Consider the following 72,089-nt stretch of genomic DNA (forward strand, 5'->3'; position numbering starts at 1 on the left):
ATTGTTTGTTAGCTTTACAAAAACCTGTAATCATATTTTTACCACGGCTGTCTTACAGATGGCCTGGGTGAGCCCTGACTATTCCACTGATTAAATACTTATTAATCCTAGCCTATGTAATTAATATTTTTATTTGGGTTGATAATAAGTAGGCTATATCAAAAACATTTTCGTACAAACATATTCTTAAGGTAACAAATTATAGATAAATTAAAAGGCTGTTTTATCAAGTTTGCTTTGAAAAAATAACAGTAGGTACAGTTTGAGTTCGATTAGCGTGTCACACTGATATTTTATTAATACCTATATCGTAATATCGGTTACTGTTTTGTTTGTCCCTGTTAATAGATACCGTACATATTGAGCCAGACAATAATCATATCATTTTTTTAATAAAGAGGCCAAAATTGAAATTTAGAGATCATATTGTGATTGGAACATGAGCTACATATTATGTCAAATACTAGCAGCCAGGAATCATAGTAAGTTTTGTTTTGTTTACTTTATGTTGTTACAACACAATAGGATATTGATCTTGTTGTGAACCTTTTTCCTTGTTTACATTTCTTTATCTTATCGTTCAACTTTTACCAGATTTGTTAAGTCAACAAAGTAGTTAAATATCCAAATTACTAAGTTTGAACTACAGTGGAATCTCAATAACAAGTGTCGTTCTGAAAACAAATTTATTTGATCTTTAATCACATGTTACTGCAAACCTCGATAAGTAGTCAACATTGATGACAAGTCTTGTTTAATAAACCCCATGAGAGTCTTGTTATCGAGGTTCTGTTGTAATTGGAAATTCAGAATACTGGATTTCAGATTAAGGTTCTAGTGAATTATAACTACTTTTTAAATGTTAGTTGCAATCACAACACATTAAACACTGGCTGTAACAAGACCCTTTTCAGATTCCTGCCCTATATTCATGATGGAGTTTTGGCTCAAATATCTACTGAGTACACTTTTAATACTTTACCTCCTCATTGTTGAGAAAATTCTAATCTTTAAAACTTATTTTTATGAAAATAGTGGGACTTTTAATCAAGATTTCTATTATCAATATTGCTGATAGTGATAACGGCAATAAGAAAGGAACTGTTTACATTTTACAAATTTCTAACAAAAATATCCTCAACAAATTGGCTGTTTCAATAGTTTTATCAAGGTACTTGAACTATGGCATAGTTATAAGATTTATATAAAACACTTAACTAAATTCTAAGTAATATTGATAGCTTGAAACTATTATTCTCTAATCCCTGCCCAACCAAAATTCCTACAACTTAAACCACACTTGCATATAATTAATTATAAACCAGTTCTTTAGAAATCCTACTTTAACTTCTTTCATACCAGTCTATGATAGTTTCTATTACTAGCTAATAGTATCTACGAAGACTATTTCCAATTATTGGATATCCAATTACAACTATGACAGCATTCAAGCGTTTGCTATGGTTATAGATATTTTTAAAGATTACACTTTTAGTTCTATACTTAAAATAAACTATACACCAAAGACTGTCTGTTGTACTATGAACAAATCAAATTAAATTTGGTTATATTGCACAATTAAGGTACAAATTGACAGATGCCTCTTATACTAACACACAACTGCTACCTATACTACATTTGAGCTTCAAAATGTTGTAAAAGTCTGAGTTCAAAAGAATACATAACGAATTGCACAGTTATTTTATTTTAAATTGAGTATTGTTTTAAAGGTACACAATTTCATTACTTACGTTTCAGCAAAGTAAGTTTTTAAAATAAGCATGTATTTATTTAACCTACTTGAAGAAGTTTCAACACAAATAATGTTTTCAACGATCAATGTAAACCAGTATAGATCCAATAAAAATAATTTATAACTGTTCTTTTTCTGTTGTATGTTTATAATCCATAATTTTAATTTTTTGTGCCAGTTATAAACAAGTTTAGGTTTCAAATCAGTCTATATATTTGGTGTCCATTTTGCAATAACCTTGGCAGTTATAAGTGTGAATTATAAAATCTGCAACCATGTTTTCAGTGAATTTCCCCCAGTAAAAAAGTGAAGATAAGGTACAAAAATCAGCTTTTCTACAATACTTTACACTAAATAAGAAAGACACAATAAATTCCAAATAGCACCAAGCGATTGGTTTATAACTACACTGTGCGTTTTTCGTTGATAACGGGAAGTTCAAAGCTTAATATAATGTAACAAGCGATAAAAAATGATATTACAAATAAATAACAAACAGTAAATAACGATAAATAACACTTCGTTGCATAAGGATAACCTGTACACGTATTTTACAAGTGCTAAGCTTTTATGTCAAGTATAATTTTTTTTACCTAAATGGAAAATACTAATGAGTGATCAATAACTATATAATTACTCACTAAAATTGTTGTTCAGCAAAATAAAAATTAAATTACCATGAAAGTCAAGCAACTATTGTTCAAACTGTAGCGATTAAAGTCTTGGAATGTTAAGCAAAAATAAAATATAACATTTACTCGATTATGCAAATTATATTGAGTGGAATCAAGTTTATTTGTACAAATGACGAGACTGAAGATGAAGAACGATATTATTTATAAAACACAATTATTATTGTTTCATTAGGTGCTAGATTGCATTGTTAAGAAAAATAAATTCCTAAATATACAGATAATGTCTGCCGTGACTTGGTAGTTAACAAGAACCAAGAACATTATATACAACTTAAAATCAATGAATTTTTTGTTACAAACCATTTGTAAAACAAACAACCTTCAAATTTATTCATACCAACAAACCTAACCAAATTAAATATTTAGCAACTAACCTTGAGAATTTAACATTTTGCATATTATAAATGACCTTTTTTATATAAAATGTTAGGTAATCAAGAGATTTTATAAATTAAATTATTTTCAAGTCCATGATTGATAATTGATCAATAAATCATTTTTATTTTAAGTATTTCATTTTCTAAAACTAGCAATTTAATTTTGAACTTTGGAAGCTTTTTAAGTCGATTAAACCTTGGTAAATACACGCTCTTTGAATGAAACTGATGAAAATGTTCTAGAAAATATTGATTTCAAAGAATTATTGGCAAGATAGGTTAAGACAATTTAACACACATAGTAATTTATGAATCACCCGCTAAATAATATAAACCGGTTGTAGTAAAATGTTAAGCCATATCTGGTAACCATCTGTTGTGATGTCACATAGTACTGTAATTATTGGCTATACAGCACACTAGTTAAAACTTACAAAAAATTTAAACTATTTTAAGAAAGTGATTTTGTAAATGTTCCTTTCAATACGTTATCCCCAAGTCACACTTTCCTAATCTTTTTATCAGATAAAGTAACAGCAAATCTACCTCAACATCATATTTAAACTGTCTTGTCCCTTTATGATATGATATTATCAGAGCTGACGTTAGGCATGAGTGAAAAGTGTGACTGCGCAGGACAAAAACCTACATCTTGTTTTCAAATAATTTTATTTTCATTTTATGTGTCGATGTCGAGTAAAAATTCATAATCACAAAGCTTGATCAAGATGTTGCCCTACTCACGGGAGCCGTTGCGATTTAAAAATCATCACGGTTGTTGACTCGATTGCCATAAATGATTACGGATGTTGCCACAAATTGCTGAAATTTATCATCCTATGAGCATGAGCAACAATATGGGAATGGGGGGGGGGGAGAAATATTTTAGCAGTAAGAGTCCCTGTTTTGAATGTTTGGACAGGGCCCAGCACATTGGAAGGCCAACTCTGGATATTATGTAAGACACATTGAATTCAGCCAAGCCTGGGCCATACTTACATAGTCATACAATTAGTATGAAAAACATATTTTATAACTAAAAAAATATGTCTATTTTCACAAAGTCCTAAGAGTCTTTGAACTACCAACCCAGCCAACGATAATTTGACCTTTCTTCAAATGATACTTATGACTAGATTTCATAGCAACAACCTCAATCAAGACATCTGTGATATCAAGAGAATAATTGCACAATTCCGACGTTCATCTGTATATTAATAGATTATGTATTCAATGTTGTCTCACAAGAAATCAATTTTCTTTCAAGCTGAGCATATTATACAAAATAGATAAAGATTTACACAAAGTATTAACTAGAATAAAATTTGTGGTACCGTACATAAAACTATAGTAGATTGCACATACATTTCTTCAACTCGTTTTTGAGAAAATAAATTATGAAAGTAGCAAAACAATTGACACTTTCAGATAAACTACTGGTTTACACTTATAGTGTGCAATGATAATTTTAAACTGTTCCGAGAGCAGATCACGAGTGACTGCTGCCGACAGTGTACGCAACGACGGTGGCGTGGTCTAGTTTACCAGGGACCATGGCGAGTTTTGCACAAACGTCCTTGCGTCTCGCCCTCTGCTCCCCCTTGGACAGAGGTCCTCCTCCCGCCTCCTGGTACAGCTCGATATCCTCCAATATCCTGCGTTTGGCTGCTGTCAACCGAGTGACAAAGTCCATCAGTAGAGTGACCACGTCCTTGGCCGTTGTACACGGAGGTCCGTCGCCAGACACTCCGTTCCTTAACAAGTCTTCTGTTCGCAGCAATGTCAGTTTGTGGCGTTGGTGCGCCTCCACTGTAGGCAACCCTGTGAATTTCCCAACAACCGGATCTAAATTGTCAGAAACCCCGTCGGAAGTCAAGAAGATGATGTCACCCGGTTCCACCTCGGTCATGGAGCACGTGAGGTTACCAAGCTCTGGGTTCTGACCGTCTACCGGTCCCAATGCGCCGAGTGCGTCACGCATATCTCGCATTCTGTGCAAGTCGTGTGAACCCTGAGTGATCTCTCGAACACCATACTTGGGACTGTAAACGTAAGCCAGACTGTCACCCACGTTACAAGCGCAGACAACAAATCTGTTGGCAGACATTAAAGGAAGAACTACAGCTGTAGTTAATGTTGTTAACATACCCTCCTCTTGGAGGATCAAGTTGTGTGCCGCATGAAAGGAGCGTAGAAGAGCGACAAAAACCTCCGTTGTGGATCCAATAGGCCACGAAAACAGGGCTTGGTTGAGATATTGCACACTGCCATGGACACCGGCTCTAGCAGCCAGGCTAGCTTTGACACCCCAGTTAACCCCATCGGCCAGACACAGGATAGCCGAGTCCTTGCGTGACACAATGGCGAAGCAGTCTGCGATGGGCTCCCCTGCAGGCACTGTAGTGACGGGGTGTCGCTCGTACAGAGATGTTGAGCAACCGTAGGCAAATGTCGTCCCTCCCTCCCAGTCACTCACCCCAGCTATGTCTCCAACACTTGTGCTACTTTCTGTATAAAAAGAGACAATTATTGCACAAATTTGTAATATTTGTAGGTATCAGATGACATTAGTTTTGTTAACTTCACAAAAACCTATTTCAACCTGGTTTTGAATTATCGATCAAAAGCACTTTACGCACAGAAAGTGAGAATAAATAAATTTAAACAAACAAACAACATTGTATATCTATAAATGAGGAAGTATGTATTTATGTATGTATGTATATACCCTATGGACTCCAAAACCGCTCGAAAGATTATAATGAAACATTCAGGCATTATTAAGCATTATTCAAGGATTGTTCTCGTGAAAAATATTTGAGACCAGTGATCATGTGTCGTCTAAATAAATATGTAATAATCATTATTGGCTTATATGCATTTAATATGCATGTGCGCTCAATATGCATTTAAACGTTTTAACGAGTTTTTGGGGACGTCGGTTTAACCAGAAAAACCATTATCCGGACAACCTAGGCCAACCAAGTTCTCGGTCCCGAGGAGTCTGGATAAGAGGGAGTCTACTGTGTATAATTTAAAAGCAGATTTTTACTTTCACCATCTGTTTTGTAGGTTTGAATAGTCACAACATTCTGTATTAGTCATTATTTGAAATAGTGCCACACTGTTTCCACAGAACGCAGCACAGAAAAATATTTTACTTTTAACACGTTCACTGCGCTACGAGATCCTGAGGTCTCGTATCGTACCTAGCCCGTAGTGCGGGACCCATAATTTGGCTTCTTTCCAAAAATTACGACATCGATATTTCGGCGTACAGTTATCGTAAAGAAATGAAACTTGTACATATATAATGCATTTTTCTTGATGTATCAACTAGTAAATATGAAATGAACGAGATAAATATATCTCGTAACGCACTGAAGTAATAAACTTTTGCTTTATTACGATACGAGACCCAGGGGGCTACATGAGGCTAATGGGGTGATTAGTAACCATGGTAACCTTTGTTGAATGCTTGGATGAAAGAAGGAAACCAAAGAAATAATTCAAGAACAAAGAGAAAGAATAATGGCATTTTTTTACTGTTATTAGCACTAACGGATGCGTAATAAAGGTAAATGACCTAAAATATCACGATTGTGCAATGTTGTATTTTGATGTAAACAAGCAAATCATTTACATTAATTCGAATATTTCTCCTGGTACCTACTAATTCATACAAAAATCAATGCTAAATAATCGTCAAACCGGACAAGAAATTTCCGATAAACAACTTTGTATCATTAGTTTTTGTTTTGCGATTGGGATCCCTTTCCCAGCCCTTTAGGGAAGTGGTGCAAGTCTAAATGTAGCTTCAAGGTTGCACCCATCCCTTCCCCCCGCCCACTCGACTCACTGTTGGCACGCACTCATTTCGAGGTCATAGCCCAACCCCAAAATTATAACGAAATAAATACAGTAATTTGTAAACATATTTCATTTGTACTTTATTTAGCCTGAAATCAGCCGTAAGGAAACGCATTAATATAAAAAAAGTGATAAAAGAAAGATAAAATATATTTTTTATAACGGTTAAGATTATAAGGAATTCGTAAATAAACAGGTAACATATATTTTTCTTAATTTGTTATTGTAGGAAAAGAATAAATACAAATAAATAATGAACTATTACAGCTGTGCGGTACGAGATCTCGGGGTCTCGTACAATGACGTCATATTTACTTCCTGGGCTGGCTGAAGATTGTCAACATTGTACTGGTTCAGATAAACAAACACTCAGCGCTCTCTTGCCTTTCTTTACGAGGTTATGATGCGCAAAAGATTACTGCGCAACGTAATCTCGGGGTCTCGTATCGCACCTGGGTAATCATAGCGGACGAGACCTATAGATCTCGTAACGCACCATTGGAATAATGGTGGAAAATATGCAACGCAGTGAACGTGTTAAATAAGTCCAAATATATTAAACTCAAATCACAGCACACCTGTGCACTCAACAACGTTGAAATTCTCCACTATTAAATATGTAAACATAAAAAGTAAAAACCTTTATCAAAGTATTATAAACAATAAAAAAGGGATGGCAATGTCTTATTTTTATCTTTTGTTTTATACCCACACAATCTTACATAAATTAATAAGTGAATAATAATCAGTGTGTGCTATCTCAGGTATTCCAATGCCTCCCAATTTGTCATTAACCCACCACATTACTGTCATTAAAAGAAGGAACTCCAATTAATAATACTAATGCAAAACTTAAATCCACCCAAGCTGTGCAACAAAACCAGACTGTCGATTAAAAAAATTACACCAAACTTGGTCAAAGAAACAATCATCAGTGGTAAGTTCAAACGAGAAATAGTCTTAATCCAAAGAATACTGATGATTTCATCCGAATTACCCTTTGAATTCAAGACTACAATTTCCTTTGCGTCTTGCGTTCCCTATAACCATTATAAGGCACAAGGGCAATCCCTGACTATCGCTGGTTTAAATTTAGAAAATGCATGCTTTTCACACGGACAGCTGTATGTTGCGTGCTCACGTGGTGGTAGGTACGCCTAACCTGCCTACCTGGCTTGTTGAGAATTCTCTCACAGGCATTAGGAACACTCTCAGACTTCTGGAGTGGGGAGAACATGGCAGCCCCAGCATATTCTGGAGGGGGAGGAATGACGTTGGCATTTACCACTGGCACATTGGAGTTGGCGTCTCGAGATCCGACTGGAAAATATTACCCATTATGTAACTAGCCTACTAAGACTTTTGTAGTGAGAAAAATAAATGGTATCAGCAAACTGACACGTACCTCCCAATAGCTTGATAACAACTCTTTTAATGGGTAAGTGGTCTTAGTAAACTGTGATATTTTATGGGACAGTTAAAAAATTGCAATAGCTTTTGAATCGTAATTTTTTTATGTAATTGGGGGTTGTACCATTTAGTTTAGAGTTATAAGGACCATAATAGGCAGACACTATGATGAATAGGTACTAGAAATATACCAGTATGGATCATAAACATAAACAAACTGACGTTTTTGGCCCGAAAGTAAACAAAACCCCTGTGTACTAATAGCATTAATTACTATATGGTATTGTTTACTTTCGGGGGGGGGGGGGGGGGAAATATTGGCCTACTTGAATTTTACCAAGTTTTTTTTTTTTTCTACAGTAATATTTCAATAGCCAGTAGGCCTAACTTATATTGGTGAGTGAAAAATAGTATTTCAAATAAACCAATCGAAAGATACATTTGAGTGATATTATTTCATTTGCGACCGTGTTGAAAACTATGTTTTTAGAAGATGATGAAGTATATAAATGGTACTTTCACAGCGCCGTCCTTAGGGTGGAGCAACCGCTCCGCGAAGCCTGCCCGGCGAGGCCTGCCCGGCGAGGCCTGTCCGGCGATGCCTTACTATCGCTAGAAATAAGTTAATGTTTTGGAATGAAAATAAAAAAATAAAGGACAGACAGATACATGTGCCCAATATGTCTTATTTATTATGAATTAACCTATATCAATTGTTGTATCGATTAAAAACCTACGAACGACATTTAAAACACAAAAGAATATCAAACAACGTTTGACAGCTCGGCGGCGATGACGGAACCCGAGCCTCGCGGCAGCCACCCCGGTGAATGTGAGTGAGTCATACGCTTACTCTTACTGGTACTGGTGCCATTAAACTTCTATTGTATGATTAATTAAGTTCAATTTATTTACAGATGTAAATGTTTACTGGATTGAATGGATAATCAGAGTGGATAAGACTGACTGTAAACTACTCGCATTTCGCAATAAACATAAACCTATGACAATATTTGTCATTAAAGTAAAAAGTAATACTGTAAATCAATTACACTGTAATGATACTACCTCTTTTAATTTATTATTAAACACTCATTGACAATTATAGGTAATATTTTTTTACCTTTAAAACCCCCATTAAAGACCAACTGCCGAAAACACAATGAACCTATCTTGATAAAAAGTACATAAACAAGTTAGCCTATGAGTATTTACTATTTACAAAGTGACGGGACGACAATCCACAGTGAAGAGAAGTGTTCATTTTTTCATTAATTATTGTAAAGAACTTCGTGGACAATATTTATGATATCCACTTTGGAATTGGAACAATAATATGTGCAATTAGCTATAATATTAACGGCCATTTACAGAGTGTAAAAGATTCATTTGTTTCATCAAAATGCTTAAAATGACGAATTTGCAAGTATCTCATTGACAATTATTTATGTAATATTTTTTACCTTTAAAACACCCTTCACAGACCAACTGCCGAAAACACAATAAACCTAACTTGACAAAAAATAAATAAACAAGATAGCCTATAAAACTTAAGCATTTACTATTAATTGTCGTCCCGCCACTTTGTTTAATTTACAAAGTGTTAATTGAATTCACAATCCACAGTAAAGGAGAAGTGTTAATTTTTTTTATTAATGATTGTAAAGAATTTCCTGTGCAATATTTATGATATCCACTTTGGAATTGGAACAATAATATGTGTAATTAGCAATAATATTCACGCCCATTTTCAGAGTGTAAAATATTCATTTTTTTCGTCAAAGTGCTTAAAATGACGACTTTACAAGTATAATTTTACTCCGTACCCCCCAGACCCCCCGGTGAGCTTGATTAAACAAGGCCTCGCAATTATGTATTGCCCCAAGCCTCGCATTTTATAAAGACGGCTCTGTACTTTCATGTTAAAATTAGAATCTAGAAAATTACAATACTAGCCTTCTTGACAATTTGGAAAGATAAGGCAAAGATTCATATTTAATGTCATCTGGTAGACTTAATTTCCTATGTAGGCCTACCTGACTGCGAATCATCGTCTGCGATGTCAATGAAGTGCACATCTGGATCAGAAATGGACAAATGCCTCTGTCGCTGGTTGACAGTTGTAAGCCCTCCATTGGGCCCTGTCATCGCCGTGACAACCGGCTTAGAGATGACTCCCAGTGACCGAGGAGGAAGGTCATATGCTGTTCGTCCATGAACAATCTTTGGTTCATCTCGATTCACTTCCCGTCTGGAAGTTTTTCCCATTAAATAGTAATTTGGTCTACCCTAGTTTGTTAGCCATTTAGACAACCTGAATCTAAGCCTATAGGCCAATAATAATAAAATAATAATTATATCACTTTTTTATTGTCTTAAAACATTTCACATTTCTAGCAAAGCTGGTGAAACACATGACATTATCAGTTCTTAGCTAACAAAAATAAAAATTAAAACTAAAAATTAAAATTAAAACTTAAAATTAAAATTAAAACAGTCAGTTTTTTTAAAACATTCATTTAAACTCTTTTAATGTATGGGTAGTAACTTATTTCTTGTTTATAAGGAATGTTTTGAATTCTTTCTTAAAAGCTTTACAATATTATTGATACCATCAAAATGAGCGGGTAGACCGTTGTAAAGAAATAAGCCCATATAGTACGGCGATCTTTCGTAAAGGCATCGATATCTTGGATACTGCAAATTATTTTTTGAACGAGTTGGGTATTGATGAATAAATTGATTGTTTATATAAGATAAATAATTGCAGATTACTCTTGAAGTATACCAGGATTTTATAAATGTAGGCCTAAAGTGAAGGCATTGTTAAAATTTCATATAGGCTAATATGTTTCATAAAGCGGCTTATGATTTTTTTTTTTTGTAAATGATAAAATTCTTAAAAACTTTTTTTGTAGGCTACCGGTACCTATCTTAATAATAGTTGAGGCATATGATGTTGAGCCCTATAACTTAACTCAAGTTTTACCATATTGCATAGTGGAAAAAATATGGCATGATAAACTAGTTATCATTCCATATTCTAAAACGAGCTTCATTTTAGAATCAATTATGTTTCTTAAAACTGCATCTGAAAACAAGCTGTATGTAGGGGAGAGTGGGGCACATTTGAACATAAGGCACATTTGAACGGTTTAAATTTGCCGTCATTTTTATACTCGCAGGCCATTGGATCAGATGTAAAATGTAGCCCTATTGGAGGGCTACATCTTACATCTGATCCAATCCTATTGGACAACAGGTTGCATTCATCTCCCTTCATTTCTGATCAGTTCTTAGTTTGTTGTTGGGAAAAGAAGTTTTAGAGCGCCACAAGAAAATTTTTTTAGCAGTAGGGTTTTGTACATTTTCCATAGAAAAACTACATTAGAGATAAGTTTGATCCATCTACCTTATGGCTTGTATATATTTAGATACAATTATGCACTTCACATTGATAAATTACAATCCAAGAAAACATAATTTAACTTTTTGCAAAATGGCGTCTTGTGGGGTAGATTTGAACAAGAGTCTGCGGGGTACATTTGAACACCATGTTTTCCCCTGGAAATTTTGAAAAATAATAGTTGTAAACTAGCGTTTTTATGCAATCTAGACATAATAATTGGTAATACATAAATTGGTTTTTAATTGAGTTTTTATTATATTTAACCTATTTGTAAGTTCATTGAACGGAACATATCTTTACTTATAAATCTCCTCAAAAGTGGATAGCTTCACCAAGTGCACGTAAACAGCGGTCCCGAACTGAGCGAAGGATGTGAATTTACAAATGGCGGGTCACATCACTTTTGTTCGTCTCAAACTAAAGTTTAAGTTAAATAAACGGATATTTCGCTTGTAACTCACTATTAAATGTGCATTTCCGTTTGGTCATTATCTAATGCACAATTGAACATTACAATAATCAAATCTCAAACAAACTTTCTTCGCACCGAATGGTACCCAAAAGCAATAGTATGTTTTCTGTGCTAAAAGAGAGATTAAGGTACTGTAAACAACTTGACATTTTAGTTTACTGACAACAGTGACAACCTGCGTCTTTTGAGGCCGTAGTAGCCTACAGCACTTAAACACTCGCGCGGAAATAAATTGTACTAGTGCCGATCTTTGACGAGTATAGTATAGAGTATAGATAAGTTGAGTTCACGTGATCGAGGATCGATGAACGATGCTAATTGTACAGTTAACCAAATAGGTGAATAGGTTGGTTTCCTTTAGTTTTCCTTAAAATTACTAACAAGTATTCTTACACGAACTAAACATTAGTGTGGAAAGGCGAAATTTCATATTCCATATATAATATTTCAAACGCTTGACCTCCAAAGCGGGACATTTAGGCGTCCCCCGGCCAATTGTGGGGACAGCGGGACAACTTGTTGTAAAGCGGGACTGTCCCACCGAAAGCGGGACGTATGGCTTATAAAGTATGGTTATTTATAAAACAAAAATAATTTTCTTCCCCTGCAAAGCGTGGCAAAATTGTTGAACTGAAAAAATCCATTTCCGTAGCCTCCTACCTTATTTCCTACGGCAATAGTAAGTAAAACCGTACTTAGCTAAGTAACTTTGGAAGGAAACCTTCAAAGCTAACTTTGGAAGGACTATTGAGATAACTTGGGCTGGGGTATCTCCATGAATGAACCTTGAGTAGGCTCTGTAGGCCTATCTTAAACCTGTAGGCTATTATATCAGACTCACCCACTAAGGTATCGTTGAATGAAACAATCTGACGTTGATCTAGGCTGATGATCTTCCAAAGGCCGATTTTCTGAGGGATTAGATAGTTGTCGAATAAATCCAGCTACTTTCTGACGAAAGGATGGCATTTTAAATAGGTCCAAAACAATGAAATTTTAGGACAGCATTCTAGAGAGAGTACCTATAGGTAGTCTAATATGGTGTAGATTTATATATTAATTGATTCAACATCACCTAATGGAAAATCACTGAGGGATGTAGTTTCATTTATAAATTTAACAAATTATATAAGTAATAATAGGATTCATGAAGGACGAATAACCATTGCAACTGCACTTCAACTTGAAAACCTGAAACCTGATACTTGTCACTTGACACTTACTACTTACTACAGTACTTGACACTTGACAACTCAATTACATCCTATGTTCCTATTCCTATCCTATCCATTCCATTCCAGATTCCAATATTTCCCTAGTTTGCTTTAGTAAAGCTGGCTTGATTTAACTAACCATGTAACCACACTATTTCATCAGTCCAATTTTCTCGGGCTTTTTCAAAATGTATAAGGATGCTATTTAGGAAATTTTCAATTATTGAATGTCTTGTTCAATTATTTAAAGTTCAAGTTACATAAAATCTCAAAGTTGGATTCCTGATTATTTTAAAAATTTCAGTAATGGTAGTCATAGCTTGCAATTATTTTCCATTAGGAGCGTTTGGACAGTTAGTGGTGAGTTCCGTTTAGCTTTCTTGATTTTTGCATAAAAGACATTGACTCATCCTATTGTAGGCTGCTGGGCACTCTGTAATGATGTGCTCTATTGTTTCAAGTTCGCCTAGTTCACACTTGGTGCAATACTGGAGATTCCCTCTTCTTAATTTGAAATAACCTTGTTTGTAGCATATAGGATGACCTAAGCTTAGTTTGCACATTAGAGAAGTGTCAGCATGGCTTAGTTGGTAGTTACAAAACCACGGTTTTGCAGTGCTTTTGGTAGTATAGTTTTTACCATTGTTATTTTTATTATTATCAAATTCTCTTGATGCTTGTATTTTGTATTTATGTTTAATATTAACCTTTTGATGATAGGGGTGTAGGAAATCATTGTCTATCTCTTGATTAGAATCAGCTGCAGTCTTTGCTAGTTTGTCCGTCTTCTTATTGCCATGTATTCCTACGTGACTTGGTAATCTTGGTATCCACTGCACCACAATGGTCTTCGGGTTGAGTGATAAGCTGATCTACAATCTCCAATTCTTACTGCTCGTTGCACTGCCCATCTATAGTGGTTTCTTGATTTTTTTGTATGGCTAAACGTGTGAGTCAGTGACGATAACCCATTTGTCTTTCTTGCTGTCTTAATTTCTTCGTTTTTAGCCACATATTTAGCCCCAGCCATAAGCACAACATATAGTCGTCTGGTCCCAAATCTTCATTAATCTTTCATTCGTACTTCACATTAGCAGCAACATCGCTAAAAAGAGCACTTGGTTTGACAGTTCCCTCAGGGGATGGGATGAGAAGCCTCTTTCCACTACGACTTGTGTTGGTTAGTCCATGGTTGGCCTATAAACTCACTAAAAATAAAATATTCGCCCAGACGTTGGCCACATTTTCAAGGGAACCTCCACCATCCACCACTCCACTACTACCATAAACAAAAAGAATTAAATATAGACTGTCAGCCGTGCATGCATGACCGGTATGCGCCAGAACCTATGGTAACCACAGCACAGCTGACGATATTTAATTCTTTTTGTCTACCGGTATGCTACTACCCACTTTTCTCAAGGGCTTGGAATATCTAAGAACTAAATGAAATCATGGTGGAAGGAAAAATCCATAGGTGTGCTACTCCCGTCATATGCTCTAACGTCACCCACATTGCAAAAATCGTTTCACCATTTAAAAAAATATAAAAAACCATAACAATCAAATGAAAACAAATATATAGGTACTTATATGGCAATACAATCAGTTGATTTTTTAGCGAATTACCCTATAGGGTAGTAGCTATTACCGTAGGTGGCACGGTAAGACCTAGGCCCAGGACCGATTTACTTTTTCATTTTGATGTCCCCAGAGGCCAAAAACACCATTCGTTTCGGACTGGTGCTCAGGAGGTCTCCAGTTCGAAACCAGCCGGGGACACTATCTTTTTGCTAAAGATTTTGCTTTTACTTCTTAACTGTACATCTTTTGTTAGATATTGATGTATTTATAATTTTTTTTATGAACAGGACTTTTTTTATAGTAAACCTTTATTTGATTTTTATATTTTTTTAACTATCAGCAAGTTTGGTTGGTTAGGTTAGGTTATGACAGTTTTGTTTTATGATAAAAAAATTTAAAAATTAATTTTATAATTAAAAATTTATTTTATAATTGAAAACTTAATTTTATAAGTAAAAATTATAAAATTAATTTAAATTTTTTCAACTTAAGCAGTTCTAGCAGCGAACGCTGACACTACAAGATTAAGTTAGCCATCGTCCCTCCCGTGTGCCCCACCAGCGTACAATCGGGTTCTACTACTGTACTACTACTGCTCTTCTTGTTCTTCGTTCTTCTACTTCAACCCTCACTCTCACTCTCACTCTCACTCTGTGTTGTGTTGGTTAAACTGAGTAGAGTTGAGTTGTTGTTAACCTAACTTATATTAGTAACAGTATCTTTTGTGAAAAGCTAAAGCACATGGTTTTATATCTGTAATATTTGTCGTTAAAAAGTAGTTTTTCTTGTTTTAAACCTTAAAGATTAGCTTAGAAGTTTGATAAAATTGTTTATTGTTCTCTTAATTCATCGAAATGGCTGCAATTACAATGTTAAATCCTAAAGCGGAGTTTGCCCGTGCAGCTCAGGCCCTAGCTGTCAATATTTCTGCTGCTAAGGGGATCCAAGATGTCATGAAATCTAATTTGGGGCCCAAAGGTACGATGAAAATGCTTGTCTCAGGGAGTGGTGACATTAAGATAACTAAAGATGGTAATATTTTATTACATGAAATGCAAATTCAACACCCAACGGCATCGCTAATAGCAAGAGCTTCCACTGCAATGGATGATATGACTGGAGATGGAACTACTTCAACAGTTTTGATAATTGGTGAGTTACTTAAACAAGCTGATCTTTATATTGCTGAAGGACTCCACCCACGTATCATTGTTGATGGATTTGAGAAAGCACGCACTAAGGCTTTGGAAGTCCTTGATAAAATGAAAATTCCCATTGAAGTGAAAAGAGAAAACCTCCTTGATTTAACTCGAACATGTTTGCGCACAAAGCTTCAACCACAGATAGCTGATGTATTAACTGATATCTGTGTCGATGCAGTCCTCGCTATTCAGAAGAAAGATACTGAGCTTGACCTTCACATGGTAGAAATAATGGAAATGCAGCACAAGACAGCAAGTGAGACCAGCCTAATTCGAGGACTCGTGATGGACCATGGTTCAAGACATCCTGATATGCCAAAGCAGGTGAAGAATGCCTATATATTGGTCTGTAATGTTAGCATGGAGTACGAGAAGAGTGAAGTGAATTCAGGATTCTTCTACAAGACAGCTGAAGAACGTGAAAAAATGCTGTTAGCTGAAAGAGACTTCATTCTTCAAAGAGTTGAAAAAGTAATAGCCATCAAGAAGAAACTATGTGACAACACTGACAAGTCGTTTGTTGTGATCAATCAACAAGGCATTGATCCTCTCTCCTTAGATATGATGGCTAAGGAAGGCATCCTAGCATTACGTCGAGCCAAAAGGAGAAACATGGAACGTCTTACTCTTGCCTGTGGTGGCATGGCTTTGAACTGTCTCGATGACATACAAGAGGAACACCTTGGTTATGCAGGTTTGGTTTATGAACATATCCTGGGAGAAAACAAATACACATTTGTAGAAGAATGCAAGAACCCACAGAGTGTCACAATTTTGATCAAAGGACCCAACAAATACACGTTGAATCAAATCAAAGATGCTGTCAGAGATGGACTTAGAGCCATAAAGAATGCTATTGATGATAAGAGTCTTGTCCCAGGTGCCGGTGCTTTTGAGGTTGCAGTATCTCAAGAATTGATTGCATTCAAAGATTCTGTCAAAGGCAAAACAAGACTTGGGGTTCAAGCGTTTGCTGAAGCTCTTCTTGTCATTCCTAAAGTACTTGCAATCAACAGCGGTTTTGATGTCCAAGACACAATCGTCAAACTTCAAGAAGAGTACAAGAGCTCAGGAGGTCCTGTTGGTCTTGACATCAACTCCGGAGAGCCACTGAATCCTACTGATGCAGGAATCTATGACAACTTGGGAGTAAAACGGCAGTACATCAACTCATGCACGGTGATAGCAAGCAACTTGCTTCTTGTTGACGAAATCATGCGAGCTGGACTCTCTTCTCTCAAAGGCTAATTGATTTTGGTATGCTTTATGTAGATTCTGATAAGTTAATTGTAACTTAATTGTCATTTCTCACATCTTACCGGTACTACTAATTTCATGGTAAAACTGCATTAAATTATTTCTTTTTCTTATTACCTAATACATTTTGTTGCTTGTTTCAAACTTCGGATTTTTAGATTAATTAATCACACAACATTCTTTTTATAACAACTTGTTCTTGCACCTCTAATTTTATAATGTAATTATTTAATTTTATAATATATTTTTTCCCAAGAGAATTTCCAATTTTGTTCTAATAAAAGTATTATTTCTTACTAAAATGGTTTTCTTATTAATTCCTAATTGGCCTATTTCAAATAGCCTAGTACGTTAACAACTTCTTTAAAACCTACTTGCATTTACCTACAACAATCTACAGCCTACGTACCGGTAGGCTATTTAAATAGAGCCTATAAACATTTGTAGAAGATTGTATGTTTTAGTGTATGAAAATAAACCCTTTTGGTAAAAGGCTACCATTAGTAAGTTATCTCTGGAGATAAAACAAATTAGCCTATCGAAATAGTAGGGTACCGGTATATTACCTACTAAAAGGGCTTGAGATCTTCTACCCGGCTGTGAAATAAGGGTACGGAGATTAAGTTGCCTATTTAAATTAGGTAGTTATTCTGATTTAGGACTTAAAAATATAATTCTCAAATTCCGAAGGCTTAATATAACCATAAATAGGTCTATTTAGTCCAAAATTACTATTTTAGAGTGCCATTTGGAAATAAATTGTACTGTAATTATTGCTCTTCTGGATAAATCCATTTAAGATGTTTTACAATGCATCGATCCCAATAAATAGATTATCGTGATTTATTAATTTCTAAGTGTTTATAATGATACACTAGTGTTCTGAACATTTACATAACTTTTTGGGTAAACTTTCTGTTAGAAAATGTTTACGATGAACCCTTTTGGTAAAAGGCTACATTAGTAAATTATCTCTGGGGATCAAACGAAATAAGTTCTCATTTAATTTACACAATCATCGCCACATGTTAGCTGACTTGCTGATAATCTAATGGCTTTATAAATAATCACCATAGCATAATGTATTAAGTTACAAACAAAATAGTTATGCCTAGGCTAATTGTACAGTAACTTTTATCACATTTTGGTGTCCTGAACAAAACTTTAAAGATTGATATCAAAACAACATATAGTTATTATATAGCCTGCGACAAGTTATTTACCGTACTTGCTTTATAACAGCAGGCCTAATTTCTAGCTCTACTCCCAAGGCTATCTTGGTTAAAGCCCTTATGAATGTTAGCTTCTAAACATGATGTTACTGTGTTTTGCTTAACACAATTTGATTGTCACGTAAATAGGCCTATGACTCTGTTTTCAAACTTAAAGTGTAAAAGTTTAGTAGTGTAGTACTTTACCTATATTCGGTTTACTTAATATAGGCTTTAATTAGTTGCAATATTTGTTGAATTTGTCATTATAGGCCTAATAGAAAATCTATGTTTTTGAAGTGATGTGTGATTCTAAATCAAACATGTTAAAGGCGTCATCTTGTAATCCAGCTACTAGGAGGTCACGAATTGTGGATATTTATAGGCATGCACTGTGGATGGGATACTCCCTGGTGTGGATTAACGTCCGTACGAGTGAGTACTATGACTATACGCAGTACTATCCTGATAATTAGACCAATTCGTATATACCGAGGAAAAATGTGGTTCGGATTCCACTATAAACTGTAGGTCCCTTAGTTACCATTAGCTGTATGGGCTATTAATTAACAGTTGTGTCTAAGGAATGTCGGCCTTAGTCACTAACAAGACTACAAGATCGCGCCACTCATCTCCATTCATACTTGGCTTAAAATACCTACTATGTATGGTCGCCATTTCATTGAACAGTAACAGTAAGTAGGCCCTAATTAAGCACCTTAACAGACTTAGGCTACCTAACCAAAACTAAAAGTGAGATTATGTAAGACTGTATTAAAGAATTTGATTTATTTTCCGTTTGGTGCTGAAATAACAGGTAGGTTGTATTCCAGCATTAGACGAAGGACTTGAAAAGCCGTTCTATATCTAAAAATACATTTATCTCTTATATTAATACGTGAGGGCTGTTTTTTGTGAACAAAACTCCTCCGTTATTTCTGGACCGATTTTAACGTTTGAGGTGTCAAATGATTCGTCTCAACTCGTAGTTTTGCATAAAAAGGTTTTAGAATTTAAAATCTTACGGTACCCTTAACTCTCTCTTGTCTCTTACGAAACGCTCTCAAAGGGCGCATTTTCCCCATAAGAATTACATTGAAAAAAAATTTAAAAACAAAAACAGCTGTATATAAAAATAAACTTACCAGCTTTTTGGGAGTAAATATTTATGTTTGTAATATTTAGGAGGTTTTAAACAAATCGAAACCGTTAATCAGTTTTGTTGGAAGAACAGAAAATTTCTTGAATTTAAAGGAGAAACATTGAAAACAGGAGGAGGAGACAGTAAAAATGTATATATATAATTAAGAGGAAATCTTATACTTATGAGAAGAGTAGAAGAGAGGCTCGGTCTCACAGTAGGGAATCCAGGTACACACTCACTTGGGGAGATGAATCATTTTTGCCAGTTATGCTAAGCAACTTATTTTGGAAGTAAAAAAAACCATGAAGAATATACACATCATGTTGTCACAGTGGTAAAGTAAACCTACCTAAGTTAAAGCCAGATCAAATAAATACATGCGAGAAATGTTTACTGGTAACAGCTTTAAGTCAGGAAACATTTGTTGAAAACACTAAAAAAAAGGCCGGGTCCAAATAATACTAAAATATTTTTACAAGAAGTGTTTATTTATTATTTCAAAGTGCTATTAAATAGCGTGAGTATTTCAACTAGTTACATAAGCATTTAGTCGGGTCTTTTAAACTCATCGAAAATTATGACTGCTATTTACTGAAGTTTTAAAATAACTTCTGTATAATACCGGTACTTGACAATTACTCGATTTCGAGCAACAGGTACACTAGTTATCAATTAAAAGCTGAGTGAGTGCTGCCCTCTCCATATTTTGTCAGTTACATTACATAACAAAGCAACATAATCTTATCTGGAAGGGGCGGATCTCAAGGCGCTTCATCTGGATTGTCGAATTACTGCACCCCGCAGTCAGTTATTCTGAGACCTTCAACGTCCCAGGCACTAGATGAATGCCTAGATTCTACCGATCAGTTCCTCTACAAGAAGGCAACTCTCTCTTATCAGATTGCCAGGAGTCCTTACAATATATATTGCCAAAGTTAAGTTATTACCTCTAAGACCCTCACAGTTGAAAGCAGGTGATCAGCAGTGCTCTCTGACGAAAACTTGGGAACAATTGTCCTAAATATAAATAATCTAAGAATGAAGGAAATGAATTTTGTTAGACTGCTTGTGTTTGGTACGGCTTGTATTAGCCCTGCAAGCTTTAAGCTAACCTTGGCAGCTGACTTCAGGATGGAACCACTAAAACTACAGTAGTCAGAATCAAACCTGCATCCTTCTGATTACTAGAATCAGTGGTGTAGCCAGGTTCGGAGCACTCTGGAGCAGAAATGGCTCAAGCCGCGCCCCTCTGAATATCAAATATCACCCTGCTTGATGCTTGGTGATAATTTCGCCTCTATCAAAGGGTACAATAATGATTGTGTCTCTGCCATTACGCAGAGTTAATCATTCTACCGCGATCATGGGAGATGTTAACAATTTTGCCACAATCTCGTGAGACGATGGAATGTTCAAGATTCTGCTGCGATCGTGGGCAATGATAGTAATGTCTTCACCATCGTAAGAGGTGTTCAACATTTTGCCTCTATAGTGGAATACTATGACAATGTTTTGACTTCGCGGGAGATGATGAATATTTTTCTGCGATTGCGGGAGTTGTGATTATAATACTGCTACGATCACAAATAATAGTCATATCCTACATACTAATAGGCAAGCATGTTTCTTGAAAACCTTTTTCCTCAGCTCGTCTGCATCGCAGGGAAAATCGACGCATACTGTTAAAAATAAATTTTCCTGTAGATATGCAGAATCCCTTTATAAATAAAAATAGGCTAAACAATAAGCCTATCTAAAATCTAAAAATGTCTATAAGAATCCAAAAAAGATTAACATGGACCTTATGGGTTGCCATGGTGGTGACAAAATAACAACCAAATATAAACAGAAAAAAGACTAATGGAAAAAAAAACTAAAAAGAAATTCCAATCAGATGTTTTTTTTATTTACAGCGTGGGGTGAAAATAGAGACGTCAGCTGTACATTACATATTTTTGTCGACTTTTCAACTGGACCACATCTAGTTTATGATAAATACACACACCAAATGTATGATTACTAAATCTACACATTCTATGCTAATACTGATTTTCTACTGTTAGTTCTAAATAAATCCTGTCGATGTATAAGCAGCCTGTCCCAATGTGGCCTCAGTTAACGTCCAAACTTTTAGGTTGGGATTCAGTTATAATAAATATTATCTATATATTTAATACGCGACATAAAACTTTGTGAACAATAAGGCTTTTTTGTTTTAAGATTTAACCCCACATATTATATACCAAAATGTTCGTCTAGGTGAGTAGATGTGCAAACTGGCATTAGATTTTCGTAATATATCCTTTTAAGGGTGTGGGCTGCCCTCAAAGTTCCTTCCATAAGGATAACATTGTGATTGATTTGAATGTTATTATATTCTGAAACAGATGTCAATACATTAGTTTACAGAAAAATTAAATCCCAGCTGTTTTGTTTGGTTTTGAAATGTAAACAGTTTGCGTGTTTTTAAAAGTAATTAGAAACCCGGCAAAGAAATGTTACCTATGGGACACGACGGGAGAAAAGTTTTACATTATTATTTCGTTTAAACATGCCAAGGACCCGACGACAAAGAAATATTGCCGGTCGGACACGGCGAGTCAACATACGGCAAGCAATACAAAACGTAAGGACGAGGAGCTGGAACTTATACTTTGGCGAGATGGCATTAAAATGTCAGAAATGTGGTGCGCTACATTTTAAAGAACAAAGAGGACGAGGCGAAGGATTTTCATCCTGCTGCCATAAAGTAACTTAATGGAGCAAGCATTTGAAGAGAAACTACAAAGAGAACATTATACGCCTTGGTACAACTCTGCGCTCGCAATGGTCAGCACTCGAGCTAAAATTGAAGAACATAACGATGGAGGGCCTTTCATGTATAAGGTGCACGACACAATTTATCACTTAATTGGCACCTTTCAACCGTCAGAAGGGGAGCATCCCACATATGCCCAAGCTTATATCTACGGACGTCGAAACCGCTGTTCAAGAAAGAATGCTAAACAAAGCTAATGGCTCTTGCAGCACTGAACTCATGCACATTTTGACTCAACATTTGGTTGATATTAATCCATACGCGCAAGTTTTCACCATGATGAGCTCCGTCCTGCAAAATACTCCTACTGAACAGCAAAAAGACCTTAGCATGCATATAGCCAACGATCGAGCTCAAGACAAACGTCAATACAACGACGCAACTTCAAACGACGTTGCTATAATATCCTAACTTATTATTCGTGCGAATTCGCACGGGTTCTCCTAGTACATAGTTATTAAACAATTTCTACTTTAATGACATTTAGTTTGCAAAATAACAACATAATTAAAGAAAGGTCAAACTTAGTTTTAAGGAAATATGTCCAATATTTGAAACAAAGACAATATTATTTCCTCCGAGAGGCGAGAAGTATCTCCAGAGCCTCTGCCCTCTGCTCAATTTGCTGCAGCATTGCTACGCCACTGTCTAGAAGGAACTATTCAGCTTCCCAGCTAAATTTTTTGGATCAATTTAGAACTGAGTCTAAAACCTTATCTATTAAAAACCAATAAAAATTATCCGGAACAAAGTATTAAAAAAATAATACAAATAAGACAAAAATGTTAGAACCCCTGCAGTGTGGTGTGGTATATGGTACAATTTTAAACTACTACCGTATGCCCATAAGAATAACATTGCATCTTTAAGGGTGTAACTCTTAGATAAAAGTAAATTCATTATGAAAACTATTAAGCTTTCGTAATTTTGACCTGAATGATGACTAGGCCTAGGCCTATACCAAATTTCAGCCTTCTAGCTAGTCTGGTAGTTGGAGAAATAGTGACAAATCAGTCAGTAAGGACTTTGATTTTCAAAGATAAATATAGCAGTTATCAATATATAAATTAAAACTATCTAAACCAGTACCTAGTCGATATAATATTTTATGGTACTGCTATATCCTATTTTAAATCAACAAGTAAAACTGAGCCCAGAAGTAGGGATGTAGGTACCAGAGGAGTGCAATAAGTCAATGATACACATTTTTATGTAATTAGTTAAAAAAAAATATATTTACCATACTCGTGCATATAACACACACACATTGCCATGCTTTGTGATTCCTAACCATTATCACATAATACCAATCAAGATCACTTTTGAAATAGGTACTTCCAACACATGAAACATCATAGTCTTGGCTTGTCACAAGTTTTTGAACAGATTAAAACACAACAGGTCCAATAGGCTCTGCTCGCAAGCTATTGAGGTCCAGTCTTGAATCTATGGTATCATCCAGTTCTCCAACCATGACTCTAAAACAAAACAAAAGATATAGTAGGCTATTTGTGTTAGTTTTTTTAATAAAAATACAGAAATAAAATACGCAAGAGTGACAGAAATAAAATACGCAAGAGTGGCCAATTAATGTTAAATGTAGCATGGGATATCATAAAATGGATTTAAATATGTAGATAAACCATAATAAAAAATTGTTTTATTTTAATTTGTAATATATAAAAAATGATTTTTACAATAAGATAAGGCTCCTCATACTAAGAGTTCAGTTGAGCAACAGGACAGAGAAGTAAGGTAACACAGTACACCTATGTGGTGTCTAGGGGTAAAGTCCAGCACCACCCCCTCGTTCTCTTGTACTACAACGCTACAGTGGAAGAAGACCCTGCGCTCTGTGCTATAAGAATTTCCACCAAGTGCTCTTCCTTGCTCTTCACAAACTAGAGCTTTAAGCGCACAGTCGTCCCATAAGCGAGTTTCCTCCATAGCTTACTTCTCTGGGGCGACAGTAAGGGTGCAGCCACAAAAGGTGCAAAAATAGCTGGCTCGGATAGAGGTCCAAGCCTGGGCCATGTTAACTTGTCCACGACTATAGTCAGTCTTGATGATGTTGAAAGAAATGGTTAATAGCATGAGGCATGTCGTACTGTTCTCATTGAACATGTAAATAAAGTGTACTGTCTAAAGTCTAGCCAAAAAGCCTGTGAGTAAAGCATGTGAAAAAACTTGCCCAGTGTAATCAAGTGATAATGTTACAGATCTATACTTGATACAATAAAGGGGTTTCCCTGTAACATCCCTTTTCCAGCTGTCCTACTTAACCAATTTTTACAACTGAAGTGTCATTTTAAAGCTTATGATCTAGCGCACCTGCTAATGGTATTAAAAAAATTCTTCTCAAACTTAAAAATGATCTTGAGCCAGCAAAACCTCATTTTCGGTCCTAGGTACAAAATATACTATTAAATAGGCTCTGGCTACTTTTTAAAAACTGTAACCTGATTGAGGTAGGTATCACTTTTTATAGTGTAGATTTAAAATCAACGAATCTACTGTAAACAAGGGTACTTTCCTGTTGAAGGGAATATTCATTATTATCAATGATTTTTTTTTGCTACGTCATTTTATTTTTTGATTCAAAATATCTGTATTAAAAAAATTGAAACATATCAGCTGACGATAAATAAATACTGTCGAGTATCAACATTAACAATTAAAAAATAAAATATACACAGTATTGAAATGAACCTGTTCTTAACAAACCGAAATTGCTATATTTCAAAATTCCTAATGATATTCCCTGCATGCCTTTTCTGTTATAAACCGGAACTTCGAAATGGTATAGCAAGTTTGGTTGGTTATGTTAGGTTAGTCTAGAATGATTTCATTTCTTAATCCTAATATAACTTAATATTTTTGGATAACAAGATAAGTTGTTAACTTGTATTTAAATGTGTTTGATGATATTAAAACAGAAGGAATAGGCTATGAATCGTAAAGGAAAACAAAAGTTTTGATATATCGAAAAAACAATCGATAATAATGTTCCCTTTAACAGGACAGTACCATAAGTAGGCTAGTTCTAATCAACTAGGCCTAACTTTTTAAACAAAAATAAACTTGAAAAGCCAATTGTGTATTTCACTGGATTCCTTTTGTCACAAAGAATGGTCTTGGACCCTATGATACTGTGAAATTTGCAGCAAAGTGTTACGGGTCCCCTTGTTAGGTTAATTATTTATATAAAAACATCAATAAATTATTTTAAGCAGTTATTTAACTAAACAATATCTTACAGATTGTTGCAGACATTTTTCATCACAATACAAGTAAAACAAAGTGATTAAATTAGACATTATTGTAAAATAAACCACTTAGCTATGATACACCACCAGCTACGAGTATTATTAAGGAACGCGGCAGCGTTCCGCCCCGCCAAGTCCCCCAGTGGTACACAGCTGCTGCAGTGTATATATACATGACGTGACAAAGTGGCTTTTTTACTCGTCTATAGGGGTCGCCGGAATTGTACCCCCCTGGAATTGTACCCCCCGGCGATCGTTGACGTCATTTTGACGTCACGCCTAGGGGGGGTACAATTCCACTCCGTACACTTTGATTTGAACGAAATCTAATCTATTTAATGTGGGCAAGTGATCAGTGAACCGGATTATTATATTAGATAAATAAATGATTATTTAAAAAGAGCAGGAGATGTACGGCCCGGAATTGTACCCCCCTGGAATTGTACCCCCCGGAATTGTACCCCCTGCCAACATCAAAATATTTATGTACGGGGTGGAATTGTACCCCCCTGGAATTGTACCCCCCATCAGAAAGCCAAATAAGTACGGGGTAGAATTGTACCCCCCGGAATTGTACCCCCCTCTTGGACAGCTAGCTTGGCTTGTGTACGGGCTGGAATTGTACCCCCCACCCACTCGATAAACTTAATTGGTATTATGAAAATGAAGTACAGTAGTAGAGAATGCCTTCTACAGTGACATATGTTAGATTTTCAAACCTGTACAGTAGCCTATATAGTGATTGTACTAAGGAACTATAATAGTGAAGAGATTATCCAAAAATCTGGCTTCGCCACTTTACTTCCCCTCGGGCCGTATTCATATTTTATAAATTTTCTTTAAACCATAAACAACCTGATTACATCTATCTTCTATATATATTTAATAGAAGATTCTATATATTTAATAGAACGCGACATGAAACTTTGTGAACAATAAGGCTTTTTTGTTTTAAGATTTAACCCCACATATTATGTACCAAAATGTTCGTCTAGGTGTGTAGATGTGTAAACAGGCTTTAGATTTTTGAAATATATCTTTTTAAGGGCATGGGCTGCCCTCAAAGTTCCTTCCATAAGGATAACATTGTGATTGATTTGAATGTTATTATATTCTGAAACAGATGTCAATAAATTAGTTTAAAGAAAAATAAATTCCAGCTGTTATGTTTGGTTTTGAAATGTAAACAGTTTGCATGTTTTTAAAAATAACTAGAAACCCTGCAAAGAAATTTTACCTATAGGACATGACGGGAGAAATGTTTTATATTATAGTTTCTATTATACATGCCAAGGACCCGACGGAAAAGAAATATTGCCGGTCGGACACGGCGAGTCAACATACGGCAAGCAATGCAAAACGTAAGGAGCCCAGACGAGGAGCTGGAACAGTTAGTGGCAACGTGTACTTACAAAATTGCACTGACTAATACAAGAATTCAGCAGCATTCACTTAGCGAGATGACATTAAAATGTCAGAAATGTGGTGCGCTACATTTTGAAGAAGAAAAAGAGGACGAGGCGAATGATTTTCATCTTGCTGCCATAAAGGAAAAGTGAATCTACCACCATACCGAGAAAGCCGTTATATCCATAGCCTACCAAATGGAGCAAATCATTTGAGCAGAAACTAAAAGAGAACACTAGATCGTGCAGCTCTGCGCTCGCCATGGTCAGCACTCGAGCTGAAATTGAAGAACATAAAAGGTGGAGGGCCTTACTGTATAAGGTGCACGACACAATTTATCACTCAGTTGGACCTTTCAACCGTCAGAAGGGGAGCATCCCACATATGCCCAAATTTATATCTATGACGTCAAAACCGCTGTTCAAGAAAGAATGCTAAACAAAGCTAATGGCTCTTGCAGAACTGAACTCATGCACATTATGATTCAACATTTGGTTGATATTAATCCATACGCGCAAGTTTTCAATAGTTGTTGTTTTAATTGTAAACAGTCAATAAGTTTGCTACAAACATTTACTGACTTGGTTGAAATGAAATATTTACTATTTGAATTTTGGGTTGGCGTAAATATTCCAATGAAAAAAAGAGAGATCCTGGATAAATTGATATACTAAAACTAAAACTGAATTAACACTGTGCTGCATTTCTTAGTAATAATTGAACTAGCCGATTTGCAAACAATAGAAACATAGGAAAGTCATAGAACACCACCAAGGAGAAGAAATAGAAATAATGTGTTTTTTTTTTATTATTATGGACAACCTAATGCGGCTATGAGTAAGGTTATTTGTAGAAAACGCTAAAAAACAAGATCAGCTTTTGAAAAATATTTACAAGAAATGCTGATTATATCCATCTGTTATGTACCTCTTAAGTATTCCATAATCTTTAAGTCGAATAAAAAATCATGTCATAAAAAATTATGACTGTTATTCGTTTTAAAATAATGCATGTCATACTTAGAAATTGCTCGATTTCGAGCAACAGGGACACTAGTTTTACTAGGTAAAAAGAAACAGGGTCCGGCACGTACCACGGTCACCTTTAACTACAGGCCGCGGCCTGGTAGAATTGGCAACGTCCCAAGTGGTGTTTTTTAGTGACAGACGTCCCATAAGATAACATGGCGAACAGGTAACATCAGCTCATCACTTACCTTTTGATTATTGCACATAGGCCTAATAACTAAGCTAATTTAGTTTGTATACAATAACTATGCTATAAGAATGCAATGATTATTTATTAATGTCACTCTTTTCAACGTAATTTAATATGACCGTGAAAAGAAGTTAAAGTATTTCATTTTTGTTCATTCAAAAATGATATGCATTATTGTTCATTCGGTAACAAATTATAAACCGCTATTACTGGCAAAGGTGGACAAAATACCTGTTGTAAAATTTAGTTGTAGGTATCTGGTACAAAGTATTTCACGGTTTGTCAAAGTTTTAACCTTTGTGAATTCAAGCTAACCCATGAACAGTTAGTACTTGGGAAGGTTAAGAAAATATTAATGAATAACGTACAAAGAAGTCTGTTAGGCCTCTCGCACTCGGAATGGCCTTAATTTGCAGTTTCTTAGAATATCCTTTCACAACAAGCAATTCATTAGGTGTCGGGTAACATATGGTTCAGTTCACTTTCGTGTGATTCCCCTCTAATATCCAACATAACTATTGGTTTGATTTTACTTGGTAATCATAATAGACAAGCTCCTGGGTGAAATGGGGGGGTACAATTCCAGGGGGTACAATTCCGGGCCGTACATCTCCTTCTGTGGTCACCAGGGGGTACAATTCCAGGGGGGTACAATTCCGGTCCTATAAGAAGGGCTAGACTGCCGGGGGGTACAATTCCACCCCGTACACTGGCCAAATAAAAGTGAGTTCTAATTGAGGGGGTACAATTCCAGGGGGTACAATTCCGGTCCGTACAGTTTTTTAGATGCCAGGGGATTTAATCAAACCACTCGTGCATAACAATATCAAAGTTTTATGAGGGGGGTACAATTCCAGCCCGTACACGCCGTTTTGGTCGAGAAAATGAGACGTCATCGTGACGTCACTAACCTGCAGGGGGTACAATTCCAGGGGGGTACAATTCCGCCACCCCGTCTGAAGAAACAAAAGCTATTAAAATAATTATTCATCTACTGGATAGGGGCACTCATTCTCAACAAAATAAAAAAAAGAATTTAAAAAACGGTTGTGTTTGAGCCAAGAAAAACTAGTTTGAAAATTCACAAATTTTCCGTGTTCTCCTTCTTCTCCTTGAATGTTGACGGACCTACAGCCCAAACCACTGGGACAATTTTAATGTTTTGTATGTTGTTTGAAAGCCCTTAACGTGTAGATGTGCCTTTTGAGGGTCTCAAGTCAGTGCGTTGACCCATAAACCCTTGGCAAGCCCTCAAAGTACGATTTTGGCCCATTTAAATAACATGGGATTAAAATCAAAACAAAAGAAGGACCAGCTGCGATAAAATCTCATTTAATTTAAATGTTAGAGAAATTCATAGCAACAGCTGAAAAATTATTTTAAAACTTTTATAAAGTATTTTTCAGGTATACCGAATTATTTGAACTACTTACTATATAAAATTACTTAGAGCAGTGTTATTCCCCGATACTTTCCATTGAAAAATGCAGTGTACCGACCGATAGTACACTGGTACAGCAGCTCGTCATTTTAACAGTTTAATACTACTTATCAAAACATATGAAACCTAGGAACTTGAAACTTAGTAATCGGGAAAATCACTCTATGTATGTTAAACAAGCAATTAAAAAGTGATATGTAAATTTAGGATAAATGAGTTTTTCAATATTTGTTTTGTCTTATGCTATTTCTAACAAACCTAATCAGTTTGATTACTTTTTTACTTCTCTAATAAAGGCTCAATTTACACTAGTCTTTAGATATACGGGTTTAATTATCAGAACACTTATGTAACACCAACGCATTTTATGTTGTTCAATATGACCATTGATGAAATTTGAAACTGAGTTTAAGCCCAGGGGGTTTGTTAAATAGTAATTTTGGTATGTGTGTCAAAAAGTTTTTAATCGGTTTGAAGCAGATAAGACCAAAAATATAGAATTTAGTTCTACACAAACAATATTATTGAAATTAAATGAGATGTAGTTGTGCCGTGGTCTATATATCAGAGAAAAGAGGATTTTTTTTCTGTTGATTTTCTACAAAAATAAATCAAATCTAACAAAAAACCACTAAGTGGTAACACTTTCCCCGCCAAGTCAGCAATCCAAAAAAGATAATAAATCATTACTTTTTCCGCCAAGAAAAACAATGTAATGTATGTAAGTTTGGCAACTTGTCGGCAGACTTTTGCTCGATCACTTTAAAAAATACCATAAAACTAGTTTCATTGAGCAAGTATCTCTCCCATTAGTACATTGCCAGGTGAGAGCTTATTTTACAAAATTCGACCTTATTTGTGCCACATTTCCTAAAATTAGGGATGGACGGGATTGAATTTTTAGTTCGGGACGGGACGGGACGGGATTTTTATTTCCTTCCCGATTTTCGGGACGGGACGGGACGGGATTTTTTTCTGTGCATAAAAAGAAAGTACTGTATTGCAGTTACCAAAAAAAGACATACGAAATCAATTTTTACCATTTGTGGCACTGATCTATAAAAACCAAAAAATGGGTAACAATTTACAGGTACCTATAGTAACTTGTGACTCGCGGGTCACGGGGTGATCGTCTGTATGACTCGCGGTCACGACGCGATCGTCGGTAGGACTCCGCGGTCACGGCGCGATCGTCGGTATGACTCCGCGGTCACGAGGTTATCGTCGGTATGACTCGCGGTCACGGCATGATCGTCGGTATGACTCGCGAACACGGCTCGATCGTCAGCATGACTCCGCGGTCACGGCGCGATCGTCGGTATGACTCGCGGTCACAGCGCGATCGTAGGTATGACTCGCGGTCACGGCGCGATCGTCGGTATGACTCCGCGGTCACGGGGTTATCGTCGGTATGACTCGCGAACACGGCTCGATCGTCAGCATGACTCCGCGGTCACGGCACGATCGTCGGTATGACTCGCGGTCACAGCGCGATCGTCTGTATGACTCGCGGTCACGGCGCGATCGTCGGTATGACTCGCGATCACGGGGTTATCGTCGGTATGACTCGCGGTCACGGCGCGATCGTCGGTATGACTCCGCGGTCACGGCGCGATCGTCGTCATGACTCGCGGTCACGGCATGATCGTCGGTATGACTTGCGGTCACGGCGCGATCGTCGGTATGACTCGCGATCACGGGGTTATCGTCGGTATGACTCGCGGTCACGGCGCGATCGTCGGTAGGACTCCGCGGTCACGGGGTTATCGTCGGTATGACTCGCGGTCACGGCTCGATCGTCAGCATGACTCCGCGGTCACGGCGCGATCGTCGTCATGACTCGCGGTCACGGCATGATCGTCGGTATGACTTGCGGTCACGGCGCGATCGTCGTTATGACTCGCGATCACGGGGTTATCGTCGGTATGACTCGCGGTCACGGCGCGATCGTCGGTAGGACTCCGCGGTCACGGCGCGATCGTCGGTATGACTTCGTCTCCTGCGTTCGCGGACCTATCGCTCGCAATAACGGCGTTATCGGCACTCGCGAAGCGGAAAAATAGCCGACGATCGGACCAAATCCCGTCCCGAAAAATTCCCGAGTCAATTGTAATCCCGTCCCGATAATCGGGAATATTTTTTTCCCGAAAAATTCCCGAAATTTCGGGACCCGTCCATCCCTACCTAAAATCATAATAGTGATGGTTTTATATTTACTGATTACCTCGAAATTATTATACTTAGTTGGACTAATTAATTAGAGAAGTTGATTTGTGAAATAATTATCCACGAACGTAACTTAAATGAAAAAAAAACCAAGCAAAAGTCTGCCGCCAAGTTGCCAAACTTACATACATTACATTGTTTTTCTTGGCGGAAAAAGTAATGATTTATTATCTTTTTTGGATTGCTGACTTGGCGGGAAAAGTGTTACCACTTAGTGGTTTTTTGTTAGATTGTTATTATATCATACTACGGGCTAGACTACTAACATGTTGTCTCCCCTGATGATGTGTAGGCCAAGGACGACTTGTTCGACTCCCTGAGTCATACTGTAGACCCTTTCATGACTATCATCCAGAATCAAGTTGATTGTCTGGTCGAAACCTTTTAACGTACCCTGGAAAATGTTCACATATTAAAAAAGAAGCTGAAATTGTTTCTAAAAACAATAGCCTACAGACAGAATATTTTTTGATACCCTTGATTTGTGAATTTTATAATCATTTGAAGTTAAAAGATTTTGTTAGTTATCGCTCATTATCATTATTATTAATTAAGATGAGCCGCCTAGGTGCGTATTTTATCCTAAGGATGAGTGTAGAATGAAGTGAAATTATCTGTGTAGCTTTGTTACTGACTAAGATCAGCTGTTCCTTTAGCCAGGATCGTTTATTTAAAGCCCAACGATCAGGAACAGCTGGGTCCAGTTTCGAACCTTCAAAAAGCTACTGACTCTTCTCAAGATTGATCCGGCAACCTTTTGATTGATAGGTGAACAACCACTCAGCTATTGATCTCGTTATGTATAATATCTCATTTAATGTCTGACATGTTGAAAAAGTATCTTTGGATCCCAGTGGCTGTTTGAGTTCCCTTGTTATCCCAATCAAGTCAAGATTTGTTCACAATTTGATTGTTAATGATTTTATGTGTAATCGAGTGATTTACATTATGCATTTATTTACATTTACATTTTGGTTCTAATATACTGTATATGCTTTACTGCAACTAAATATTGTTAAATAGGGATTAGGAGAGCATCTCAATATCAAAGGAGGATTATATCTATCTATTAGAGTAAAACAGAGAGAAAAATAATGGAGGCTAAGCCGTTTCTGATGGCCTCTTTTTTGATTAATCAAAAGACTATTTCGGTTCAAAGATATCTTCAACACTCACATAGATGCACAAAACCATCATTTTTTAATCGACAACTGTTATCTGAACTTAATCTTCACAGCATTTGCAAACTACAAGCACCACATCGGGCAGTTTATGTTGTCTAGCTAATTTTCAAACTTATTTGAATTTCTTATTGTGGCTTTGGTTAACCTGGCTTTCGGTTTAAGGGGGGGGGGTTAAAAGGGGTATTACAGTACCTACATAAAACATTTTGGGTATTTATGGTACATAAATGCACAAATATAAAACTTTGCAGCTTGCAACATCAAACCCCCCTGTGGGCACCCCTGATCTATACCAAAAAGCAAAGTGATAATGATGAAAAGGTTGCAGACTAAGAAGGCAAGGAATGAAGAGAGAATCAACAACTCGCCAAATACATGTAAAGGAGCATAGGAGATTATAAATGAGCAAAGAAAGTCCAGTCCAAGTCCTTTGATTCAGAAAACACCGGATGACTGCAATACCTTCTTTGTCCAGGTTGCTGAGAATATTGTTTCTGGCTTACCAGCTGTGCAAACAAGCATGTGAAATATCTGGATTGATAGGGATCCAACTTTGGAACGCTCTAGCTTGTTGAAGGTGAGTATACAGGAAATTTAAACTACTTTGTAAATGATTTAAAAAATTCTATTAGCCAAGATGTTGTAGTGGAGGAACGAGTGAAATGACTCAGTCCGCATCATCTGCCTTCTGAGAAAACTCAGATCAGAAATAAAACAACACCATATCTTAGGACTGTATATCACGCCCTCTTCCACAGTCATATAAAGTTTTTTGGTTCTGTGGGGTCACTCTGCATCTGTGCATCAAGGTCTGCTTCTGAGAAAGATGGCACATTGAGTAGATTCTTGAAATGCTAAGTGCTCCCCGTGCTAAGATATTTACAACGCTCTTCCCAAAACCGCTAGAGATTTGGAGCGAAAGCAATTCAAAAACTTACTCCTTAAGGTACAATACTAGTGAAAAAGCCACTGTACTCTTTGGCCGAGCTTGAAGAGCCACTTTTTCCTCCCTGATGACATACCCTATAAGTTACCATCCAAACAGCCACATGAGTCTTGTAGTTTTTTGTAAAAATATGTTTTGTAAATATTAGTTTTTAGTGATGTAGGTACCTAGGCTACATAATAAATTAGGTCTATTGACACAACCTATCTGATAATGTCGGTCATTGATGAAGACATCAAGTATTCAAGTAAATATTGTAGGCTACACTAAAATTATATTTAAAATTAAAATGTTAAATTACACATTTGTTAAAATTCATCTTTTTGATCTTCTAAAACTGTAAATCAACCATTGACTTTGCACACTGCAATACACTTTTCATCCCTAAAATCCTAAGCATTTTTTTGTGTTGGACGTTTGGCAATGTTTGATCAAGACTGTTATTTTCATGGACATCTTTTTTTGTTCTTTGGTTGAGTAAAAAAACAGTACTGTACGGTAACTTATTTGTATTTTACAACTGACAGTTCTATTCGGTCATAAAAAACACAGAATTTAGGGGACATCAACACACTCATTCCCTAACTAAGTTACTGGACTCAAACAGACTTTTGTTTGTTTTAAACAGATAAATTAGAACATGTTACATACCACAAAATTTCTTCCGTCTGCAGTAATGATCGAAACGGTCCCTGTAAATAAGCTAAGGAAGAAAACATTGAAGATACAGGCAAAACTTAAGTTAGCCTACTGAAAATAGATCTGTCTTAACAAAGTTTTTATAACAAGTAGTAAGTTACGGTTTGTTACTTCCTTAATACTGTAGTAGCCTAACTATGTGCGGATCATTAAGTTAAGTTTTGCTGAAAGGCCAGCCACATGACAAAAAGTAGGATTAGCATAATAAAAATGCACTTAACATAAGTAGGCCTATTTAAGTAGACCCCTGGCTATGATTGAACTTAGAATTTAGTAAGTTATAATCCAATCAATAATTAATTCATAAATATTTCTAAAAACTTTGAAAGTCTATCTGACCTCACTGTAGCCTAATTACAATGAATAGGTAAGTTAACTTAAGTTAGGCCTAAGTAATTAAAGGAAAGTTTGGTTTGGTAGGGTAATCAGCAAGTTTGGTTGGTTAGGTTAGGTTATGACAGTAAGTTAATGCCTAATCCATCCTCAAAGTTGTTTGAAACTAATAGCGTTCATTGTACTTACTTTACTTTTACTTACTTTTATTATTTGTCGAAGGAGCCGAAACTCCCCGACGACTACCCGGTACCTAGTTGCCCTTAACCCGGGACCCATGGCGTAGGCCGGAGCTTATGCACCAATCCTGAGCACACCATGGGTGGATGACTTAAGGCCATCAAGCTCACCGGCTGCCGAAGCAACCCTTCGGAAAGAGGGTTGCCCCTCAAACCTAACCAGGGATACCGGCTAGGCCTACTTTAACCACAGAGGAGTGCCTTGGACCCATCACAGTGCAAGCAACACTTGGGACCTATCTAATCCCTGACAGGCTGAAACCCGCTATCAAAGCCAGAGGAAGGGTACCGCCAGCAAGCTGACGGGGGAACCCCAACCACCCATTTCCACCACTACCCAATCGAGGCCATCCCATTGCTGGGAAACCAGGGCCATTCACGTTCATTGTAGGCTACTGTGATAATTGCCTTGATTTGAATACAAATAGGAATAATACACTGAATAGGCCTAGCTAAGGCTTATTTTTAACTTTTTTTAATAGGCCTAGTCTTACAATAGGCCTACTCTTTAAAAATATTAAATTGCTTACTTAGGCCTAGGCCTATTAATACAACTAACTTACAGCTGGCTATGGAACAAAATAAGTAAAATTTAACATTTATTTATGATGGACGGACATAGGCCTAAGATAACTTAGCACTGTGGACACAGAATATCGTAATGTAAAGTATAATTACATAAAATAAAGGATACTGTTTACATAGCCTTCAAGAGCAGAAGCCATTCTCCTCGATAGCCGATAACGCTATGTTACTTCGTGTTGAAATTATAAATCAGGATTCAATTATAGCAGATCTTCACTATACTTTTATTGCTCTAGTTTTTAAACAGACAGAGTTTGAAAGAGAAACCTAACCTAACCAAGTGTCTTAACCTCACAATCACAATCAAATTGAAATGAAATTTGAAATTCGTTCGTACGCGTACGTATACAGCACGATTTCATTTCAGTTCCATTTTCTCCCAATCGGCAATCACAGTCCTCGGTTTTTTACCAATCCACTGCCACTCTACGGGCTTTACGGCTTATTTTTTTCCATGTAGCTTTTTAGTTTGTTTTATAGATAAGCCGTCTGTTAGTGAATTTCCATACAGGAAATACACTTTCACGGTAGGTCTCGGTAAAATATTTATATTATATTCTTGATTAGATTCATGAGACGTATAATCAATGGTAAGATATAGACTAGACCAGGACTGATTTACTTTTTTTTAAATTCATACTTTGATAATCTAACATGTTTAAAGGAATATTTATTATAGTGAAAATCCATTGCGTAATTCGCTTGGTCTGCCCCCAGTTTGCTGCATACTTTCACGGCCACCTAAAGGTGGCCGTGCTACTGTGCTCTTGTAAAGTAAATAATCCACGTGTTAAGCCACGGCTGCCTTTAACTAGGCCATGGCCTGGTAGAATTGGCAACGTTGCAAGTAGGGTTGTTTAGTGTCAGACGTCCCATAAGATTACATGGCAGACAGGTGACATCGGTTCATTAAGTTGCACTTTATTGATTAAAATTTAAATTTATGAACATAAATTTACTAAAATATGGAAAATAAAACGTACAGAATTGAAAAACTAAATAATAAGAAATAAAAATCCATATCTGTACATTTGGAGCGGAGTCAATATTTTCATAGTCCAGTAACCAAGCTTTCGTAAATACACAAATACCATTATAATACCATTACCATTATAGCTGCTTCCAAACAAAACAGCTGTTACAACCCTACTTGCGACGTTACTACTTCGAAGGCCATGGCCATGGTCAGTTAAGGTCGGCCGTGGTTGTAACAGCTGTTTCGTTTGGAGGCAGCTAATGGTATTTGTGTATTTTTCCAAGAATATGAAAGCTTGGTTACTGGGCTATGAAAATATTGACTCCACTTTAAATGTACAAAAATAGATTTTCAATTTAAAATTTGTTTTGGTTTTCAACTCAGTTTTTTCAATATTTTTATAAATTTATGCTCATAAATTTAAATTTATATGAATGATACGCGAGTTAATGAGCTGGTGTCTCCTGACTGCCATGTTATCTTATGGGACGGCTGGCGCTAGACAACACTACTTGCAACGTTGCCAGTTCTACCAGGCGTCGGCCTATCGTTAAGCCTCTGAGCTGTGTGGCCGTGACGTAAGTAACATAAGTAAAAAGTAGGCTATATGGTTACAGAGTCCATGGCATTACCTTTTGTCAATCAGCTCAAAATTTGTATTTTATGTAAGTTGTAACAACAGTTACAGCTGATTAACAAAGGTAAAGCCTACTCCTTGGTTAGCTTCATGATACATTTTGCTTGTAGCACTCCGAATATTAGTTAACAAAGTGAAGCTCATTATTTGTTTTTAAACCTTTATCATATTTTAGGTTGATGAATTTAATATTCATCAGCCATAATCTACAGTAATGAACGACCAACGCTATAAGCTTGTTGTTTATTTTAACCAGCCGTAACTTATTAGCCATTATCAAAACAGACCAAAAAAGATAACAATACAAGCTACACCTTATAACACCTGTAGGTCAGTAGGCCTACTACAAAATATATATGTCTTTTTAAGTACCTCCCTATAGTAGCGTGCTATACGATCCTGTCGATGGACTGCTCTAGTAAAATGCCGAGCTAGGAAATCATAACCACCAGTGAGCTTATAACAGTTAAAATAATGAATGCAAACCCTTTAAATTTAACTTCAATTATATCAATTACCTATTTAAAATGGGGATGGCACTATGTGCGTATTTTTACCCAAATATGAGTAAAGAAGGATGATTGAAGGATGAGTGGTGCGATCATGTAGTCTTGTTAGTGACTAAGGCCGACATATTCCTTGGGCACAATCAATTAATAGCCTAAACAGCTAATGGCAACTAAGGGACCTACAGTTTATAGTGGAATCCAAACCACATTCTTGCCTTGATATTAACGAATTGGTATAACTATCAGGATAGTACTTCGGATAGTCGTAGTACTCACTATTGCGGACGTTGATCCACACCAGGGAGTATCGCATCCACAGTGCATCTGTATAAATATCCACAATTCGATAAGATATACTTAAACATCCGATTTATAATATTTTCATTGGGTCAAAATAATAGAGTACCGTATACCTAATTAAAATCCAGGCACATAGAATTGTATGCATTGATCGTGCATTGTTCTAAAAGTGGTGTGCGTAGTATTTAAATAAAATATGTTCAATCAAATTTGTAATCTGAACCACAACGTTTACACAGGAGAGGAAGCGAATATATCAGCAATAAACCGTATGCTCGCAGTTTTTGCCTGGAGGAACAGAAGAAAAATGCGGACTTGGGTTTTATTTTCCGATTTGAAATCCTGCAATAATATCGAGTTTATATGCATAGCAGTAATATAAAACGTAGCCATGGCTCTTCCAATTTCACCCTTTTACGTTTTGAAATTCTATCTGCCATTTAAATAATCTTAGAAAAATATATTGTATTCATGAGCAGGTTGCATTTGAACTACATACTTTATGGTCTCTCTGGTACTTTCTAAAATTAGTCAATTAAAAAAACAACTTATAAGTACGATAAATTGTTCAAGGAAACAAATCTTGCACTAAGATACAACTATCAATAGCTTAAGACTTTTATGATTGAAATTGGGTTCTTCGGCCCTTTTTATATTTGAAAACTAGCATAGCTACAATACTTAAGCGTTGTCCACCATCATGAAGTTACCCAGATGCTGGATTTTTTGCAGAACCACCAAAATCCCAGAAATATTGCACTGTTCTTTGGTATCCATTACATGCGTGATTGACATATGGTCCAAGGAATCCAAAATAGAATTTGCAAAGCATAATCTTGCCATAAAAGAAAAAATAATTCGATATTTATGATAGTAAATATACGGTAGTTAGTTTTACACTAATTAAAATATACCTCTCAACCATGCTACTGTATAACCTTTTTATTGAATACATTTACATATATCAAAACCCTTTTTTAAGTAACTTAGTTCAAATAATGTTTTATTATATAAATAGGCATATATGTGTCTTCAGGAGCAAGCAAAGAAAAAGAATGTACAAAGTACAAAAAATGATTCAAACTCTGACACAGACTCCTATAAATCTCCTTACCCTTGACAGCATCTTTCATAAACATGCCTTTCTGTCAGGGCAACATTTTGTTTCACTTATCTAGATATACTCGCATCTCAAACATGTATTTCTGTTAGAGGCAAATTTCGCTTCACTTTTCTAGCAACATTCATTTTCATATATATATTTTTGTTAGAAAATCATTCGGTTTAAATTTTTTTTAGGTATAATCATTAAAAAAATATACCCCCGCTGCAGCAATCTTGCAGACAAAGTGAATTTAAATTTGTCTGATTGGATAGTAGATTCATTACGATAGAAGCATCTTCTCTGTTGGAAATTCGCTAAAACATACATTTATTTCTGCCAGATCTCTATTGTTGGTTCATTTGTCTAAGTATACTCGCCACGCATAAAATGCATTTCTGTCAGAAAAATGTTTTGTTTCAACAGTCAGGGTACCCATACGTCATAAGCACACCTTATCTTCCCACTGTACTTTCTTGTCAAAGAAACATTTTGTTTGACTCAAGTAAATTGAATAGAAAATCACATAAACACTCTTTACATTTTTCAGCTAAATATTATATTATCATGATGCAACATGTTGTTTTACTTTTACTTGCGTCTATCATAAACCTGTCTTTATGACAACTTGGTCTATCTTTCTCGAGACGTTTCAACTCCAATTCAATGACAAAAATTTTCATGTGTTTGTTATTTTTAACCGACTTCCCCACTACCAACAAAAGGAGGAGGTTCTCAATTTGTCTGTGGCGATGTTTTTTTTTTATGTATGTTCACCAATTTCTCTGTGATTCTTTTACCGATCAGCGTGGTTCCACCACCAAAATAACCAGGAGAATTTCTATTAGGTACCATATAAAAACAAATATTAAGAAAAATATTTGTTTGGTGAAAAATGCTGAAAACCTCAAATATTCAACATTTATTTTGTTTATATTTTTGCAAAGAAGGCAATAAATAATAATAACATTCCTACAGCTGTTAGTTAAAACCATTTAAATGAAGCTACAGACAGTTTCTTTATGAAACAGTTGCTTCATATTGATTAATAAACTATTTCTTGCCATGGAGCCTAAATAAGTTACATTGAAAATACCCCCGCCGCAGCAAACCTGTTGACTAAGCGAATTTCCATTTCTCTGAATGATTTTCAATTGAATCTATTTAGGTTTAACGAGTACCTAGGTTTGCTGCCACAAGGAAACTGAAACTATTAAAGTGTGTTTTAGTAAAATATTAATAGCTTAGTATAAAATAGATAAATTTGCCTAGTTTGATCAAAATATATCCATAAACAAACAAACTACAACATTTTCAATATTCTCCATAAGAATAACATGGTAGTTTTTAATTTACAATTTTTTGAATTTTCTCCGTAACTATTAACCGCAAAAAAACACTTTGATATACTAAATTCTTTGTTTTTTTTAAGCTCTTTAATATGGTCTAGAGATAAATTGGGAAATTTTGTGTTTTGGGGGTCAAAAATGAGAAAAACCAATTTTTACCCCATAAAACCCACCGGGAAACCCCGTTCCCATGGTCCGATCATGCTGGTTCGCGAACTCATTCAAGTTTATCTCGCCTTAAACCTTTAAACCAAATTTAATCAAAATCGGACAAAAATTACTCAAGTTATCGCGTTCACGGACACATATATATAAATCTATATATACATATATAAAAATTTGAACGAATGGTGTTTTTGGCTTCTGGGGACATCAAAATGAAAAAGTAAATCGGTCCCGGGCCTAGGTTTTACCGTGCCACCTACGGTAATAGCTACTTCTCTATAGGGAAATTCGCTAAAATGCATTTTGTTTCGGTTACTATGAAAAAGGTATTTAAAAACGTTTGACCTGGTTTGTGTATGATTCTGTTTTGAGTATTGAATGTTCTTACTTAGGCCTACGTCTTAATAGTGTTAAATATTTTAATTACTAAACATGCATTTGAAGATGTGGAATGTTTATTAATATTCTTCACTGTCAATAATATTATGCCTGCTTCGGAAATGGGAAGCTGATTTGCAAATTTCGACTATATCTTGAGCAAACAAAACCACCTACCCCTTACACCACTTTTAGCTGAACCAATCTTTCATATACGTATTTTTCAAAGGTAATATACGTGATAACAACCGATTTTCTACTTTTAAGAGATTTTTAGTGCTGGTGGCTGAGGAATAACTTTCTTATTGTTCCAAAAGGCTTGAGACCTTATTGTATTTAGTTTTATAATGTAGAAGTACACCAATTGCAGGAAACGATGATGTCTGGCATTTCAATATCTCTAGGAAAGACATTTAGTTTTCATTAGGCCTAATGTTATGGACAACTCTTTGTTTTTTTTTAGGAAAATCCAAAAATGTTAATGATTATACCCATTGATTATTTAACCTGAACAGGTGACTCAAGCAGTTTAAAAATAATGATTGTTCTGTGGCACTTTTGATTGTTTCAAACAGTTTTGCTTATCAAAAAACTTCAAGTAATTAATATATAACAAATTATACAGTCACTAAAAATCATAAAATAATTTATTTTTGTAAAAAAATACAACCGACTTCAAATTCTCTAAAAAGAATGAAATAATTTCAATAAAGTAAACTTTTGTATTAGTCAAGCTCACGTATTTCAAGTCGGCGTGGCTCTAACTGCAAATACGAATAAAATAAAAGATATTGAGAGTGTATTTTTAAAATCAATAAATTTTAGCTGGATAACATAAATATATAAAAAAAACATACTGAACTATTTTGTTTATATATATCAAAGGAAGTATTTTCTTGTATTTTATGTTTACTTCAGAATTATTGCATAATGGAAATAACAAACACAAATGTTCTATATGAATAGGAAAATAATTTATTTTGATATTATGATAAGGAAAAGAAGCTAGTTTAAAATTAAAACGTTACTTTTCCAAGTTAGAAACATGTAAATACATAATAATCTTTTTAAAGATATTCGTTAATACCACTATAAGATTACAGTATAATCACCTTTAGTTATGGATAGTCACCTGCAATGTGGGCATCCTCTTTAAATTTTGTATCAAAAATCATCATAGAGCCGCGCCGACTTAAAATACGTGAGCTTGACTAATACAAAAGTTTACTTTATTGAAATTATTTCATTCTTTTTAGAGCATTTGAAGTCGGTTGTATTTTTTTACAAAAATAAATTATGTAAATTCGAGTTTTTTTATTGATGTTAATGAATTTAGTTTTATCTCTTAAGTTAAGAGTAAGTTCATCTCTTGATTTCATTACATATTTAAGTCTTTAGATCATTAAAAAGCTGGTTTATAGTTGATCACATAAAATATATAAAAATCAACAGTGATAGTATAATTTTAATTCATCGAAGACCGAGGTCCCTTCTTTAACTATCGGTAATACACTGGCAAAGTACTTGAGGAATTATGCATGAAAAGAGCCTGATGGATTATGAACAACAATTTTACAAAACGGGTTGTCGACATATAAAAGTGTACTACTGTTTACCTTGTATGTAAAACAAAAACTATACTTCATTATTAATTGACGAAATAAATGGTGTAATTTAATGTTAGTTTACTATGTGCTAGGGACGTGAAAACTCCGAATCTCAAATCTCAAAACCGCCTAAAAAATCTCAAAAACTTTGAACTTTGGAAAAATTTTGGTTTTGAGATTTGAACGACAAGTTTCAAGATTTAAAACTAAGTATTGATTCAATTAAATATCAATCTCATATCCTTTAGTGTAAGTACTTTAATTTATTTCAAAGATGGGTTTTTATAAAAAAATATGTTTTTTAGGTTTTAAATGGATGAAAAAAGTTTTCCGTTTAGGTTTTAAGATTCGAGATTCTACACTTCTGGTTTATACCATCACCATTATATATAAACAAATATACACAAATATATGAAAATTTAGGGTTAACATGTTTTTAATTATTTACCTTTACAATAGGAATAGATTGATTTCAGATGCTTATATTAAAAAATGTGTATATTTTTCCTAATTTCAGTGTTATTTATTTATCATACATAATTCTTATTTCCACGAACAAGAAAATAACTGTTCGCAAAATAATTAGTTGCTAAATTGTTAAGTTTAAAGGTATTTACATTTAAATAAATAAATCATGATAGTGTGTATTAGGTTTATAAATAAATTTTATTTTAATGAGTAAAACGATTTGGTTATTTACTGTATAAATGACAGTAAAAAACATAATATTCAAGAATTTCTGATAAAACATTTAGTTCTGACTATCAATATCCATTTTTGGTGGAGAATGCAAGCTATAAATTTTCATATCTGCTTTTGTGCGACAGGAGAAACAAAATAAATCCGGTTGGGTTCGCCATTCAATTCTAAACCTCATGATAGCCCAGTATTTCATGTTTGAATTGTGTTAGTATAATTATTAAAATAAGATTTTATTTATTATCAAAAAGTTGTTATATATAACTATCGTTACGTTGGCGTTGCTGTTCAATATACACCATATCATACTCCCACTTTAGTCAATATCAGTACTTAGCTAAAGTACACTAATTAATTATCAATAGAGATCATAACCATTAATCCTGACCCATTATGCGCCCCATATGGTCTCGGGGCCAGGAGGACCTCTTATATTTATATTCTCAGTATAAATTTAGTATTGTAGTTGAAGCTACTTCAACATTACTAAATAATAAATAGGACTCTTTAAACCTTAGACATTATCAAATTTTAAAATTACTCAATGTGTTATTTTTAGTAATAACATCAAATAATTGATTTTTATAGTAACAAAACCATTTTGATATGAGCTGAGCACAAGCTTAATGTATTAAAATAAATTGATCGTGTGGGTTATCGGATTGAATAATTTAATACATATACAGATTTCGTCACACGAGAAATCTATTATCGAATCGTCCTGAAGGGAAGAACATATTATTTTTACTATAGGTGGCACGACTAGACCTCGACCCCGGACCTAATTAATTTCAATTTTTATGTCCCCAGAGGTAAAAACACCATTAGTTCACATTTTTTTTTGAAATATGTGCCCATGAACACAATAACTTGAGTAATTTACTTTATTTACCTACTTGAGTTAATGTTGGCCCGAATTAGAAGAATTTGGACATCAATGTGTAGGGCTGGATACATAATTGAATGAGATCACGAACTAGAAAGATCAGGTCATGGGTTTTCAAACTGTTACCCTTAAACATAGAAATTGAATCCATCGAGCAGAGCTTAAAAACTAATAATCTTGTACATTGAAGCCTTGTAGCAGAATTTAAGATTATGATAAAAATTCATAAAAACTGAGCGTTTTAAATTATTCCTATGTTATTCCTACCCAAAAGTAAACTGTTTTAGTTTTCTTGTTTATTAATAAATCTTTATCTAATTTGGCAAACTCTTCTATTTCATAGGGTAGTTCTTTAGGCATTTAGTTCTTATGGCAGAAAACCTGGGTAATTATGAAATATAATGTTATTTAAAGTAGGAAATAAATATGAAAAGCTTAAGTAAATACTTGAGTAAAAATACAATCAAACAATTGGAATTTCGCAAAGTCTACAGGTTTGCTGGGACGGGGGTATTTATTTTCTCAGGTAGTTGTACTTTTAGGGCTCCGAACCACGGGATTGATGAGGGTTGAATTAGAATGTTCTTATTATAAGTTGTATAAATATTTTGTACTGGTGGAATTAGGTTAACTGGCTGGGTAGCCGAGTTGTTCTAGTGTTCGCATTACAATAGAAAGGTCGCCGGTTCGATCTTGAGAAAAGTGCACGATTACTAGAAAAAACCAAAAGTGTGTATTTTTTGATATTTCGAAACTAAACCCAGCTGTCCTTGATTATTGGGCTTCAAATAAATGGTTTTGACTACTAAAACATCTGATCTTGGTCATATCAGTAACAGAGCTACAAAGATCATCTCACACCATTCTACTCATTTTTTACTCATAGTTGGGTTAAAATACGCACCTAGGTGGTGTCCCCATCTCAATGATTGATACTTACTTTACTTTCCGTGTTGATTGATAATTGATAATTAATTTCCATACAGACTGTGGATAGGGGATTACGTATGGTTTTATCAAATAGACTACCAGTTGCTTTATTGAATCAAATAATTCAAATAAACCAATGTATGGATTGTAAAACAAATTGATATACCAGAAACGTAGAAAATTACAGAAACCATTCGACTCGTACATTGGCTGTATACATTCTGAATCGTCCATGCTTCAATTTTCATTTTTTTAGGGAATATAGACAAGTGGTTTAAACGCAAGTTAAATTAGGTACGTGCGTTAGGAAAATATACAATGTTTCTATAAACGAAAAATAAAAAAAAATCGTGAGGGAAAAATGTATCCTCTAATCTGGGATTTTAAATATAATTGGTGGATTAAGAGGTGCGAATATGCAATTAACAGTAATCCAAGTCCGACAATTACAGACTGGGCTAGTCCACTCTAATCCCTCAGTCATATGTGGCAGATTGCTAGCTTTGACGTAGACCTCAGATATCTATTGATTGATCAATAACTGTTAATGAAACTATAAATATTTCAATATTCTGGTAGGTTGCCGTGAATATAATATAATTTTGTTTTGGCACTACAACCATGTTATCTAATATTATACAGTTTGGTTATAAGCCTTCATACACAAAAAAACTTGATTTAAGTTTTTTTGGCAGCTGTATTAACCATTTTCCTGAGGGATTCTTTTTGTGACAGAATATAGGTGGGAAGTATTACATTGTAGCCTAAACACTCTCTCGTCACAGCAAGTAGACTAAGCGAATTTCAAATCACAGACTATAGACAGTCTGAGCTCAAATTCATTCAGACTCTCCTTAAGCCTCCGAAGACTAAATGGAGAACATATAGAAACATCTTAATATTCCTGTATTGGCTGTAATCTATTGAATTTAGCTGCAGTTAGAGGAGCTGATAGAAAACCGGAGGAATATAAGCAGTTGGTATTGGGTAGCCGTTACCTGAAGTACGTCCGCTTACAGCATCATAACTTTCTTCCCCAATACATAGTATAGTATATGGAGAAAGTATTGTCTTCGTAACAACTTTTGAGTTTCAGTTATGGGTGCATATATCCATTTTGCCCCCCCCCCCCTAAACAAAAAAGTGGTATTCGAAATGATGTCTGTGTGTGCCTGTCTGTATATGTGGATGTGTATAGAGCTACAGACCACATCCGTGGTCTGATTTTGAGCAAATTTGGTATTTAGGTACTACTCCACGGTATCTCAAGGTATCTTTTTACTTTTTTGAACTGTTTATTTTTAAAGGGATTATTCCCTAAAAAACCCAAAAAATAACGGTAAAATCGAATTTTTACAAAAACTACCCGATTTTGGTCGACATTTAGTATGTTATACTCTTTTAACCCCAAACGAAACGGTATAAGCCCCATTTATGTAAAAATTACGGTTCAAAGGTACCAATTATGTGTTTTCCCCATTAAAACTCCATAACATAACGGGAAAATCGGATTTAAAAAAACCGCTTGACCTGTTTTGACTAGCATTTAAAAATGTATTTACGGTCCTTATGATTAGTAATACAATTTTACAATCCCCATTTCTGTACAAACTACGGTTGAAAAGTTATTAAAACTTAAGTAATTTCCCCATATAATATCATACTCCCATCGCTTACCGGGTTAAAGGTGAAAGGATAAAGCTTGTAAGAAACCAACGTGAGAAAGTATTAGTCAGAATGCTGATACTATTTATTTCACCGTACATTGAGTAATATTAAATTTAGATTTATCTATTTTTTGTATCCCCTGCCAGAAAAGGAACAATCACAACCAACAAAATCATATAAACAAACTTTGAGTACGCACTATACAAAAAACATTATAATGTTTCATAGATTATCAAAAACATGCCTGAAACAGTCTGTTTAAAAAGTTTACCAGCAGACCATAAAACTGAGGCTGATAAACCAAGAATATAGCTACAGTCCATTAGACACCTGCATCATGTATAAGGTCACCTTCGCCTTACTTCCATCGCCATCAATTCAACTCCCTTTAACTTTAAACTTTCCTAAATATGGTAAGCAGTACACATAATCGTAGTAAGTTTCCCTGTTGTGAATTTACATTCCTTAGTAATGCACATTACACATTTTTAGTCGAGTTTTCGACCACTGGATGACCTCTAGTTTATTTTAAACCACATTCTGCAATGTTATATTCTTGATCTAGTTTTGCACTTTTTGAAATTATGATTGTGTTTCTTTTTAAGGGACTTCTTAGGGGATTTTATCAAACCCTCAAAGTTTTGTAATATGTATTCCAGAAAATGAACTGGGAAAATAAAAATTTTTGGTCGTACTGCAGCAAAAACGGCCGTTTTTAATGCACGAGTCGCGGGTCTAAAGCAGCGTTTACTCTCTAGTCTAGTAGACGTTTTTAGGCTCTAGGCAGTAAAAATCAGCTCAGTAACTTCCATTCTGCAATGTTATATTCTTGATTTAGTTTTGCACTTTTTGAAAATATGATTGTGTTTCTTTTTAAGGGACTTCTTAGGGGATTTTATCAAACCCTCAAAGTTTTGTAATATGTATTCCAGAAAATTAACTGGGAAAAGAAACATTTTTGGTCGTACTGCAGCAAAAACGGCCGTTTTTAATGCACGAGGCTTGGGTCTAAAGCAGCGTTTACTCTCTAGTCTCTAGTCTCTCTACTAGACGTTTTTAGGCTCTAGGCAGTAAAAATCAGCTGATATAAACTCAGTAACTTCGATTGTAAACCATTGCGTGTATCGAAAGTACCGGTATGAATCGATTGTAGTTAATTGTTGCGTTATTGTAAATAGTTCGACATATCGATAGTAACTTGCAAATTGTGGTAACACAGCCATAATAGACGAAACTATTGAATCACGTACTAAACAGCTGCTTGTTCCATTAGCATATTAGAATTAGAATGAAAACAAGTAAATAGTAATTTTGAGAGTTAATCTGAAAACCGTTTGAGTTAATAATAATGGTGCAACATGACAAAAAATATAGTTCATCACTCGGGCAAAAAGTGTCTTTTCAACCCTCGCTCACTTTCCCTCAATGAGCGAAAAAAACTTAATCTCGGGTCGAAAAGAGCCACTTTAGGCCCTAGTGATGAAATACAGCTGTGAACTGTCATAAAATTGGTTAATTTTCGATCCAACTACAGTTTGGACATAGCTCTAGCGACGAAAATCTTCTTGAGTGCTTGGGAAAATCGCAAACATTGTCTAGGATACTGAAGTAGACTAACCAAGTATATGGATAGATGAGTAATCTAATTTGACTATGAAGAAACGAATTTTTTAATTGAAAGAATGTCTATGAGTAAAAGTGCTCTAAAGCAAACAGCGTGTTATTTGGTGCGGTTGTGTGACTAGGGTATAATCTGTAACATCTATTTTTCAACTGCCCTACATAACCGATTTTTACGACTAAGGTGTAATTTTAAAGCTCACGAACTAGCGGAGAGAAAAATGGTAACTAAAATCGTAATTTCCTTTATGACTTCGCCCCTTAGCATTTAACAAATTTCTTAACTTCGCTTCCTAAGAGTCAGTGACGCTGACCAACTTTCTTTTTAACAGTTGATACCTTAATTGAATGTTTAACCACAGTCAGGTTGTAAAAAGACTAAACAATTTATGAGAATGGATTTTAAATATATTTTGATCATTTAAACCTGGAGATAAGTAAATCACTGTTTATGGTAACTTATGGATCTAAATTTTCAAATTTGATCAATTTTAAATTAGTAGTTCTTACCTACCTAATAAATGTCGCAACCACAATCTTTGAAAAGTAAATGGATAATATTTGTTTTGCCTTATTGAAATGCCTAATTCGTGCACGGGACCCGTTGTATTAATTTCACTGTATAAACAAGTCGGAACAGACGAAGTGTAGGTAAGTGAATCTTTAGTGGAACATTTATGCAAGGAGAAATATATAGCCCGAGCTGTCGTTAGGATCAAGATATACAAGGGTGTATTTCACCGCTGTGGATCTTGAGGTACATAAAATGTATCGTAAACCACGACGAAAGAATGTTAACCAAAAATACAACGTAGTATTTCCCTTCAGTACAACACCGTCTCAAATTTGTAGTTATTTGATTGTGATTGCGGACTATAAATTACTGTATTTTTGCGAGTTTTCATTTTTCTATCTTATATATACTTTGTGCAAAAGGGGTTTCACTGTTACACCATTTTTCCAGCCGTCCTTCTTGACGGATTTTCATGATTGATGTGTCATTTTAAAGATTATAACCTAGCGGAGGGACGAATGGCTAGAAAGAGGTAATTTCCTTTAGGATTACGCCCCTCTTGCGTTTGATCTATTCCTAGAGTTCGCTATAAAAGATTCTGTTATTATGCTTACCCACTTTCTTTACAAAGGTTCAAATAATTGTAATTTAACAGCTGATAGTTCAGTTGAATCCTGTAAGATCCTATATTCTACAAGCGTGTGTACGGGTAAACTTTTTTTCGTCCGAGTATTTTTTTTTGTTGAATGTGGGATATTTGGCCATGTGAAATCGATTGGAGTTGGTCACAATGCTGGGAAAAACCCAGTTTCTGTCATACAGCCCTTGAAAGTGCCAATGTTATCGGCAACACCTTTTTGTAGAGGCAGTTAACAAAAACAGCTGTTACAGATGTTTATTGCCACAATTTGATTTTACGTGTAAACAAAAATAACTCCATTGGTTAGTTTGGACTAAAAATTTTAAAGAATAGTTGTACTATTTAGTTTTTAGGTACAGGTACATATAATTGTTAAATGTTTTCAAGGTTAATTTTCAAGATAAAAAATGAAATGCGGAAGGACTCCGAAGCGAAAATATTTACATAATCTGCAAGGGAGTGAAGCTACAATCGATTACAAGAAACAAACTTTACCACTCTGTCTACAACCAAGCCAGAGCCAACCAGCTCATAGCCTACATCTCACCCAATGTCTCAGAACCTCGGCCATGTCGCCCATCGAAGAATGAAAGAGGTTAAATAAATTTCAGATCTTAAGGCCGAGCAATATGATGAACATCAGGCTGATCATTTTGACGAACCTCAGCTCTACACTTTAAGAACCTCAGCGCAGTCTGAAATTCCTCAAACATATAAAGTTGTAATGTCGGTGGATGAGAGATATTAGAATAAGCATTATGCACCCACATTGCAAGCTAACAATATTTAAACATAAATACCGTGCAATCCTAGCTTCATTTAATGCTGAAACTGGAAAGATAAACAACGAAACTATCCAAATGCTATCGAGCCATGAGAAGGTTTGCAAAAGTTTCGATTCAATAACTGATTTAATAAATGTTATATTCAATCCGAGCAAAGCTCGGTCTCCTGGTACTCATAGAAAAAACATACTCCTGAATGTTTAACCACAGTCAGAATGTGAACAAGAGACAAAACATTTGATGAAAATGGATTTTAAAGAGGGTAGTTTTTTATTATTTTAACCTGGTTGAGGTAGGTAAATACTTTATGGCGACAATCTAAAATCAACAAATTTAATCTATTGTAAATTAGTAGTTTTACTAACATAATGACTATTACAATATTCTTTTAGCCTTGGAAACCAATTTTGAACACGATTTAAATGCGTAATTTGTGCACGTTTCCCCCTGGCAGTAAACCTAATAAACAGCAAGCAATTCATCATATGTTGGACATGTTGCTGTAAACCTTCATATGATCGCGTATTTACATGATGTCGCTCATATGTGTACTATAATAGGTTAACTATAGTAGGCAAAAAACTGTAATAAATTATTTTCCATCAATGTAATATCGTTTCTAAAAAAAGTGTTTTTGTAATAATTTTTTTTTGCACATGGTATACAAAAACAGAAAATTTGAAAATTGACTATTTAATTGTAAATTGTATAGCACTGGTATTTGTACTGTTCAGTTTTGTATTTTAATTGCGTTCTACTTCGTTTTTCACAGAGATCCTAACTTAGTAGTAAGGACTAGATTAGATTATTTATATTTGAAATAGAAACACACTAAAAATGCCACACTTTCTACATGACCTATTTGTTCAAGCAAACCATCAGAACAAGCGTGAAGTGTAGATTACATGATTTAAAATCTTTGATCTTATCAGCCTTCGGTTTACTACTCTACGTATATACAATCTGTATTTTATTTGATGAGTTGATTTTTACGGTATTCTTAAAAAGTTTACTCCTGGTTTTGAGAAAAAAATTACACTTTTTTAGTCCAAGAACATTGTTATGTCGAGTTTAAAATCGGAAAAATTTTAAAAAATAGATAATTAATTTTGTTATGTGGTTATTTCGGCTAACTACCACAGTCAGAAAATCTTGAGCTAAAAAAAGATTGTAATATCAAAATATAGGCTACTTTGCGTATAAAGCTAAAAGTTTTAAAATTATTATTTTTTAGGATGCTCAAGTATAAAACTTTCAAGAGGTTTGCTGAGATTTTACTAATAAATTAAATGATACTACATGAAAATGTACCATAAGGACATAAGGACAAAACCAGGTTTATATCAAATAATTTTAAAAAGTTAATCTTAAAATGCTTTATTATATTTACCATACTTAGTATTTAATGTTTCAATGTATAATTAAGAGGTAGAACATTTCATAGAATCGCGTTATCTGAAGGAAGGAAATCAGTTCTCCCAAACAGGAACCTGCCGGGAAGGAAACTTCTGTACCACTTGTATAGTATACGGACAAAGATAATATTGATAAGGGTTCAGGTAAGATAATGCTTCCCTTAGAATGCTTTGAAACAACAATGTTTGCTTAAACCTTTATTTATTCCTCGTTATTTGACAAACATTTAGTTTATATAATGTCACTAGACTTTGAACGAAAGTTGCTTTCGTCATGAATCGCACAGAAATAAGTTTGGAGCTTACAAGATGTATGAGTTGTTATAAATTTAGCTCTAGGCAACCAGTTCAGCCGAATCCAACCCTGTAACGTAACAGGCTTGGGTTTTGTAATTTCGAAGGGTTGTTGATAAGAGTTGCAATTTCCGGTGTATGAAGAGTGTATATCATATATGGACTTTAAAGAATATTTAGTAGGCAAATACACGTCATGTAGATCATTCAAGAAGTGAATATTTTGAGAAATCTAGTTGCTTTGATTGGAACATGGTTTGATAAATGAATTTGTAAATTATATTCTGAAGGCTTTAAAAAAGTTCCATACGTTTGGGTAAAAACAAGAAAAAATATTCTATTATGAATTTATTTTACTACTTCCGGATATGGATAACATGAATATAAAATAGTTTAATTACCTTACAATATCCATAAATGTTGTTGGTACTACATATTTCATGGCAACGGTCACATCATCAGGTTAATCCTCTTGGTAGATTCGTTATTCATAAAATATGACACTGAAGACAATTACCATAAACACACTTACAACACATTATTATTATCTTTTGAAAACTAAGACGAAATCAAACAATGCATGGTGACATCTAATCAAGTCACTACAGCGTTAAAATGGGTTAATCTAAATTATTCTGCTATACTGAAGTTCTTAATGAACAATAAAAAAACAACCTTTTGGGGAGAAGTAGTACAAGACTGAATACTATTAAGTGATGTAAAACCTTTTTATACACGGGTTCAAATCTTACTAATTAAAACTGGATTATTTAAATGTTCTGTTAACATCACAAACCCCTATTAAATTATCCGGAAAACCTAATTGTATAGTGAATTCACCAAGAACATCTCAAACGTAAAACAATATTCGCATTATGCTTACCAGACAGTATTGCAATATTTGGATGGTTAGCTCATATTTGACATATCTCTAAGGGCCTCCTTATGTAAACTAACAAGACAAGAGACGTAAGATATCACCTAGACCAAGATTGATGATAAAGTGTCTACACTGACTAACGACCCCCTCTGTGCCTTATGTACTTGGGTCACATGTATATGTTACACGCAAAGTATATAATCAGGCATTCTATACATTACCTTAAATAAACCAGACAAAGTATGAACTAGAGCTAATTATATACTTTCCTTTTTTGGCAGCCAAGCTAATCTAAAATGAACTAAAATTAACCAACCTAACATAACCATACAAAAATAAATTAATACTGTTAAATAAATGGTTATTAAAAAACATAAACAAATGATGCTACTGGCCTGAAAGTAAAAAAATATTTATCATTGCGTAAATGGAACATTAGTATAGGATTCGGGTTAGTTACGTAATTTGTTTATGTTTATGATCCATACCGGTTTCATTTCTAATATTCGTGGAACTATAATTTCAACTATTGGACAATATTTACATCCAATTTAGATCGTTGCACTGCACTGGTTTGGCCTAGTCATGTTAACAGTTTTTATAACGTATGCACATACACATTCGTAACGGATACTCATTCCTTTCCTTATTATTCAGTAAATGAAAAAAATTATCAACCAAAGGAATTTAAGGGTTTTGTAACAAAAAACCTTTCGAGCTCATTAGAAAATTAAAGATTTTTGGGTAGCATTTCACGTTGCCGATATTATTTGAATACAATATTTCAAGATATTCTATATACTTCATTTTAAAGAATTGGAAAACGTAATTTATTTTATTCGAGTTACACAGCAGTGTAACAAAGTGTTACATTATTATTAAACAAAATAATTACCCTGCCGCAGTAAACCTGCATTCTAAACGAATTTACAATTGCCTAGTTGAATTTCTCTTACAATTTTTACTTAAAATTATTGTAAGATTATCCCGTATTGAAATCATATTAGGTTTTATGACTGCTTAGGTTTTCTGTTACAGAAAAGGTAATAAAATAAGATTTTTTAATCGAAATTATGCTAAAAGCTTGGTATGAAATAAAAAATACCAAATTTGATTAATATGTCCCTAATCAAGCTAACTACAACAGTTTATTTACTTTCCATTAAAAATAACACAGAAATTTAAATAAACAATTTTTCATGAATTTTCTCAGTAATTGTTAAGCGGACAACGGTGCTTGAATATACAAAATTATTTGTTCTTCTTGTCAAAAAAATGGCTAAGAAATATATTGCAAAACTTTATGTTTTGGAGGTCAAAAATGAGAAAACGACCATATTAATTATTGAAACTCTGTAACGATAACAGCTGTCCAAACATTCGGGCATTATCACTTCTCACACAGAGTTTCACTGAAAGATTGACAAGAGGTGTAATTATGGTGGAGATCACACGTACCTGGCTGTGTTGTGATAAGCTGCCTGCTCGAGTCTATTTGTGATAAGCCACGACTGTACCCCCTCCTCCGTGCCTTCTGGAAATAACGTAAAGTTTAGTTGGAAATCAGATAGTAGTTATCAACAAATGCTGATAGTACTACTTTGCTGAATTAGTATGAAATTTTTACTTGGATTAGTTTCTCGAGTGCAGTAGATACTTTATGCGAAAAATCGCATTTAATGTTTACACATGTACCAAAAAAAGTAAAAATATTTTTTACGTCTGAAACATTTTTTCTTACTCATATTATAGGACACAGTGTATACGTTTGTTATTGTTTTATGTAGTATATTTGAGTATCCAATAAGCAATGGTAGTATCGTGCATTAACTAAACGTGTCATATTTTTCACTTTTAAATTTTAATTCTGGTATTTTAAGTTTTTAGTGAGCCATAAATACAGAGAAACCTGTTCGAGTTTTGTGTATTTGATGAAATGCTATCGTACACAGAGGACATAAAGATTACTGAAACTGCTGAATATGAATTTTATAGCAATCGTTAAACTCGTCCCCTCCAACTCTAAGCACCATAAAACTGAATTTAATTAAAATATAGGGAAGTGAGAGAGCTGCTTAGCTAGAAGCAGCCTGTAAAAACAAGTTTTAATTTACAAATATATATAATACAGAATTTATGAAGAAAAACAATCTATAATATTAAAACGAAACAGTGTTTTTTTATTTCACGATTCTGAATCAACCACTCGACGGATTTTCATGATTTTTGTGTTGAAAGAAAGATAATTTTGAGAACTAGGGAATGTCGAAGCCATAATTTTAGTTTAAGGTCCCAGTTTTTTAGAAATTAAATTTTAATTTTTAAAAAGTCTAGCAGCCGACGCTAAGATTCTAAACTAGCTTTTGGCATAAAATAATTTGCTTAACATAACAGCTGTAAACATTCAGCTTTTGTGTCACAAATTCAGCATTTGGATAAAAATGTATAGACATACTTAGGGTTGATTTATTTATACTATATGTAATGCTAGTCATTGATACGTTCAATTCTTCGGTAAGAGGATTACAGTATAATTAAATATACATAGTAAAATACTAGGATGTTCAAATTATTTTTTAAAGCAATCATTGTAATCTTCGATTTGTTTTAGAGCAATATAATTTGTTTTAACTAACAGCTGGTTAAATATAAACTATGGAACTATGAGGTTATTTTATTTACTTTTATTTTGTCATTGATTATAGGAAATAAGTAAGATTAGTAGAGATAATTAGACCACAGTTTTAACCAAAATTAATTAAACCAAAGTACAAATCGAGGCTCTGTACACGAGTCTTAATAAAAAAGGATAAATGCAAATTATTTTACTGCTCCACTTTTCAAGGAAAGATTAAGAAAATAACAGTGTTTACATGTTTTAATTCTTCATGGTAGCTTTTTGTTTACAATTATGTTTGTCTGTTTTAACTTTGTTTGGATTAGGCCCGGAAATATTTATGTCATAAAAAGAAGATCAAGAATAATCAGGAATCACGATTTTAAATTACCACCACAACCTCAGCCGGGTTTTATACAAAGATAAACAGATGGATGTCAGATTGAACACAACGTCAACATTGACCTAGGATACTGCAATTAGACAAACCATCCTTTTATGAAATCGTGTTCAGTTGTGGTTACGTTTCGTTTGGGGGTGCCTATATCAGCGCCCCCAAACGTGAAAATATCACTTTTATTTCAACTATGAATATATTGTAGTTTAAATTAACTAATATGGGAAATTACGATGTACGTTTATTCAATGAGGGTGGGTAATTATCAAGGATAGAACTGATAACGATATGGATAATAAACATTGACAATTACGTCATTAGCTTTACTAGCGTGTTTACTTTTTATATTCCTGCAACATGTGACCAGTTTTTTTTTTTTCAAATGAATGTTATTTGAACCAAACAGCTGTTTCCAAACAAACTGTTGTTGTTTTTACTTTTCCTTGTTTACACTTATTTATTTAGCAATTAATGCAGTGAAATTGATATAAAGGATAGGTCTGACGATTAGTTTTGATGTTAGGACACCAAAGTTAAATTATGTGTACTGTGAATTTTATTGGATATTATCGTTTTATTTTAGGTCATTTCTATTCAGACCTACTGGAAATTGTGTATAGTAATTGTATTTTGCTGATAATAATTATGGAAGAGGCAGGTATGCTATGGAAGGTGGTATCGTTGACTAGGCCTATACACTTCTTAATTGATCTTTCTACTGTAGGCTGCAATAAAATTTGTCTTCATACGTGTAAACTAGCTGTTCTGAATTATAGGCCTACACAGTTTTAACTGACTACTCCCTTACGTAGGACGGGCTAACACCTCGTTGATATTTAAAACTGTCCTTTACCGTCGCTTTAATGTATATTAAAGTATACGAGTTTTCAACGTTTCAATTTTATAAACGGAGGCTACAGGATATTACGGGTTGTAGTATAAAAATTTGCATTACTTGAACAATAAATACACCCTACACGTTCATTTGTATACCTATTAATGACGTAGAAATGAATGGGAAAGTTTGGGTATCATCATAACTGTACATCTATTTACTCATTTAAAATTGACCTTTTTGAAATATACAGGGTTACTTGCATAAAAAAAATAAAAATAGCTCATCCCCTATAATGGGAAATTAGCTAAAATATTGTAATAATTTTCAAGTCTGGTCATTCACTATTAGCTAATGTTCCTAGCTTTTAAAAGATTGGTAAAATGTTTAGTTTGCATATACAAACCATTGCCGTATTAGATTTTTCAAGCAACCATTGAATTGTAAGTTATAACATGGTGTGTTTCAAGTTTGTACAATTTTTGGACGGGTTTTATTACAGGTATTTAAAAGGAGAAAACAGGATCTGTCTTACTGTAAGGCTTAATGAGGATTAAAGAGACAAGAGTATCAGTAGACCAACGTTATCGTGTAGATCTGAGACTAGTTGTTTATTAACAGCGAGTTTTGTGTGTTTAGCAATGCTAAGTAAATACAAACAATATAATACAATTATTTGTAACATGAACTCCTAATGTATCCAGTATATAGTTGTTTATCATTTGAATACAGTTTCAAAATTTAATATTCTATCGCTGACCTCAGCTCATTTAGAAAAGATTTGTCAATAACCTTTCGTTGGAAACGTTAAAGTTAACCTATTTAAATTACTATTTCCAAGCGATTACAAATGTAGTATTAAAAATACAATTTTTTAATATTTGAGTGGTTAACTGATAGTTAACTATACGAATCATTGGGAACTTAACGTAAACTAACAAGGCAAGAGACAGACGAGAAGATATCACCTAGACCAAGATTGATGATGATATCTCGAGCCTAATTAACTAGGTACAACTTCTGTGACCAATAAACCAGTGTCGTTTGTAAATAAATAAAGATTTGTTTACATGATCCATATACATTGGTTGTTGATTTAGGCCTTCGAATTATCAATCCTATATTGGTTGAATGTGCACTATTTAATTTAGATTTTTTTTATTTTTTCGTGTCTATCTACTCCACTAGTGTTGTTAACTTTTTGGTAGAGAACAGTCTTATGAAAGCCGAATAAAAAGCATCTGGGTGTGTTAACTATCTCGCTTGGAATCTAACGAGTGACCTTCATATTTGAAAGCTCCACCACTATGACAACTCAGCTAACCAGGTAATTAATTTGAATTATTCTAAAATATAGTTGTGAAATTTAATATTTGGATTTAAACTCCAAATTTAAAATAATATTTAGTTTATTTATTGTTTGTCAGTGTCTATCACTCAACTACAACGCAAACTACAGCATAGTAAATATTCATTCAAATGTGTGATAGCTTCTCTATTTGTAGGCTTTGAGATTTCAAAAAATATCTTATCGTAACAACACCTTGAAAATAACAGAGCCAACCTATTGCTATCCGTAGCGTTTTACCTATCATTTGAAGATTACTCGACCCTGTTCTGTCACCAACAGCATTATAACTCCAGACGAAATCGAACACAGAAGGGAGTTTGAGCAGGATATTTGAAAACTCTGTTGCTTCCTGTCTGTAAGGACATCATTAATATCCACCGTTACTGTTACATTTGATTAAAGATGTCCATTAGAGCCGTGTAATTCTACTGTTAGATGAATATTGGAAATGAGAAGGGAGTGTTTGTTACAATGAGGACGTGTTGTTGGTTATTGTGCCTCTTTCAAGGGAATTATTAGATTAAAATATTTATCATAAAGTAATTTGATTTAGAAACCAAACACCACTAAAACGACTTGTCTTTTTTTTGGAGGAGAGGGGGATTTCTTTTGCAAGTTCAAAAAAAGGAAAAGAGGCAACAAAAGAGGAAATAGTCACGGATGCCAACAGTTGTATAATATTTATGCTGAGATGGTTCTAAAGGAAGGACCAAGCAAACTGGTAACTGGGTGTAAAAAAGTAACCTGTGCTTGTATTTCTGTTTGTTTTTGCATCTAATGCGAATACATATTGTAGGGTATAGTGAACGTACATGGCATGAAATTCGTGGAGTAAAATCTGCAATATGGATATTTATTTTCTTCTATGTAGAACCTGTAGAGTGTAAACAACCTGTAGAACATGTACAGAGTGTGATCTGCAGTGTTGTTTATTTATCTATTAATTCTTATAGAACAATTTACAACATTTAATCAATGAATTGACTAATTAGTGGTATTGGTAGTTGGATTGTGTTTTATTTTCTTGAGATTGTTGACTGTATTTATTTGTAACCAAATCAATAACGCAATTCTTCCCATCTTTATTTACGATTTCAATCACATAAGTCTACATAATATCTGATAAGTTATGCTCCTCCTACTCTACTGTGTAGACTTGACGAGCTTTGTATGTTACACACGTAGACCAGATGTCTGTCATTGAGTGAAGGGAGAATCTTGTCTGCGATAATCATCTGTTTTGAATATCCAGTGATACTCTAAGTGTTTTTTCTTGTATCCATGTTTGAAAAAGTGGATATGCTTTGTTTTTAAAATTGACATAGAAAACCCGTAGGCGTCGACGAAGTGTATAATTTTCATGCTATGTTCACTTATTTTTTAGGATGATGAAAACCTGAATTAACAGTATACTTTTCGCCTGATTAGTTTTTGAAACATGTCCATGAAATTCACAAATGTTTTTCGTATATTGCATATCGTTAAATAAAGAACGCAGAGAATTAAGATTTACTTCATGGCGACTAAAAAAAAAAAAACTCGTGGGGTGTAGCTGAACAACCTTAAGTGGTTTAAGTAGATCATAAACATACAAGCAACGCATAACACCACTAATGCAACACATGGGGCCAGTAAAACGGTGGCTAAAATACGTAATACACTTTGGAAGTTTACTTTAAGAGTGTAAAATATTTTCATGTAAATTACTTGTTTGACAAACAAGTCATATTTAGGGCAAAAAGTTTCAAGTATGCTCAGAATAATAATAAACAATAGATTAATTAAATAATGTAAAATGATCCTTTTTTTATTAGCTTATACAACAGGTTGTATTTCACAGAAGGCGTATATCAAACTATAATATTCTGTAAAGTGTAACAACCAAAAACATACACAGACGTAACCAAGAACAACTTATGCAACACCAGACCTAGGTATACAACAACTGCCTAAGAGCGATGTACACTATTACCAGCAAAATAATAAAATAAATCTTATTTCGCCTAATTAATTTAAAATACTCGTAGAAACGTTTTTCACAATTATTATTATAGTAGAACCTCGATAACAAGTGGACCTTAATAAAAAGTGTCATTTTCAAATATCTTTGATTTTATATTTCCCTAATAAAATGTTATTGTAATCCTTGGTAAGAATTCAACCTTGATAACAAGCTCTATATCAGAATCCTACGAGAGAATTGTTATCAAGGTTCTTCTGTATATGTGTAAGCATCTTTACTTCCAATGCAATAAGTGTACTAACCCTTTTTATTCTATTTGAGCTAGTAAACAGGTTTTGAGTATCCAAAAGTCAATAGTTCTTTATATATATTGTAGATATTTTTTGTCCTAGGATGCTAGGCACGAGCCAGGGTTGTCTTTTACATTACTTCAGGCTAGACCTAGGGGTTGCGAGATTATCACTTAGATAAAATACATTGGTGATTTGGCTGAATTTGAACCCGGAATCTCAGGAACTGAAATACCGCTCTAACAACTAGACCAGCTCACTCTCCATTTATCTTTTGTTTATAAACTGTATATCTATTATCTTCAAAATACACTATAACCAAATATTTTCTGTTTAAAATACATGAAATCGGATAAACACATTATAATATTAATTAGTTGCTTAAACTAGTTTTATTTACCATCTCACCTCTATCATAATCAAAACACTTAATCTTTTTAAAAAATAATATTTTATCATGATTATACTGGAATATATGATACAATATTATATGTTTGCACGCGCTGTAAAGTTGCTATAAATTCTTATTACGTTCTCAGAATAAACTTTCTATAAAAATAGCATAAAATAAAGCTTGCATCATTTCTGATGATGTGAAAGGAAAAGCTAATGCCTCCATATGTAGTATAGAGAGGCTCGTAGTAACATGATCGGAGATGGAAAACCCGTGTCAGACGAAATCACTTTTGTACTTATACTTTTTATGTTTAAAATACGTATAGCCGTTGCTCAAAACTTGCTTTGAATCACTGATTTCCCAAACAACATTAAATTAATATTTCTCCACCTTTCAAATCAAATTGATAAAAAAAAGAAAAAAAGTCCGTTTGAATATCTGATTCGTGTGGTAGTCTAACTTATAATATATGTGTCTTATTGTAAAATGGGTAGAGCGTTGAAAAAAAAAAAACTAGTTTGATCTGTTCAATACGCCTTACTTAGCAAGAAGGTAATGAGTCAAATTGCGCTAAAACATATTGTGTGTTTTGAAAAAGTTTGAGAGAAGTGTTTGTTAGTTGTTAGAGGCTACAGAAAATACATTGTAATAAAATAAACAATTACCAAGTTTTACTAACTCAGTAAATTGTTGAACTATTTGTTGAAGCATACTAGACTAACTTAATAAGCTTCCAAGTCACTTTTACTTGGAATAAATAACCACCATCATTCTTTTCTTGATGTTAAACACTCCCTGAATTTTATTTGTGTACAGAAACTCATTTTATCCTTTAACTTTCAGAATCAAATTGATAACTTACAACTTTGTGATAAAACATAGAACCTTTACATATGGCATTCTAATAAAGCAGATGGTTTATAAGTTGTCCTTTAATTAATTGAATAATTCTTCTCGTTGTTTGGATGGAGTTTCGTTATGATTTGCTTTGCCCCATTTCCATAATAAGTTAGGACGTTTAAACTTTAAGACCTAACTTATTGAAATGGGGCAAAGCAAAAACATAACGAAATTCTATTGATGATTGATTTAATTATTAATAAATAATTTACAACAACCCCTCCATACGAGTATGTCTATCTGGAAGTATAATATTTTCCAAGTTGTTTGTGGACTGGCACAACAACAACTAATAAGTAACAACCAGAGATTACTATCTCGAAGGGAAAATATTTGATGAGTACAACAACATTTTCAGTCTAGTTAACAGTCAGTTAAGACACATATATTGTGATTATACAACACCATGTGTCATATGATATGTTAAATATTCATTCGCATGTTCCACACCTAGTTTCTTAGAACATAAAACCAACGATAATGCCAGCTTACCTTACCTTCATATTGCAGCTAGCAAGAACATTACCTGATATTATGTGAGGTTGCAAGGTAAACTTCATACAACTTAAGTGTTATTTGGTACATATTACTGACGTTAAACCGCTACTTAATACCTAAAGCTGAGATGAGAATGCGTGGAAATGTTATTTGAACAACTTACACACATAAACGTTGCACAATAAGTCATTTGCCGCAATGATTATGCAACGGTAAGATAGTTTTCAAGGTAAAATGTTATTCTTTATTATCTTGGACTAAATAAAACAACCAACAGATTCACTTTGAGATTAAATAATAATTAAACAAGAACTTAAAAGACAGTAGTTATTATTATTCGCAGTTAGTTCATTCGTTTGGGGTTGACATTATCTCTTTGTAGGCCTACTTTACAGTTCAAAACATGGTAATCGTTCCATGGAGTTGTCCGATTCCAAGTTATAGAGTATTAAACATTTTATAACTACTATTTGTATTTTTAACCATTCTAACAATTATAAATCCTTGAAGAGTAATTGTAATTTTTCTGATTTACATTTAACACAAAAGTACACCATATTTGTGATTTTTATTGTCATTTTTACCAATGAATAATTAATGATGAAAAAAAAAACTCACAAGGCTGTATTTTCTACTATTAACTTTATTGGTATTACGAGGTCTAAATAATTAACTATCAGTAATCTGGATGTTTCCAACGAAACAAAAATTTTTATATTGTTCATTACATAAAAAAATAAAGACTTATAAGGTTGCGTTATATTATTTTCAAGGTATTGTGTGTTAACAATTCATGGAAAAGAAACACTTCCCCATCTACCTGCCATACCTAACCTTCTCACGTAGGCAATCACTTAGAAAACCTGTTCTGTTCATTTATCAAGAACATAACCCTACAGAAATGAATTTAGATACTATTTTGTCTGCATGTAAATGTATTGTCAACATATTTGTGAGTCATAACTAAAACTGAAATTCAAACCAAGTTCCAGGAAAGGAATAATTTACTTAATAGGCCTACATGACAACATATTTGACATGCTTTAAAGGATTTCAACACTTACTCACTGTCAAAGGATTATGTGAAAAATAAAAATGTATAAAACACTAAAAACGATTTCAATATTATTAATCCCATGGGATGTTATCTACTAATTAATTACATAGATCTTGAAATATAATATGACAGGACATTTTAATTGCACTTTTACCTTATTTAAAAGGTTAGTTCAAGCATACAGTTAAGATTGTATTGATAGAGGAATTAATTGAGGAAATTGTATTTTGACGCTCATAATTAATCATAGTTACCCATTTGTCATACAGATTTTCAATGTTTACAGTATGTATTATATATAGCCTCAGCTTTTACAAATTTACACTAATTAGAAAAATGTTTTGTATTTGACAAATTCTTGTTGTTACATATATTCAAAAATATTAAAATGCTTTGTAACTCTAATGTTTCTTAAAAGCTTACAGGTTAGCCAAATAAAATATACATAACTACTCTGGATTACATTTCATTGTATAGTTATTGATTATAATTGGGTTGTGCATATAGAATAAATATTTATTAGGAAATAAATCTAATTTTTTAATTGATTCATTAATCTAAAACTAAGATGCCTTGTTCATATTACCTTATTTATTTTGTGTTTACTTTCTCTAAGGGTTTTTACATTATTTGCACGCAGGGTTTTAGGTTATATTCAGTGTCGTAAAGCTCTTATTAGAAGTTTTAAGTTTTTTTTTTGTCAGTGAATGATCAAAGTTCTGGTCTAGTTACTTTCTAACATTGTTCATTTCTTTAAAATCATAATTAAATAATATTCTTATAATAAATATAATTCGCTGGGAATTAACAAGTGACCTTTAGATTTGAAAGTGAGCACTTCGCTGCATAGACTTGTTAAATATAATTTGTCTCATTTAAAACTTACTCTAGCGGCTTCAGAGAATATTTAGTGACCGGAAGTTTACATGTATTAAACCAGAATTTATGATACAAGTTTGTGACATCCAGATTACGAGAGTTAGTACAACTAAACAATTGAAAATAAGAATACATAGTACAGACCAAAGAACACGAATAATATCAGGATTTTTGCATTGTAATTAGGGATTTAGCTTTTTAAAGAATCGTTAATTATAACTTATGTATAATGAAGAATTTATTTTTGCATGGGCAGATAAAAAAAATGGGATCGCATTCAGAAAACGAATTACCCTCATAAAACCAAAATATGAAATTGCATACATTTAAAATGTGATAGTTGTTAAAAGGCTATTCTAATTTTAAAAAACAATGCCTTCACGTATAATAAAGAAACAAGAACAAACTATCCAAATATAGTTACTACCAAATTTATGCACGATAATGATTTCGCAATACATTTTGTACTTGTTATTGTAATAATGTGGTAATTAAAAATTAAGTGGTCTGTATATCGATCGAGAGAAAATTGTTTATATATTGAAGAATATAAAATGTCAATGAACAATGGGATTTTAGGTTATGATATATAGTTAGGGTTGAAAAGACAAACACAAAAAACAGAAATCTTTTAAGTTTAATATAATCAAACATATTTCGTCTCCCTCTGTTACGTTTAACTGAGGCATTCAACTCAAATCTCAGATTCCTTGTTAATTTGTGTCATATTAATAAAACTTGCTTGAACAGGTATAACTAATTTCAAGTTTCAATATGCACATGAAATCATGTGTATTATTTAATTGTCTTATGATATAATAATATTGATCTGATCATGCTCATCACATGGTATAAAGACAACATTTATAACATATGTGGCAAGTCATGTGATGTCTTTATTAATAAAATATTTACCAGTAAATAAAGTTCATTTAATAGTTATATGGATCCTTGAAATTGGACGACAAGGGTAGTCACAATTCCAACAACTCTTTCGTTTTTACATTAAAGGTTCCACTGGCTATTTACACCCTCTAACTGTAAGCAAGTCCTGAGGGAAGTTCACAAACAGAGCAGCTAATGAAGGTAAGCGGATTTGTTGATGAACCTTTGAACGGTTCACAACTAACAGCTGTCCACTACATCCATTGTTGAACTCCACTAAAGGTTAATCAATTGGCTATAAAAAAATGGCCGTTTACAAAAAAATAAGTGTTGTCCAACCTGTTGTTATAGACTATTTAAGCTTATATTCTTTTAGTAAGGGATTTATTATTGTAACAGTTACCGCATACTTTTTCAATTTCATAAGATTATACACCATTTTGGATTTATTTATTGACAAGAAGTTATTAAACTGTCATCGACAGTCCTATATTTGTCGTAGCTGACTATAGTTCCGGGGTTAAAACCCTATTTTCAAATTTTTCCCTTCAGTCGTCAACTATCAAACATATCTTCTTGCACTTGCCGTTGTCAAAAATACTTACTACATAAATGCGCGAGGCCGGCAAGGACAAAACCAGAATGCCTTTAACCTATAATCTTAACCTCAAACTTTCACCCTGAAACTATAGTCATCTACGACAAATATAAGATTAATTGACGACAGGTTAGTAACCTCATTTTATGTCACTTTCGTGAGCTTTACGATTTTAAATACATAATAATTTAATTTGTATTTTTTCAAGCGTTACCATACTGGACGCTATCAGACAATTAATTAACCCTTGAAATATGATTTTTGCTTGAGGGGACAGGATAGTTTTTAAATTAATTGCCTCAAACCCTTAGGAGTACCATTAAATTTAAAGCTAAATTAATATACTTGAAAGATGTGATTTTAATAAAAAAATTTATAGATATAGCTGACCTTTTACGTTATGTATATTTTTTCTAAAAACAAATATCAGTTATATCATTTGTACCGGTAACAACGAAAATAAAATAATAATAAATGAATATTCAGTTACGTGAGCGTACATTCTTTCATAATGTACATTTTTATGTCTGCACATATTAATAAATTTAAACAGTAGGAATATCATGCCACCTTTTTAAAATCCCTACACTTTTAAGTGTAAAAATTGATTTCATTTATATCTAATAATATGGTCAATGTTTTTGATCATATAAGATAATTATCGTAATATGAACAAGTTGAGTTTCCATATAAATTTCAAGTAATTTGAATTTTAAAAGTTCTTTTGTACGATTTGCATTTTGCATGGATTTAAGTTGCAGATACACAGTCCAGTTATACACTTCATTTCATCGTACATCTTTAAATAGGCCAATCAGTGGAAAAGCTTTAATCCACCCACAATGGAGCTGGACTGTAAGCAAAGCCTGACCAACGGGGCAGTTAATGATGATAAGCGGATTTGATGATTTGATGAAGTGCTTTGAACTGGTGCTGCATTATATCGTAGTATTTTGTAAATCACAAAACATTTATAATACTGCATTCTGCACCTTTGTATTTTAATTGTTTCGTAGTAGTAGACGAGTTTCTGGTAATGTATAGTTGACGAGTTACCACCTGTTCATAATTATGTATACATGTTATTTATGTGGATGGATAGATAATGTGATATATTCCTTTGCTGATGACATAAAAAAACCTTCTGATTCATCAATGAGTAAAAGATGTTAATACACTGTTTCATTACTCAGCAAAACAAGAAATGTTGTATCAATGTAATTTAAATACTTTCTAAAGTATAATCCGACCCATGTTTAAAACAAAACCCCTATTTTTAAGATGATATCTTTATACTAAAATCGACTTATAAGGACATGATTAGTGTTTACTAATGATAATCGTCCAAAGTTTGATTTTCAGTAAATAATAACAAAAAGTAACATATTTTAAAATTTATACTAAGTTAACATTCAATAAAATATCATACAATAGGATTGCACAAAACACATACTTAACGTAAATTAATAATGAAGTAATTTGTATTCTTAACCTTTACTGTTGAAGAATATGGATCTTCCCTAAAGACAAAAGTAGTTAAACTTGTTTCTATTTAAAATACAGTACTGCGAAAGACATTTTGGTATAACGTGATAATCGTTTAATCCTAATAAATGAAGAAAATATAACTGCACATTCAGGACAATTTTTACACGATGTAATTTGTTAAATTGAATTAATTAATGCGAGTTCTCGCTGACTCTTAGCTTTTCAGCGCAGGCACGCTTAGCAAACAGATTTTTCTACGATAAAATAAAATTGAGATTTTATCAGTCAAACCTTAAATTGTATTGTATATTACACTAATTACTAACTACGGGTTTTATCTACCTATGAAAAAGGAATATACATTTGTAAACTTTCGCTTAAGATTATTTAACTTATAATATTCTGGGGTAGTCCGTTAGATGTGGTATTTTTGGGGGCTCGTGTTGTGGTGTATAATGGTGGAAAAAATCCCAATGCAGATGACTTTTTAAAATTAGTAAATTTAAGGCAGCAGAACCTTAAATTTACCCAATGGTCATACAAATTCATCTTTAAAATTACTTGGCGATACCCTACAGTGTTAGCAAAACGGGAGTGCCGATGGAGACCAGGTCAAGTCCCTTCAAACGCATGCACCCCCACAGGTCTCCATCGGTACTCCCGTTTTGCTAACACTATACCTCCTCGCAGGGATGGCTTGCTAGGAGTCAGAAGAACATGTCAAATGTAAACATGGGTTTTACATCAAATTAAAGGTCCTTGATTAATCAAATACAATGCTGCAATTCCAAACTCAAACGGACGACCTGTTCTAATATTCGTGATACCATAGATTTAAAGATACGTACTGACCAACTTTCTTTCTAACGGAATACAATGTGAGTTCCAATTTAACAGCTGATCCTTCAGTTGAATGTTTAACCGCAGTCAGATCGTACACCAGATACAAAATATTTTACGAAAATGGATTTTAAATAGGCCACTTTTTTATAAGTTTAACTTGATTGATTTAGGTATGTAATTTATTCTTTACTCAAATCTGGAATCAACAAATTTAATTTATTGTACATTTTTTGTTCTATTCACCCAATAACTGTCTTACAATTAACAACCATAATATAAAAAAATTAATGGGTTTTGCATTATTCGTTTCGCCTCATAAACAAATTTTGAACTTATTAAAACGCACAGCTTGCACACGGGTCCCTTGTAGCATTAATCGGTACAGTTAATTCTTGTACAAACTCACTCATTGATTTGACTATTGACTAAATGCAACGGTCAATGGTGTATAGTCAATTGTTTCACACACAATTCTTAGATTTATATGGACGGGTACACTCAAAATTTAATCTTAAAAGTAAAACAATACAGAGCTTTACGCGTCAATTACATTTTAAGACTAACAATGACCTGTGGTTTATAGTCAAATTACCTACTGGAGTCATAATCTGCATCAGTAATGTGCCTAAAGAATATGACGCCACTCTGTTGATATTTATAAGAGATGAGGTCAGATTGGATGGTATCAAAGAGAAAGACTTCCAATTAAAAATTCCAGTTAAATCCGATAGCAAATAAGTTTGGTTAACCCAACGTTTTATAATGTTTGTAAAGTATGCCCGGCTAAGATACCGCTTACACCTACACTCCAGGGAAGGAGTTTAGTAAGTTACGTCGTTAATCATTACACTCTTGACAGTTTCTGAATGCGGTATCTCTCTTAACCAACTCTACGATGAAACTGATGACAATATGTACAAATACACAGTTTCCCTGTATGTCGTTATGTTGTCGTCCTCGAACTCTTTATTTGCGATAAATATAACTTTTGACAATTGATCCAGCTTTACGTTGCATCTACATGGTAAAGCTTTTAAAAATAAAAATCGTCACACTTGATGCGAGCCACCAAAAGATTGTGCTGATCAAAGTCATTCATTTATGTAGAATACACGAACTGTCTTTTGGTAAAACTGATGGAATAACGCATTGGAAAAATGTCTGGAAACTACGTGTGTGTCATGTGTGACATGTAATGTTTTGTGTGTCTTCGAGAGTTTACATGAAACAAAGCTAGAAAACATTGTCAGTATTTTGAAAGTTTCTAGTAATCCACAGGCATTTTCAAGATGACAAAAGTTCCAAAATGCTTTGAATGAACATTTAGCTTCAGAGGAATTTCCCACAACAGTAAAATCAGACGCTTGTTGAAGAGCAACGAAATCCTCTGACCAGTTCAGGCAGATGGATGTGGCATCGTTTTTGAAGTTCTCCCTTAACAAATAAGCCCATACATTGTGTTGCGAATTGCGATGAACCCGTCAAACCCAAATATCTCACCCAATCTGGCAAAGCATATGACAAGGCTTTTGTTGTAACTGTCTGCTGTTTGGAATACTCTACCCCTCTCCAAAACAGTGCTCGATAGTCGTTCCCGATTCGTGACACTCACAAAAGTTGTACTTGAAGCGTATGGCCTGATGCGTCATTAGACTTTTTTTCGCTTGCGTATTTGCTGAGTGTGTGGGTAGTTTTCTGAGTCAATTTTGTCATCGAGAATTGCAAATACTTGATAATATATGTGTGCTAATTGAGCGTTGAAAGCATTATGTGGTACAAATTTGTGTGAATAAAGTATTTCATTCACTTTAATACTTAAGCTTGAGTTTAGCTCGGGGCGTTAATTCGTTGAATGTCACCTACGAACGCTAGTGTGCTCATAGCGGGACTATGTCGCGTACTTTTTACAATGGTATAACAAATGAGGGCACGATTTTTTTTATTTATTTGGTTTAATATGGATATGTATTGTTGATATAAATATTTATGTTGAAATACATAGAAGAAAATTTAATATAGAAAAATATAAAAAAATAATTTAAAGGCCTAAAGTGTTAATTTGTCACAAACCGCGCACTTAGTTTAAATTGTTCACGGAAGATGATTGCGTCCAAACATAATGTCTACAAAACATTAAATATCTTTTTTACACTATTGTAAACATTTTCCAACGTTTATGTAGATGAATTTAGAGTTTTCATCAAACTTGGGTACAATATGAGCTCGAAAGTTCCCAAACAAAGAGGGCTGTGAAAGTTTAAAGTTTGCGAAAACATATTTATCATTCTGAGACCCCTACGTCATTTTGATGTGTGACTTAAGCTGAATACGACACAAGACAACAAAGGTGGGCTGATGCAGCTCCCCGCGGAGGTATAATTATTATTTACGGAGAAGGGCGGAGGTTGGGGCTATTTAATTATATCTGGCTCCCTTGGCGTCGGTAAAAAACATGCTTTGTGAATGAAAATGACGCGTTTTATGAGTTTGTTTAGTACAGCAGCGTGAGTTGTATTGTTACGAAATTTAAGTGCTGAACATTTAAATATTCAAATAAACGTTTATGAGGTTGTTAGCGTGATTTGAAAGTGTTAAAACTATATAATTGGTTTAAGAGTGCCATTCGATTGTTTTACAAATCAAAAAAATGATTTTACTACAGTTTGTTATGTAATACTTTTATAAAATACGTTCCGTGGTTAGTAGATACAGTATGGAGGAGGGAAAAATTCACGCAACAATGGGAACAGAAACTGAACAAAAAGGCTTTAGATCCAAAATGTTTCATATAAAATACACTACTCTTTAACAGTTAATAACGTTACACCAATTTTACGATTGAATTAAATATTGTGAGAAGCTCATTATGACTTAGTAGCCTGCTATGTAGTAAAAGCCAAGAATACATACTAAGTAAAAATAGCTAAAGTAACAAGCAATACATTAAAATACTGACATGGGAATACTTAGACAATAAAATAGCTATAACGAGAAATAAATAATATAAAAACATTATTAAATAAATAATAAGTTATTGTTTAAGTCTAGAAAATATGTAAATTGTACATAACAAAAAGGCATATAAGACTAGCCTATAAAAGATAAAAAGATATTTTGACACTTGAGCAAACAATGTCCTAACATAGTTTCCTATCCAGTCAAATGAAAACCGAATTTCATCGAATTATCTCATTGATCATGACTCTGTTGTTTGTCTTTAGGTGAAAACTCACTTTGTTTGTAGCATTTGAACCAACAACAGGTGGCAGCACTGGTTACGGCACTTAACTGTTGACGTGTGTTAAGGCCAAAGCTGATTTCACACTACTTTCTACTGTACAAGTTTAACGCTTTTGTTTATAACATTTGAGCCAACAGGTGGCAGCACTGATGTCCTAATCTAGTTACGATGTTTGAGTGCGCTATTTCGCCGATCACGTGACCGTTGCTAGGCGACAGCTGAGCCCTCATTGGCTGCCCTCCCACCTGTTAATGTTTCATTTCCTTACCACAGAAGAGCGTTGATGGATATTATATATTTGAATATAGACTTAGTTACGGAAACTGAGTTTATTGTAGACCAGTTATAATATTTCATACAATAGGCTATCAGACGCTTTAAAAATAAATTTGTAGCTGACCAACAACATAGAGTCGTCAATGGTAAGTAAATTCCTAAATGTAATGCTTAATGGGGAATGTTTATGCTGTTTGGACGAACCATTAAGAGCTTTTAAACTAGTAATAACTATCGTCTTGACATTTAGGCCCCTATTA

The 72,089-nt window shown here is 34.1% G+C and overlaps 3 protein-coding genes across 3 annotated transcripts; 1 reads left to right on the top strand and 2 right to left on the bottom strand.

Annotated features, from left to right (window-relative positions):
* Positions 1-3,754: 3,754 nt before the first annotated feature.
* Positions 3,755-13,188, bottom strand: LOC128994510 (PP2C-like domain-containing protein CG9801). Its single transcript, XM_054419117.1, has 4 exons — positions 12,828-13,188; positions 10,142-10,356; positions 7,866-8,015; positions 3,755-5,333 (listed from the first exon to the last, which is right to left on the bottom strand). Exons 1-4 carry the CDS (start codon positions 12,953-12,955, stop codon positions 4,315-4,317), a joined length of 1,512 nt encoding a protein of 503 aa, XP_054275092.1. The 5' UTR covers positions 12,956-13,188; the 3' UTR covers positions 3,755-4,314.
* Positions 13,189-15,435: 2,247 nt separating this feature from the next.
* LOC128995354 (T-complex protein 1 subunit zeta) lies at positions 15,436-17,545 on the top strand. Its single transcript, XM_054420341.1, has one exon. The coding sequence runs from the start codon at positions 15,639-15,641 to the stop codon at positions 17,232-17,234; it is 1,596 nt and encodes a 531-aa protein (XP_054276316.1). The 5' UTR covers positions 15,436-15,638; the 3' UTR covers positions 17,235-17,545.
* A 6,061-nt stretch (positions 17,546-23,606) lies between these two features.
* On the bottom strand, positions 23,607-36,189 carry LOC128995005 (U6 snRNA-associated Sm-like protein LSm8). The gene is made up of 4 exons (XM_054419871.1): positions 36,070-36,189; positions 34,756-34,796; positions 32,241-32,368; positions 23,607-23,894 (listed from the first exon to the last, which is right to left on the bottom strand). The coding sequence occupies exons 1-4, from the start codon at positions 36,098-36,100 to the stop codon at positions 23,804-23,806; spliced, it is 291 nt and encodes a 96-aa protein (XP_054275846.1). The 5' UTR covers positions 36,101-36,189; the 3' UTR covers positions 23,607-23,803.
* Positions 36,190-72,089: the final 35,900 nt, after the last annotated feature.

Source organism: Macrosteles quadrilineatus, unplaced genomic scaffold (assembly GCF_028750875.1).
Source record: "Macrosteles quadrilineatus isolate MER2022 unplaced genomic scaffold, UCM_ALF_1.0 Scaffold_5__1_contigs__length_97177068, whole genome shotgun sequence".
NCBI lineage: Eukaryota > Metazoa > Arthropoda > Insecta > Hemiptera > Cicadellidae > Macrosteles > Macrosteles quadrilineatus.

Bases quoted from the DNA above. Each gene is read 5' to 3' on its own strand.
- LOC128994510 (XM_054419117.1), bottom strand. From the start codon at position 12,955: ATGCCATCCTTTCGTCAGAAAGTAGCTGGATTTATTCGACAACTATCT. The intron at 8,016-10,141 runs GTAGGCCTACAT...AATATTTTCCAG, and splicing joins AGACGATGATTCGCAGTCAG to TCGGATCTCGAGACGCCAAC. The intron at 5,334-7,865 runs GTAGGCAGGTTA...CTTTTTATACAG, and splicing joins GAGAATTCTCAACAAGCCAG to AAAGTAGCACAAGTGTTGGA.
- LOC128995354 (XM_054420341.1), top strand. From the start codon at position 15,639: ATGGCTGCAATTACAATGTTAAATCCTAAAGCGGAGTTTGCCCGTGCA.
- LOC128995005 (XM_054419871.1), bottom strand. From the start codon at position 36,100: ATGGCTTCTGCTCTTGAAGGCTATGTAAACA. The intron at 34,797-36,069 runs GTATCCTTTATT...GCTTATTTACAG, and splicing joins TCTTGAAGGCTATGTAAACA to GGACCGTTTCGATCATTACT. The intron at 32,369-34,755 runs GTATGTAACATG...AACATTTTCCAG, and splicing joins CAGACGGAAGAAATTTTGTG to GGTACGTTAAAAGGTTTCGA.